This window comes from Muscardinus avellanarius (assembly GCF_963383645.1).
Source record: "Muscardinus avellanarius genome assembly, chromosome: X".
NCBI lineage: Eukaryota > Metazoa > Chordata > Mammalia > Rodentia > Gliridae > Muscardinus > Muscardinus avellanarius.
This window is the reverse complement of record NC_137792.1, coordinates 101,970,098-102,042,186: the sequence shown is the minus strand read 5'-3', so window position 1 is coordinate 102,042,186 and position 72,089 is coordinate 101,970,098. Positions and strand designations below refer to the sequence as shown.

Genomic DNA, 72,089 nt, shown 5'->3' with positions numbered 1-72,089 from the left:
AGAGGATCATGCAGGTTCGAAGCCAGCCTCGCTGGTTTAAGAGACCCTGCTTCCAAATTAAAAAAAAAATAGGTCTGGGAGTGTAGCCTAAAAAAAAGATAAAATAAGAAATAATGCCAGGGATGGAGGCGCATTCTTGTAATCCCAGCATTTCAGAGTCTGAGACTATATGATGGGGTTCGCGGACAGCCTCAGCTACTTACTGAGGTTCTTTTCAACTCAGTGAGACCCTGTTTTAGAATAAAGAATAAAAACTAGGAGCCGGGCGTGGTGGTGCATGCTTGTAATCCCAGCATTTGGGAGGCTGAGACCGGAGGAACCCAGTTTGTGGACAGCCTCATCTACTTAGTGAAGCCCTCTGCAACTTAGTGAGACCCTGTTTCAAAATAAAGAATAAAAAATAGGACTGTGGGTGTAGCTCGAAGGTAGAATGCCCCTGGGTTCCATCCCCAGTATTGAAAAAAGAAAGAAAGAAAGAAAGAAAGAAAGAGAGAAAGAAAGATGGCTGAGAGTGTAGCTCAGAAGTAGAATGCCCCTAGATTCAATCCTCAGTACCAAAAAAGGGGAGGCTAGCTCAGTGGTAGAACTCCCCTGCATTCCATCCCCAGTAACTAACACACACACACACACACACACACACACACACACACACACACACACACACAAAACAAAGCAGTTGACAATAGGAGTTACACAGCCTGTGATAGGACCTGCTTGGACACAATGCCGTCCATCCATGGGGGTCAGTGCCTTGCAGTGGCCAGACAGCAAGGGTGGTGGCAACCGGGCCTTTGGGTGGCTTAGGGAGGCACTCAGAGGTCAAGGGTGCTGAGCTGATGGGCATCTCCTGGGAGCGCATTTCCCATTTCTTCTCACCAATGACCTGCTAGCTCCCGGGGAAGGGGAAATTAGGTACCCTGGTGCTGTCCACTTTCTGGCTCCACTTCTTGCTTTGGACCAAAAAAGGAGCAAATCCCTTTATGCTGCAAAGAGCTGACTGCTTCCCACACACAGTGCAGCTTCCCCAGGTCTGCAGTGTTGCCTGAGGGGACCGAGGAGGAGCGGGAGGGCTGCCCTGCACCAGGACCGCTGCGGTTGGCACTGGAGGTCCTCTGCCTTCCCACTAGAGCTCCTGAGAGATGCTGCCTCGTGAAAGCCTCCCAGGTCCTCACTTCCATCTTTCTTTCCCCTTGCTGCCCCTTCCCTCCTTTATCTCCTCATCTCCCCAGGACTAGTTTAATTTGCACAGTATTGAAATCATCGCAGGCGAAGCAACCAGCCTCCGCTCTCCACTAACAGCAGGATTGAGAACTGCGAAGGCCTGGAGGCTTACTGGTTGCCATGGTGAGGAGTAAGCCCTGGGAGGATTAAGGAGCTGGGAGCTTTTGAGAGTTTTGTTTGTTGATTTTGATGAGTTCTGTTTGTTTTCTCCACCCCCACCTCCTCTTCCACTCCCTTCCCCTCCCGCTCCTCCACAGTCTCAAACCACTAAAGCAGGAGATTACTCGGAGCAGAATCAGCTCCTGATGCGGGCTACACTAAATACAGGCTGCCCCACTGAGGATAATTGGTGTGTACTTTGCAGCGCAGACTCCTGGGAGGGCCAAGTTTGGAACACAAGATGCTATACCTTTGTGGCTTGGTGCTGAAGCCCTCTGAAGCCTTCCTAGTTTTTCCTTTCTAGCCACAGAATAGGAGAGGCCTAGGGAACCTAAAAGCCAAGAATTTTGGTGGAAGGGAGACCTCCAGAAAGAGGCACGCAGAGCCAGGTGCTGTAATCTTCCTACTTGGGAGGCTAAGAGAGGAAGGCCACAGGTTGGAGTGCAGCCTCAGCAACTCAGTGAGAACCTGTTTCAAAATAAAAGATACAGTAGCTGGGCATGGTGGCACATACTTGTAATCTCAACACTTGGGAGGTTGAGATAGGAGGATCACATGTTCGAGGCCAGCTTCCAGCTACTTAGTGAGGCCCTCTGCAACTTAGTGAGACCCTGTTTCAAAATAAAGAGTAAAAATGGGGCTGGGGGTATAGCTCAGAGGTAGAATGCCCCTGGGTCCCATCCCCAGTACAGAAGACAGACAGACAGACTAAAGGAAGGAGAGGGAAAGGGGAAGATAAGAAAAAAAGATAAGGCAGCTTAGTCCTAGAATTTCTGTCCTGTTTCTCCTACAACCCAAGGTCCTTTTTAACTGGGGTCCTTATACCCAATCCACAAACTCTTCCTCCATTGGCTGTCTTCCTTCCCACTCGTGACAAACTAGAACAGAAGATTTGTAGAGAAAACTTGGGCTCTAGAAAGGCTGGGAGATTATTACTTCATAATAATTATTATTATATTACTGTTATCAATTATCATTATTTTATAAATAGTTCCCTTGTGTCTGAGAAGGGAGACAGCTGATTCAGGGAGATTTCTGGTCTGGGTACCTGAGCTGCAGTCAGAACTGACCTTGCTTCCTTCTTAATTGGCACCCTGCGGCTGATGCACACTGGAAGGGAGGCGACCCTGAGCACCGGGTCATGGTGTCTGTACTGGTATTGGGAAGAGAGTTTAAAAAGTATTAATGTGTCAATACTGGGAAAGATGTCCAATCTTAAAATATGTCTTCTTTACTAAGAAAGCCAGGGTTAAGCTAACATGTCCTTGCATTCCTAAGAACAATTTAACACATTTTGGGGGAGAAGACGAAAGGTAAAAGCCTGTGTCTGGAGACAGAGATGCCTCCCTCTCAGGCCATAAATCTGGGCCTGTGTTTGGAGACAGAGATGTCTCCCCCTGTAGGCCATAAATTCGGCTGGAGAGATAACAGAAGCAGAGCCGGGGCTGGCGATAAGGTGTAACATGATCTCCAAAAATCAAAGGGACCTGCTGGACTTAGACAGGATAAAAAGTCAGTGAAACTGGAGTTCTTTGGCATTTTCGTTCGAATTGCCCCCCTGTGTCTCCTCCGGCACAGGGCTGTGACTATATGTTTCTATCTTTTAATAAACTTCTTTAAATCTGCAGCAGCTGTCCAAGCGATGAATACTTATTCTTAGCTTAGGACAAGAATCCACGGTTTTTCTGTTTGTCTCTGTGTGTCTGGTGGTGGGGGGATTATTTCACACCACACACCTTTCCCCCCCAACCTATCCCCTGCAACAGTGTCTGTTGACCTCGAGGCTCTTTCCCTTTCCATTCTGTGGCAACTGCATAAAGCTAGCTTGATTGAAGGAACATCTCAGAGTGGAGATGTCTAGACCCCCTACTCTAACTATTTGTGTGTATAATAGTGGGAATCAGACCCAGGGATATTCTACTACTGAGCTACACCCTAAGGCCTATCTATCCATCTATCTATCTATCATCTATTATCAGTGGTATTGGTGATTGAACCCAGGGGTGCTATACACTGACCTATCCACTCAGTCCTATCCTACGATTTTTGTCATAATAACTACTATTAATATTGGTGTTATTAGGGTTTGAACCAAGGTGGTTTCTACCTTGATGATGGTACTGGTGATTGAATTCAGGGGGTGCTCTGCCACTGAGCTATACCCCCAGCTATATCTTATTATTTATTTATTATTATTATTATTATTGGGACTGGAGATGGAGCCCTGGGGCAGTCTACCTCTGACCTCACTCTGGAGTAACTCCTTGCCTCAGGTCGCCTTTCCATTCTGAGGAATGACCCATTCCAGACACTTTCCTCTGGAGCAAGACCCTTCTCCTTCTCTTCACGGACTTTCATGTCTCTAAATAAACCTCCCCTACTCCCCATTTGTGCTTTCTGTTTGAATGCTTTCCAAGCAGATAAGCAAGAATTGAGGTTGTGATGAATAATTTTGAAATCTCCCACCTGGTAACAAAGTATCCTGTTCCCTTTTAACTGTCCCACTTTATATTCTCAGCATCCAAGGTCATTTTTAGCCTTGATTATCTGTGGCTTTGGGGATACTCTCAAATCCTTTTCTTTTACCCAGGTATTATTTTTCCAGAGAGATGCCATGTTTTCTGAGGCAGATTCTGTATCATAAACTCCTCGAGAATCCCTCTTCATGGCTTAGAACCCAGTAGTTCAGTGAATGTATCTTAACTTACTTTTCACGAACTGAGAGCCTCAGGAAAGGCCTGTGCTATATAAAATAGACATGATGTGATATGGGGAAAAATTGCCTTATTATGTAGAAAAAATAAAAATGCTTATGTCACATCAGATACAAAATAAACTCTAGAATTATTGAACATTTAAACACAAGAGGCAAAACTATCCAATTATTAGTAGAAAATGCAGGAGAATCTTTGCCAGATTTGGTAGGAAGCTTTTCTTAAAGCACAGAGAGCGCACATCGTAAAGGGGGAGTGGGTGGATTTGATTACAGTTCATTACAAGTAAAGTTCTCTGCTCTACTGAGGACACAGTGAGCATATTGAACAGAGAAGTGACAGACTGGGAGAAAACATTCATGATGTGTATAAGCAAAAGGATGAATATTCAGAATATGTCAAGCAAAACATAGGAAACCTGACAGGGAAAACAACAAATGCACATAAGCAGTTTACAAAAGGGGATGCCCAGATAGATAGATAGATAGATAGATGATAGATAGATAGATAACAATCATTTGAATAACTGTTCAACCTCGTTGTAATTAGAGAAAAGACAAAACAGAAGCAACACATTATTTTGTATACATCAGACCGGCAAGTCATTTGAAAAGAATAAGCTAATAAGTGTGGCTAACAAAATATGGAGCTCACATACTGCTGGGGATTGCGCAAATGGATACAGACATTTTGGAGAGGAATTTGGAAATGTTTAGAGAATTTGAATGTCTATGTAACTCTTTATTTATTTATTTATTTATTTATTTATTTATTTTTGCGGTACTGGGGATGGAACCCAGGGGCATTCTACCTCTGAGCTACACCCCTAGCCCTATTTTTTAAATTCTTTTTTTATTTTGATATAGGGTCTCACTGAGTTGCGAAGGGCCTCGCTAAGTAGCCGAGGCTGTCCTCGAATCAATATTCTCTGGTCTCTGCCTCTCGAATGCTGGGATTACAAGTGTGTGCCACCAGGCCTGGCCTGTAACTCTCGTTTTGGTGCTGGGTATTGAACCTGGGGGCATTCTACCTCTGAGCTACACCCTCAACCCTATTTTATTTTATTTTATTTTTTGTGGTACTGGGGGTGGAACCCAGGGACTTTTTCTACCTCTGGGCTATACTCCCAGTCCTATTTTCTATTTTATTTGGAAACAGGGTCTCACCAAGTTGCTGAGAGCCTCACTAAGTAGCTGAGGCTGGCTTCAAACCTGTGCGATCCTCCTGTCTCAGCATCCCAAGCACTGGGATTACAGGCATGTGCCACCACACCCAGCTTTCCCTATTTTTATTTTTAATTTTTACTATTTATTTATTTATTTATTTATTTTTGCAGTACGATGGATGGAACCCAGGGGCATTGTACCTCTGAGCTACGCCCCCAGACCTAGATTTTAGTCTTTTTATTTTTGAAACAGAGTCTCACTTGGGCCTTGCCAAGTAGCTGAGGCTATCCGCAAACTGCGATTCTCCAGTCTCAGTTTTCCAAATGCTGGGATTACAAGCGTGTGCCACCACGCCCGGCTATTCTTTATTTTGAAACAGGGTCTCACTAAGTTGTAGAGGTCCTCACCAAGTTGCTGAGGCTAGTGGCAAACCTGTGCTCCTCCTGTCTCAACTTCCCAAGTACTGGGATTACAAGCATGTGCTACCATACCTGGCTGCACATAACTTCTGATAGAGCAGTTCTACTTTTTAATATATATCCCCACAAACTACTCCCCATGTAACCAAAGTTACTGGCATGAAAGTGTTTGTTGCAATATTGTAGGAGGGAGGAATTGGGAACAATCACCTAAATATCCCTCAATAGGAGAATTGATAAATAAAATGCAATATATACAATTCATGAAATAGTATGCAGTTGTTAAGACAAACACCTTAGATCCACAGATAACAATAGAACTGGCTCTCAATAATTGTCACATTCAATGAAACAATAATGTAGAAAAATGTACAGAATCATAATATTTATGTAAATGACATACACAAAAGTGAGTAGTATACATATCAGGAAAGGAGATGGGACTGGGAAGGGTATAAAAAGAGAAAGAAAGAATGAATACAAATAAAAATAAATAAAATGAAGTGAACTGATGGTAATAGGGTGACTCTAAAAGAATTCCCACCAATGCAGTTCTTTGCATCTGGGGTACATCCCTCAAGCCCGAAAAATAAAAAGACAAAAACAGAAGGAAAGAATGGGATACAGTATAAGAGAGTGCTCAAAGCCAGCCAGTCCTTGGGAGGCTGAGACAGGAGGATCACAGATTTGACAAGAGCCTCAGCAATTTAGCGAGACCATCAATGACCTAGTGAGACCTGTTTCAAAACCAAAACATAAAAGGGGCTGGGGCTGTAGCTTGGAGGTAGCATGCCTCTGTGTTCATTTAATCCCTAATACTGAAGGAAAAAAAAGAAGAAAGGAAGGAAAGAAGAAAGGAAGGAAGAGCTCAAGACAGAGTCTAGCAACTAATATTTGTTCAGCAAATTCAAGTTTCCTTTTTTCTGCTTTACTCTTTTTCTTCTTAGAGTGGGAAGTGGTAGTGATCAGGGAATACTAAGAGCCCAGAAGGCAAACACCTGGTGTCTCAGTCCATTTTGTGCTGCTGTAACAGAATCCCATAGACTGAGTAATTTATATAAAAAATACACAAAATGTTGTTTCTCACAATTTTAGAGGCTGGGGTATTCAAGATGAAGGGGCCATCAGGCTCAGAGTCTGGCTACATCCTCACCTGGCAGAATACAGAAGGGCAAGAGAGAGCCAGCTCACTCCCACAAACCTTTTTTTTTTGTGGTACTGAGGTTTCTGGGAACCCTTCTACCTCTAGGCTATACTCCCAGACCTATTTTTATACTTTTTTATTTGGAAACAGGGTCTCTTAAGCTAACAGTGCGGTTGGCTTGGAACCTGCATGATCCTCCTGTCTCTGCCTCCCCGGCACGGGGATTACAAGCGTGCGGCACCACGCCAGGCTTCCCACAAACCTTTTTTATAGTGGCATTAATCTACCATGAGAGTAGATGGATTGCTCATCATCTAAACCCGTCCAAAAGGCCTCACTTCCCAATACTATTACTTTGGGGATTGTTTCTAACACATGAGCTCTGGGGGACACATTTAGGCCAGGGAATATGGACTTGCCTCAGTTCCTGGATGTCAATTGGTCTACTAAGAGGAGGTGTCCTTGCCGGAGGGGACTAAATGTAAAACCAGGTCACCTGGTTAGAGAGCTTCAGGGGGCCCCCATATCCTGGCTGTGTCTCATTGAGATGTGTGAGCTCGCTTTGCTCTTTGTGTTTCCAATCCCATCATCTCTGTGTTGAGCACTTGACCTGAGGAGCCCGTCAATAAGGCAGCCAGCCTGGCAGTTCTGGATCCAGTAGGATGAGTCTTCCCATCTGCAAGGTTAGGGAGAAGCTTGACCTCCTCTCCTGACAGGGCCCATTCTACATCTGCCCCGAGATTCCCCATATGCCCTGGGAGATAAATAGGCTACATAGCTCAGGAGCCCGAGGGTCAAGACAACTGCCAGCTGGCTTAAGGGAACCGCTTTCCTCATGGAAGGACATAGAAAATGAACTCAAATGCAGGAGTACTGTTTGGTTGAAAACACCCTAAACACTGAGCTGACGAGTCACTAGCACAGGAGTGCCTAGAAAGCCTGCTTTTCACCTACTTCAGTCTTGATGGCTGGAGGCCCATCAGTTTAGCCCAGCCTGGCTCAGCTGGAGGAAGGTGAGTTCTGAAGAGAGTGGCCTTAAGGGACCTGCTGCTAAAAAGAGAGGTAATGGGGAAAGCCTAATTCTCAAGGGCAATGGTGAAGGAAGAATAATCTATGCGACTTGAGCCATGACAACTGAATACAAATTAATAGAAATGCAAGTCTCAGCCAGGCGTGGTAGCGCATGCTTGTAATCCCAGCATTCAGGAGGCTGAGACCAGAGGATCACGGTTCGTGGACAGCCTCAGCTACTTAGTGAGGCCCTCCGCAACTTAGTGAGACCCTGTTTCAAAATAAAGAATAAAAAATAGGGCAGGGGGTGTAGTTCGGAGGTAGAATGCCCCTGGGTTCCATCCCCAGAGCCGCAAAAAAAAAAAAAAAAAAAAAAAAAAGAAAGAAAGAAAGAAAGAAATGCAAGTCTCTGGTCTGGTTCTGACCTATTACACACACACACACACACACATATAGTGTTGGTACTGGGGCTGGGACCCAGGGCATTCTACCTCCAAGCTGCACCCCAGCTCTTTTTATGTTTTACTTTGAAATAGGGTTTCATTAAGTTGCTGGAGCTGGCCTTGAACCTGAGATCCTCCTGTCTCAGCCTCCCAAGTACTCGGATTGCAGAGTATGCCACTGTACCCAGCTCCGGACTTATATTATAGGTGAAGTGGGGGTGGGGCAGTGACACTCCCTTGTGATGGTCCCAAGACAAAAACAGGCCAGTTTTCTACAAACCAAGAAAGTGATATAGATGGAAAAGGGACATAAAGAGGAAGGGCTTCTGAGCCCAGCTCCTGCTAGCTAGGATTCTCACTGAGTCAGTGTTGGGGCTTGGCATTGACCTTGGCTTTACTGGTACGAAGAGAGATGGAGGCCTGGTCCTACCGGGCTGCAAAGCTGCTTGGCTGTCTATCTAGGGACAAAGGGACTCAGGCATGTGGTGAGCAGTGGGAGTTGTGCACATTGATTTCTTTGCCTTGGTCTTTGCCTCCACTGCCTCCCCCACTCCCAGGCTGTGGGGCCTTCATTCCTCCTGGCTCATTCCTCTACATCTGTTGTCTATCTGTCTGTCTCTTTGCCTCCAAGGTCAGGCAATTGGGATTTGCTGATTTTTTAAAAATTTGTATTTAAAGATTTTGCAGGCTGCCTGCCCAGGAACACAAATGGCAAGCGGGGGTGCCAGTCCGCCCTGGATACTCTTTGTCCAGTGTCCTTGAGGGATGAGGGAGGGAGGGGGATAGGGCCAGGTGATAGGGGAACACTGCGGGCTGTGTGTTCCAAAGCTCACTTTCTCAGCCTTTGCTATCAACCTCCCTTCCTCACCTCCTTCTGAGGGGGACACTGAGGTTGGGAGGGTGCAGAGAGAAAGGAGAGATGACTGAGTTATGGAGCATTTACTGTGTGCCTCCAACCATGCCAGGAACTCTATATACTTTGCTTCACGTAACACTCACGTCCTCATTCCCTAGCTTATAGTTGGGGAAACTGAGCCTCAAAGAGGATAGGTGGCAAGCCGTCCATGGTGACACCTGTCATTGCAGTACTTGGGAGGCCGAGACAGGGGGATTGCAGGTTTGAGAGCAGCCTCACAAACTTAGCAAGACCCTGTTTCAGAATACAAAATAAAAAGGGCTGGGGGTATAGCTCGGAGACAGAACACCACTAACCTCCTAGTAGTGGAGTTTTTTGGTGTTGGGGTTCAATCCCCAGTAACCTCCCAAAAAAGATAGACAACTCCTTTGAAGGTCTCATGGACAGTAATCTGTGGGGCTGAGATTCCAAGCTGGTTCTGTCTCCAGCTGTGCTGTCCTTGGCCACAGAGCTGCCCTTTCAGGAGCATTATGGTATGCTCCTGGTCATGCCACTCTTAGTATCTCTCAACGTAAAAATCTCCTTGTGCCTCAGGATCGTCTGCATGAAGTGAGAATGATTACCCTTGTCTTGCCAAGCTACTGGGATTACCGTGAAGATCAAGTTGGCTGGGGGATATGTCATAATAAAGAACCATTCTCCCTGGTTGGGAAAGTAGAAAATAAAATGAACCCTGGTCTGTGGCTTGGGCGCTCTGGGTTCCAGTTACAGCTGTGTCCTTCCTTCCTTAGTTGTATGACCTTGGATGAATTGTTTTGGATTTCCTGGCTTCAAACATAAAATAGAGCAGGTGGCCTCAAAGGTCCTATCAAGTTCTATGAGTCTTTGGCCACTTCTTTTTATTTACACTTTCCCCCCTTTGGTACTTGCCATAGAACCCAGGGGTATTAAGTTACAATTCTCTGAGTTTTTATGTTGAAACAAGGTCTGGCAAACCTGCAAATCTCCTGTCTCAGTTTCCCAAGTGCTAGAATTGCAGGTGTACACCACGGTGACCAGCATATATTACTTTAAAACATCCAGTTTTATTGAATATCTACTATGTGCAGCATACTCTATTGGGCATTAGGAAAAGAACCATTGGGTCTCTGAGAAGTTCACAGGCTGGTAGGTGAGACAGATATGTCTTGTAGCACACACAGCATTTTGTGTACTTGACCAGGGCATTCGGAACTCTATCTCAGCTTCTCAGGAACCTCTAGGAAAGGCTAGAGATGTAGCTCAGTGGTTAGGCGCTTGCCTCACATATGTGAGGTTCGAGGATTGCTCACCAGTACCATAAAAACAAAGTAAAGTTTGGAGGAGATAGGCAGGGCGGTATCTTCTTCTCTTTACAGATGAGTAAACTGAGTCACTTAAGTACCAGTGATACCATCTACCTGTAAGAAGTAAGAGAAGAGTAAAAAGAATAGGTGCTGATTGCCAAGATTTCTGATAATATTGAGGTAAGATAGAAGTAATAAAAATAGGTAGAAAATATAACTGTAATATCAAAGCCTGATGCTTTTACTCTGTAAACCACTTCACTCCCCTGGGGAGAGAATGTCTTCCCCAAATTCCTGGGAAATCTATTAATCTTAGTCAACCCGAAGAACTATAATTGAGCTGGGTGTGGTGGCACACACTTGTAACCTCAGTACTTGGGAGGCTGAGGCAGGAGGATCTCAGGTTTGAAGGCAACCTCAGCAATTTAGTGAGGCCCTCAGCAACTTAGTGAGACCTTATTTCCAAATAATAACATAAAAAGGGCTGGGAATGTGGCCTGGAGGTAGAATGCCCCCAGATTTAATCCCTAGTAACTCCTCCAAAATATCCCCCAAAACCCGAACAACAAAAAGCTATAATTTCCCTGTGCACTGAAAGCAACAGGACATATATCTTGAGAACTCTCTTATTTAGGGGACTTTATAGCTTATCTATTAATCAGATGATGGAAACCAGGCTCAGCCTAAGGGTCTGGGAGATGACTAGACCACCTTGAAGTGACTTGTGATCACCGGGCTGAAGTCATCCTCACATACCTCCCCATACCCACCCCTCACCACGTTCCATTTAAAAGAAAAGCTCGAACCCCCCAAATGCAGCTCTCACTTTGGAGAAAGCATGCATTCGCCTTTAAGTGTGGATTTCTTGCATTCCTAAATAAATCTGTCTCTATCTCTGGCTGGCTGGTGCTGATATTCTTTTCCATCACAGAAGTCAAGGACCCTGCTGGTCCTGAGTCATGTGCCCTCTCTCTCCCGCTGGGAACTCCTCCAGACCCTTTACAAAATCAGCCCTTCTCCCATGACAGTATGATGTGGACAGGATCTAAGCATATAAGAGAAGCATTGTGGGAAGGCTTTGCTTTTCTGGTTAGCCAGCTTATTCACGGGAAACTGAGGAGACACCAAGACTGTACTTGCGTGCAGAGGAGTCAAAGCCTAAGAAACTGATAGAGACTGAGCCCTATTCTTAGGTTGAGAAGATGGAGGTGGTCCTGCAGGAAAAGCAGAGTTGAGAGGGAATGAGTCTCCTTGTGGGTATTTCTACTGAGCCTGCCTGAGGAAGGTTCCAGCATGGAAAGTCCAGCAGGCTTCGCGCAAAGCTGTGCCCACAGTTTCTTGGATGAGCCAGTCCTGCAGAGCAGCTGCGTGGCTTCCCTGCATCTGTCCTTTTTGGCAGTGCTCTCCAAGTGAGCCCCAGGAGTTCTGCAGGTCACCCAGCCCCCAGTGCTCTGGCTTCTTTCAAAAAAAGAGCTGGAGGGCAGTTCTGCCAAGCTTCTTCACTAACAAGCGGTCTCTTTTCTGGCAGCCCTGCTCTGCCCTTCTGCTGAAATAATTGAGCACAGGAATGTGCACATGTGAGTGTGTGTGTAGGTGTGGGAGGCCAGGGGGGCCTCACTAGCTGCTCTCTTATGCAGAGATCTGATTTTGTTAGCACCCATTCTTTTTTTTTTTGGGGGGGGGCGTTACTAGAGATTGAACCCCGAGACATTTTACCTTTATGCTACACCCCTAGTCCTATTTTTATTCTTTATTTGGAAACAGAGTTTCACTAAGTTGTGGAGGGCTTCACTAAGTAGCTGAGGCTGGTTGGGAACCTGCGATCCTCCTGTCTCAGCCTCCCAATTACTGGGGATTGCAAGTGTGTGCCACCATACCCAGCCGTTCTTCCTTATTTTGGCCTCCCTCAGGTACTTGGGAGGGTCCCCTTGCTCTGTACCCTAAGGCCACACTGTTCCAAGGTCTTGGGTGTTTGTTTCTTGGTACTGTGACTTGAACCAAGGAGCATTCTAGCTCCAAGCTACACCCCGAACTCTTTATTTTCTTGAAACAGGGTCTCACAGAGTTGCTGAGGCTGGCCTTAAACCTGTGATCATCCTGTTTCAGCCTCCCAAGAACTGCGATTATAGGTATGCATTACTGTGCCCACCTTCCAAGGTGGCGTTTCCAAACTTACTAGGACAAAACATTAGGATATTGTCTGAGGTGGATGAAGCCCCCAGACATGAGAAACAAGAGTCTTGAGTGAATAAGGATTAAGTCAGGAGGTGGAGGACATAGGAGTGGGCTCATTCATACATAGGTACACTAGCCAGGTGGTGTGCATGGTGGTCAGGAGGATGGGATCTGGAGGCAGATAGTGTAGGTTGAAAACTTTTTTCCATGTCCTACCAGCTATGTAACCTCTCTGTGCCAGAGTGGCCTTGCCTGTAAAATAGCGATAATAATAGTACCTTCCTTGTAGGAGTGTCTCATAGATTCAATGCATAATTACTTATAAAGTGGTCAGAGCAGAACTGGTCATTTACCAAGCACTCAGTAATTTATTAGCTATAAATAGCTTTATTCTACTTTCTAGGGGATAGGCGCAGGAGGATTTTTTTCAAACTTCTAAGCTGCAAAACACTCCAATTAGATTCCTATTCTAACAAGGGGCCATGGTACCTTTTTTGTGCCATCTCATTTCATTATGATACTGTGATGGAACCCAGGAATGGTCAACCAACAAACTACATTCCCAGCCCCTTCTGTTTTTTAATTTGAGACAGGGTCTTGCCAAGTTGTCCAGGCTGGCCTCAAGCTTGTGATCCTCCTGCTTCAGCCTCTTAAGTCACTGGTCCATAGCACTTTTACGTTTATTTTATTTTATTTTTTGTGGTATTGGAGATTGAATCTACACCCCAACTCTTTTTGGGGAGCTTGGGGTCGAACCCACGGGCATTCTACCTCCAAGGTGCACTCTGGGCTCTTTTAATTTTTTATTTTGAAACAGAGCCTCACTAAGCTACCGAGGCTATCTTCTAACCTGAAATCAGCCTCCTGAGTACTAGGATTAGAATTGTGTGCTACCATGCCCTGCCAATGACTACTTTTTAATGAGCTCCTACTGTGTGCCAAGCACTGTACATGATCTCATTTGATCTTCACCACTACTCTGCCAGTTTGGCATTGATCTCTCTACTTTAAAAGTAGGCAACAGAAGCGCAGAAAAATTAAATAAGTTGCCTCAAATAACACAGCTGGGACAGATCTGAGGTTTGAATCTAGGTGTGGATGGACTTCAAAGCTGGTGCTCACTCTACCAGACTGCCATTCTTCACAGTAAAGAAATGTCTCAGAGTCTTGGTCCCAGGACAAGGTATAGGGAAAAGGAATGTTCTAATTGTGTCAGCCATGGTAGGATAGGATAAGCATTTTTTTTTTTTTTTTGGTGGTACTGGGGGTGGAACCCAGAGGCCTTTTACCTCTGGGCTATACTCCCAGACCTATTTTCTATTTTATTTGGAAACAGGGTCTCACTAAATTGCCGAGAGCCTCACTAAGTAGCTGAGGCTGGCTTCGAACCTGTGCGATCCTCCTGTTTCAGACTCCCAAGCGCGGGATCACAAGCGTGCGCCACCACGCCCGGCTTAGGATAAGCTTTTTAACAGCACCCCAGTTCCAGTTGTTTAACACAATCAGCAATGCTTTCTTATTCGTAGCACACTCCAATAGTGCCTGGAAAAGGGGAGGGTGGGCTGAGCTAGTGGGTGCTACACAGCCGGCTCAGTGACCCAAGGTCATTTCACAGTGTGTCTTGGCCATCTTTTACATTCATGGTATATTTTACTGGGTCCCCTGCATTCTGCCAATTGGCAAGAGAAGAGAGGATATGGAGGAGGAACACCCACTCTTAAATTCTTCAGGCAGGAGATGAGTGGAGCCCCTCTGCTCTCATTCTGAAGGTAAGGACTGACCACCTCATTGCATGGGAGCCTGGGAAATGTAGTTTAGTGGTGAGGCCTGTAAAGAAGAAGAAATGGATTCTGCACGCATCTCTATAGTCTCTGCCTCACAGATCCCATACTCTCTACTGGAACCCTGAAAATTGTCAGATACCCTGATTATAAGACTGTGACCTTGAATGGGTTACTTAACCTCTCTGTGCCACCATTTCTTCACCTACGGAATGAACATAACATTGGCATCTCTCCTACAATATGAGGATGAATATACGTGGAGTACTTAGCAGAGCTGAGCATACAGAAGTGCTTGATAAGAGGGTGTCAGCTGCAAATTTTTTTTTCACTCCATCTTTTAAAAACCACAAGGTACATTAGCATAGTAGCGGTTCTGAGAAGTCTTAGAGATTTCTTCCAGGTTTTGTTAACTTGGCTGTCATTGTTTCATGCTGCTAATAACAGTCCCGAGACCGGGCATTTTAAAATAATTTTTTTTGTGGGTCTGGAGATGGAATTTATGGGCATTTGACCTCTGAGTTACACCCCCTGCCCTATTTTTTATTCTTTATTTTGAAACCGGGTCTCACTGAGTTGCAGAGGGCCTCACTAAGTAGCTGAGGCTGTCTGCGAACCACGATCCTCCAGGTCTCAGCCTCCAGAATGCTGGGATTACGAGCGTGCGCCACCACGCCTGGCTTAAAATAATTTGTATTGGTTCATTGTAATTGGACATGACAGTGAGATTCATAGTGGTACAGTGATACATTCACATATGCACACAACATTATTGGGTCTGTTGGCAATTTTTTTTTTGCGGTACTGGGGATGGAACCCAGGGTCATTCTACCTCTGAACTACACCCCCAGCTCTTCTTTTATTCTTTATTTTAAAACAGGCTCTCATTGAGTTGCAGAGGGCCTTACTAAGTAGCCGAGGCTGTCTGTGAACCACGATCCTCCTGTCTCAGCCTCCCAAACGCTGGGATTACAAGCGTGTGCCATCACACCCAACTTGTTGGCAATTTTTATTTACTTTTTTTGTGGTACTGGGGGATAGAACCCAGGGGTTTTCTACCTCTGGGCTGTTATTTTTTTTTTTTTTTTTTGCGGGTTTGGGTATGGAACCCAGGGGCATTCTACCTCTGAGCTACAACCCCAGCCCTATTTTTTATTCTTTATTTTGAAACAGGGTCTCACTGAGTTGCAGAGGGCCTTACTAAGAGGCTGAGGCTGTCCTTGAACAGTGATCCTCCTGTCTTAGCCTCCCAAATGCTGGGATTACAAGTGTGCGCCACTACGCCTGGCAAGTGGGATTTTTTTTTAAAAATAGTTCATCATGAGTTTTGGAGGGGACATATCATATTCAAACCATAGTACCAGCTTGCCTCAAAGATATTTGCCTGCAGAACAGACTTTTTTGGTTTGGGTTTTGGTTTTGTTTTGGTACTGGTGATTGAACTCAGGGCTATTCTACCTCTGAGCTGTACCCCTAGCCCTTTTTACTTTTGAAACAGTGTCTTGCTAAGTTGCCGAGGATCTCCCGAAATTACTGAGGCTGGCCTTGAACTTGTGCTCTTCCTGTCTTAGCCTCCCAAGTAATTACAGGTGTGCACCATCCTAACCCGGCTCAGAACACTCTTTTTTGCAGTATATCTTTCACCACCCACTAGAACTGGCATTCTCTGAAACACTCTTTGGGAAACTCCATTCCCCTTCCAGTGAAGGAACTGTAATAAAATTCTTCGGTGCCTTGGATATGTTTTCATTGCATTTTAATGTCTACTTCTCTTCCTACTTATTATCTATTTGGAAGGAATATGAAGGGAGGTTCTTTTTAAAGAATGCAGACTGTATCAGCTGGATTGCTGGGGAAAGAGAAAGAGGCTTTGTGTCTTTGCTGTGGATGGGGCTTTCTCCGAAGAGGAGAAACTGGACTGGTAGCTGTGGTAGCTGTGGGATAAACAACAGAATGGAAAGCCCAAGGGACCAGGTCAGCCTCCATCCCACTCTAACCACCTATATCAAAGCTTGTAGGATCTGATTTCAAGAACACCACAGGTCCTTCCAATGATTCGACTCCTCTCCTATATCTAAGATGTTCTCTGATTATTTAATAAATACTAGCCATATAGCCCGGCATGGTGTAGCACATGCCTATAATCTCAGTGCTTTTGAGGCTGAGACAGGAGGATCACAGGTTGAAGGCCAGCCTTGACAATTTAGCAAAACTCAGTTTCAAAATTCAAAAAGGGAGGGGGCTGGGTGTAGAGCTTGGAGGTAGAATACCCTTGGGTTCAAGCCCCAGTACGAACAAACAAATAAACCTATGGGAATATCTAGCATGCACTCTTGCCCCTACCACCATAGTGCCCTTGCGAGAAGGTCCTCAATATGGTCTTGTGTTGTGCATAACAGTCACCACCCAAGCTGGTTCTTTTTTGCGTGTGTGTGGTACTGGGGATGGAACCCAGGGCTTTCTACCTCCTGGCTACACCTCTAGACCTATTGTTTTATATTTTATTTGGAAACAAGGTCTCAATAAGTTATTGAGAGCCTCGCTAAGCTGCTGAGGCTGGCGCTGAACCTGCAATCCTCTTGTCTCAGCTTTCCTAGCACTGGGGTTACAAATGTGCGCCACCATGCCCGGCTCAAGCTAGTTCTTAAGAAGAACCCACGGAGACAGGCATGGTGACACACACCTGTAATTCCAGTACTTGGGAGACTGACACAGGAGGATCACAGATTCGAAGCCAGTCTCAGTAACTTAGCTAGGCAATCAGCAACTTAATGAGATCTTGTTTCCAAATAAAAACATAAAATCAGCCTGGGAGTGTAGCTTGAAGGTAGACTCCACCTGAGTTCAATCTCCTGAACCACAAAAGAAAAAAAGCAAGAGAGGGAAGAAGAGAAGTGAAATAGGGCTGAGGGGGACTGGGAGCAACATTAGTTCTACTGTTACTGATAGAAGCTGTCACCTGCTCACCAAGAAACCCCCAATAAAAGGATAATCCAAATAAGATACCCTTAAACACAAGCAGCCTCTAGGCAACTTCCCCTGTTCTCCTAAGACACATTTCAGCTTGCAGTCCCAAAGCTCTGGCGTTCCTCTTCCTACCCCCATATTCTCTCCTCTCTACCCCTGGAGACGCTGCCTCCTAATTATCCTAGAGCAGACACTCCTAGGGCGACGAATGCTCACACTTCATCTAAGGGCTCCCGTGGCTGGGCCAGCACATCTGCCACCCACTCTCCAAGGGGGTTTCCTTCAGCATCTCAACACTTGGTCCCAGGTGGGAGGTGGGATGTGGGAAGGAGAGAAGAGGAGGCCACAGCCACTGGGGGGAGGTGTAAGGCAAGCTCCCAGAAAATAAGCTATATATCTATGCCTTCTCCCTTCATCCTCCCTCCTCCTCCTCCTCCTCCTCCTCCTCCTCCTCCTCCTCCTCCTCCTTCTTCTTCTTCTTCTTCTTCTTCTTCTTCTTCTTCTTCTCTCTCTCTCTCTCTCTCTCTCTCTCTCTCTCTCTCTCTCTCTTTCTTTCTCATACTGGGGATTGAACCCAGAGGTATTTTACCACTGATCTATGCCCTAGTCTCTCCTTTTTTTTTTTTTTTTTTCGAAAATGGAGACTGAACCCAGGAGCATTTTGCCTTCAAGCTACATCCCTATCCCTATTTTTTTTTACTCTTTATTTTTGAAACAGGGTCTCACCAAGTTGTGGAGGGTCTCATTAAGTAGCTGAGGCTGGCTGAAAACCCCAGATCCTCCTGTCTCAGCCTCCCAAGTACTGGGATTACAAGCATGTGCCATCATGCTCGGCTTGGTTTTTTTTTTTTTTCATTTTGAAACAGGGTCTCACTAAGTTGCTAAGGGTCTAGCTAAGTTGCTGAGGCTGGTCTTGAACCTGCGAACTCCCTGTCTCAGCCTCCCAAGTACTGGGATTGCAGTCATGTGGCAATGTGCCCAGCTCTCACACTCCTTCTTAGCTCCCCTCTGTCCTGTTTCCACCATAAGATGGGCAGGAGACTGAGAGCAAAAAGAATTCACTCCATCCTTGCAGGGAGACTGCCTGCCCATTCTCCTCTGTCAGCACTAAATAGGAGTTCCGCAGTGGTATCTCTGGCTCCTCCCTTCTGCTCCCTGGAAACTCTTGCGCTGAGCTTGCAGCAACCTCACCATGGCCTGCTGAGCCATTAGCACCAGCTTGCAAAGGGCCTGAACAAAGAGCTTTGCCTGTTTCGGTTCTGTGCAGACATGGTCCTGGTGATTCTAACCAGGTGCGTATGACACACACACACACACACACACACACACACACACACACACACAAGTTTAATGAGCAGCTACTGTGAGCAAAGTGAAAGATAGCATTTAAAATCACTGAGGAGGGACCCATGGGCGGGGGTCGGGCAGGGCCTGCCTCCCCCAGAAGGTCCAGAGGTCCTGGCCGCAAGGTCCTGGGCCCCACAGGCGGGGGTCAAGCAGGGCCTGCCTGCCCCCTGGAAGGTCCGGAGGTCCCAGCCGCTAGGCCCTGGGCCCCGGGCAGAGATCAAGCAGGGCATACCTGCACCCCGAAGGTCCGGAGGTCCAGGCCGTAAGGCCCCGGGCCCTGGGAAGATGGCTTGGCCTACCCCCCAGGAAAGCATGGTGTCAGGCAGGAGGCCGAGCCCACGTTCCAGGAGGCCCGGTACCAAACAGGAGACCTAACCGCGGGTACAGAGGAACCCAGCTCTGCTGTGCTACACCAGGCCGTGGTGCGCCTTAGAACAGCAGAATCTGCTCTGTACGGTGAGATTGTTGAACTCCGCTTTTGGAAGTGAGGAAAGAAAAAAAATTCATTGCTACCGAGTGCCTGATAGCCACAACTTCCTCAAACCACACATACTGTCTTCTCTTATTTAAAAAAAAAGGAAAAGAAAAGAAAAATATTGCAGAGGAGTGAAGATGGCCACAGCAGCAGCCAGTATACTGGAGATGCAGACAAAACATATCCAACTGAACTGCTTCTCCTCTACATCCTTAAGAATCCTGGACATCACCTGTTAGGAGAGAGTTTAGCGGAGACCTAGGAGGAAGGCGGTGTGGGCAGCAGTGGCCGCGATGGCGGTGGAGGCTTGTATTTGGGAGAGGCAGAGATCGGATCCAACCCACCCTGATCTTCTGAAGAAATTACTCCAAAGGTGGAATGCTACTGTTGCACATGCTTAGGAACACTGGACAACATGCAGTGTGGGAAAATAGCTTGGGAAAGATTTGAAATGGTGGAGGCAGTGGCCAGTTTCAGGGGAGGCAGAGTTCTGATGCATTACACCTGGAACTTTTGAAGAAATAACCCCAGAGGCAGAATGCCACCACCATGCACCCTCGGGAAAGTGGGACAACCTGCTGAGTGAAGAGGGTGCTTGGATTGGAGCCTGCCAAGGGGTGAGGCCGGTGACGGGGACAGCAAAGCCTGGATTGGAGCCTGCCATGAGGCAAGGCCAGTGCTGGGGCGTCCGAGGCGGGGACCGGAGCCTGCTGAGGGGTGAGGCCGGTGCTGAGGCCAGCAAGGCTGGGATTGGAGCCTGCCATGAGGCAAAGCTGGTTCTGGGGCCTCCGAGGCCGAGATTGGAGCCTGCCGAGGGGAAAGGCCAGTGCTGGGGCCAGCGAGGCCAGGATCGGAACCTGCCATGAGGCAAGGCCGGTACTGGGGCCTCCGAGGCCAGGATGGGAGCCTGCCAAGGGGTTAGGTCGGTGCCAGGGTCAGCGAGGCCAGGATCAGAGCCTGCCATGAGACAAGGCCGGTGCTGGGGCCTCCGAGGCTGGGATAGGAGCCTGCCGAGGGGTTAGCCCGGTGCTAGGGCCAGCAAGGCCGGCACCGGAGCCTGCCGTGAGGCAAGGCCAGTACTGGGGCCTCCGAGGCCAGGATAAGAGCCTGCCAAGGGGTTAGGTCAGTGCCAGGGTCAGCGAGGCCGGGATCAGAGCCTGCCATGAGGCATGGCCGGTGCTGGGGCCTCCGAGGCTGGGATTGGAGCCAGACGAGGGGTTAAGCTGGTGCGGGGGCCAGCGAGACTAGGATCAGGGCCTCCCATGAGGCAAGGCCTGTGCTGGAGCTAGCGAAGTTGGGATCAGAGTCCTCTGGGTGGCCAGGCCTCTACTGGGGATGTCAAGAGTGGGATCGGAACTTGCAATGTGGCATGCACAGAGAAATATCACAGAAAGTAAAAACCAGATGCTTCCCCTAGCTAGCAAAATCTAGGAGGAAAGGGGTAACAGGAGGAGGTCGAATTGCAGAAAGGGCCCTATAGAGAAGCAATTAAGGTGACCAGTCAGAAGGGATGGGATGGGGGACGATGGAACTTTTAAAACTCAGGAGGTACGTAAACAAATGTATCAGAGATAATCACCAATCAAGCATGGGATCAAGGGAGGGGGAGGGAAAGGGATGGGGATTGGGTTAGGGCCAATTGGATGATGTGTCCTTGTATATCCTCTCAAATCTTGTATTCCAATGTCATGTACAATTACAATGCACCAATAAAAAATTTAAAAAAAAACAAAAAAAACAAAACAAAAAAAATAAATAAAATCACTGAGGAGCTGGGCATGGTGGTGGCACATGATCTTAATCTTGGGAGACTGAGACAGGAAGATATGGGGTTTTCAGCCAGCCTCAGCTACTTAGTGAGGCCCTCCATAAAGTACTGAGAACTTGTTTCAAAATAAAAGAATAAGCCGAGCATGGTGGCGCACGCTTGTAATCCCAGCATTTGGTAGGCTGAGACCGGAGGATCGTGGTTCGCCGACATCCTCAGCTATTTAGTGAGGCCCTCCACAACTTAGTGAGACCTTATTTCAAAATAAGCATTTAAAAATAGGGCAGGGGGTGTAGCTTGGAGGTTGAATGCCCCTGGGTTCCATCCCGAGACCCGCAAAAAATAAATAGAAGAATAAAATAGGGCTGGGGGTGTAGCTTGGAGGTAGATGCTCCTGGGTTTCATCTCCAGTACCATACAAAAAAATAAATAAAATAAAAAAACAAAATTGCTGCTGGGCGTAGTGGCCCATGCTTGTAATTCCAGGATTTGGGAGGCTGAGACAGGAGGATAGAAGTTTCAAAGCCAGCCTTGGCAACCTAGTGATGCCCTCTGCAACTTAGTGAGACCTTGTTTCCAAATAAGAAACAAAATTGGGCTAGGGGTATAACTTGGAGATAGAATGTGTCTGGGTTCAATCTTCACAAACAAACAAATAATAAAAGAAATTGCTGAGGATAGTCAAGACTAGATTCACATTTTGACACAGTGCTTGCCCTGGTGTGCTAGAATTATTGGACACAATTTGCCAGTCTTGAGTCACTGGTCAGAGCAGTCAGTGCCCACATCGGAAGGGTAAGGTCTACCCAGGGTCTTAGAAAGTTTGCCCATCAAGGAGTTGGTATCTGCCATAGAATAGTGTAAATCCTTTTCTCTGCTTCTAGAACGAAATAAAATGAAAGCTGCTGACGACAATCATAGAGGTGTTACTATGCCAATAATATGTCAACTAAGAGTAAGATGTAGCCTGTTGGAAAATGGAAATTTCCTTAGAGGAGTTGCCAGGAGCCTAATAGAATCTTCCTTCATGAAATCTTTTATTGGGGGGTAGGTCCTTGGAGATTAAATTCCTGGGGCATTTACCTCTGAGCTATAACTCTTTCAAAATTAAAAAGTGAGGGCAGATGAGAGTGTAGCTCAGAGAAAGAATGCTCCTGGGTTCAATCCCCAGCACGCAAACAAAACAGTTCTAATTAAAGAAGCAGCAGTCATTCATGTTAGCCAGCTATTTATTTATTTATTTATTTATTTATTTATTTATTTATTTAGAAATAGAGCTTTTCTAAATAGCTGAGGCTGTCCTCAGGACCCTGCAATCCTCCCGTCTCAGCCTCCTAAGTACTGGGATTACAGGTGTGCGCCACCTGTCCGTTCTGTAGTCCTTTCTGGATCGTATGACATAATGCAAAGAGAAGTTCTTGTGTGGGCTTCTCGGTTTACTAATTGGGTAGTTTGGGAAGCGTTATTTAAAATTTGAATCTCACTTTCATTATCTGGAAGCTGAAGATGATAATAATTTCTTCCATGTGGGATTCAAAGTGCTGTGATGTATTCATTACTCATCTCAGAGAGGGAGAATGCACACCATGGGTAATCATGTGGTGTTTCCGTAAGAGGAGGCTAGGAGGGACTTATTATAGGATTTGGACTTGCCTTAAATAATTTGGGGAGGGCCTAAGGAAGTAAAGGCTTTGTTATAGATTGGACACTGTCAGGAAGCAGGATAATTCTGTAATCTGGTATCTCAACAAATCTCAGCTATAAGGAGAGAATATTAAGCAAAGATAAAGATGTAATTAAAGAGTTGGGTGCAGTGGCACATGCCTGCAATCCCAGTACTTGTGAAGCGGAGACAGGAGGATCCCATGTTCAAGGCTAGCCTTAGCGATTTAGTAAGACCTTGTTTCAAAATTTAAAAGGAAGGGGGCCTGAGGGTGTAGCTCAGAGGTAGAATGCCCCTGGGTTTAATCCCCAGCAGCAAGCAAGCAAGCAAAGAAACAAAAACAGATAATTTAAAGAAGCAGCAGTCATCTATATTAGCCAGCATAGGGGAGTGTGGTCATGTCTATAGTTTAGACACTCTTCCTATTTTGTCTGTGTTCAGATCTGATTATTTAGTGGTTTTAATTTGTCTTCATTTATCATGGTGGCAGACAGGCCTCTCTGATGTTGCTGTTCTGGGAAATTATTCAGTAGGAGAAAATCAAGACCCAAATGGTATGATCAGGCCAGGCTCTAGCTTTTTGGGGAGCTACTTGTTTCTTTCCGAGCACCTCCCTTTAAGCCAAGGGTAGACAAAGTTGGGCCGCAGGCCATGACAGCGATGGCCAGGTTTTCACCACGGCCAAGATTGTGCTAAGAGAATGCAGCCTGTAGTAGGATGTGGATTCTGCTGCAGGATGAGCTGTTGAATCCTCTAATGTGACCACGGTGTGCACCAGCATTGAAACTGGACCAGACACATCAGTCAACTATGGTGCTAATGATGGTCAGAAATGAGTATGAGTCCAGGAAACAAGTAGCTTTTAAAATTTGCCTCCTGTTTTATCGACCTCATAGGGTATAAGCCTAACAAGAATTTGTGTGGCATGAAATTCCCCTTGACTAGTTAAGAGGAAAGCAAGAGTGATGTGTTTGTCTGTTACAAACCCTACTACTGAATTTACAATAGTATGTTGGGCTTCACAGTAGAAGTTATGTTATTCGTGACTTTTGCGAGGGGTCAGAAGGAAGTCTTAAGTCTTTGTGCCAGTGACATTGTTCCTAACACGAGGATCCAGCTTGTTTGGTATGAATGAAGAGGTGATCAGTTATCCCTGTTAGGAATCCTCCAAAGTAGCCTGTGTGTGTCTCATTTTGGAAGTAATTTAGGATGATTTGGGGATCATTTTTTTTTTTTTGTGTGTGTGGTACTGTGGATGAAGCCCAGAGGCATTCTATCTCCGAGCTACACCCCAGCCCTATTTTTTATTCTTTATTTTGAAACAGGGTCTCACTGAGTTTCAAAGGACTTTATTAAGTAGCTGAGGCTGTCTTCAAACTGCGATCCTCCAGTATCAGCCTCCTGAATGCTGGGATTACAAGCGTACGCCACCACGCTTGGCTATTTGGGGATAATTTTAAAACATATTTTTATGTGGTACTGGGAATGGAACCCAGGGGTGTTCTACCTCTGAGCTACACCACTATCCCTTTTTAAAAAATATTATTTTAAGCCGGGCGTGGTTCAAGGACAATCTCAGCTACTTAGTGAGGCCCTTTGCAACTCAGTGAGACCCGGTTTCAAAATAAAGGATAAAAAATAGGGCTGGAGGTATAGCTTGGAGGTAGATTTCCCCTGGGTTTCATCCCCAGTACTGCAAAAATTATTATTATTTATTATTATTATTATTATTATTATTATTATTATTATTATTTTGCGGGTCTAGGGTAAAACCCAGGGTCTCACTAAGTTATGGAGTGGCTCACTAAGTAGCTGAGGCTGTCCGCGAACCGCGATCCTCTGGTCTCAGCCTCCCAAATGCTGGGATTACAAGCGTGTGCCACCACGGCCGACATAAAAAATTATTTTAAATCAGGATCTTGCTAAGTTACCAAGGCTGGCCTCAAATCTATGATCCTCCTGTCTTTCAGGCTCCTCCAAGTACTGGGATTACTGGAGGATGCCACTGTTTAAATTTTATTTATTTTGCAGTACCGGGGATTGACTCCAGGGGTGCTCTACCCCTGAGATATACCCTGGGTCTTTTTATTAAAGAATTTTTTTTTTTTTTGTATTGGGGGTTGAAACCAAAGGCATTCTACTTCTGAGTTATACTCTCAACTCCTCTTTATTTTTTATTTTGAAACAGGATCTTGCTAAATTGCTGACGCCGGTCTTCAACTTGTAATGATCCTGTCTCAGCCTCCAAAGTACTGGGAGGACTGGGAGTACTCCCAAGTACTGTGGCACCATGCCTGGCTAGTTAACAGAATTTTTGAGTAGAAGTCAACAGTTCCTGCAAAGTGGGCTAAGGTGTTTCTGAAGGCTTGTGCAGGGTATGGAGAATTCCTTACCGGAAGTAAAGACTTGTCGTGTTTGCCTTCTTCAGGTAAATGAAGAGGCGCAATTGGGCTTAGAGTGTCCCAGTCACAGACCTTGTGAGAGGGAAGCAATGCCCTTCCAAAGGAAGTTAGGCAACTAGCTGGAATATGCTGAGCAGTTTTGTCCACAGAAGAGTTTGCCCAGCATGGGGTGAGGACAGCGAGAGAGAGAGAGAGAGAGAGAGAAGAGAGAGAGAGAGAGAGAGAGAGAGAGAGAGAGAGAGAGAGAGAGAGAGAAAGAAAAGGAGGAGGAGGAAGAAGAAGAAGAGGAGGAGGAGGAGGAAGAGGAAGAATAAGAAGAAGAGGAAGAAGAAGAGGAGGAGGAGGAGGAAGAGGAAGAGGAAGAAGAAGAAGAGGAAGAAGAAGGAGGAGGAGGAGGAGAAGGAGAAGAAATAATAATAATACTGGAGCCCACGAGGAGATCTCAAATACGAAGGAAAAATGCTTATACAAATGGTGGCAAGAATGTGGAGGGGAGATCTAGAACTGAACTACTTGAAGTTTTTTTTTTAACCCATTTTGTGATTGTCATTAAGGCTCTTGAGTAAAATAGCTATGCCTTAGCTACTAGATCTAATGAAATGTAGAAATAAGCAATATACTTCTGATCATTCCCATGAAACGCAGTAAATATCTTTAGCACCTCTCCAGAAACCATAAGCCAAAAATAGAAAAAGGGTTTGTGAATCTAAAATGCAGAAAAAGTCTTTTGTAGATATTTATGAATATTTGTGTTTAAATATGAGTATATTTCATTTAACTTAAAATATTCCATCATTAAAAGATATTAATATTTGCATATTTACTTATTCTGGACAAAATTTTCACTTTTAATAAGTCATGTTATTTTAATACTAAGTTTGGTAGACAAAGATTTCATAACAGTTGGAAGTTTAGATAAATCTGTGTTGTTGTTGTTGTTATTATTATTATTATTATTATTATTATTATTATTATTATTTTGGTGGTACTGGGGTTCCTGGAAGCCCTTCCACCTCCGGGCTACACTCCTAGACCTATTTTTACATTTTTATTTGGAAACAGGGTCTCCTAAGCCAGTGTGCGCGGCTGGCTTCAAACCTGTGCGATCCTCCTGTCTCTGCCTCCCAAGCGCGGGGATTACAAGCGTGCGCCACCACGCCCCCACGCCCGGCTAAACCTGTGTTATTATTATCCTTTCTTTTATAAGGTGGAAGAGCAAATCTTCATGTCACCTAATGGCCATTTTGGAAGGCCCAAAATAGTTTAGGCATAAAAGAAATCCTAATAATTTTTTGGAGGTATTGAGGATTGAACCCAGGGGCATTCTACCTCTGAACTACACCCCCAGACCCTTTTTATTTCTTTTATTGTGAAACAGCGTCTTGCTAAGTTGCTGAGGACTTCACTAAATTTCTGAGGCCGGCCTCTAACCTGTCAGCTTCCCAACTACTGTGATTACCAGTACTGCATCTGGCTCCTAAGAATTTTTATTATTCTGCATTTAGGAAAGGAAAAATTAAGAATAGTTGTTAGGAACAAGAAATGTCATAAATACCTAAAGCAAGAAACATTCATAGTCAACAATGTAAAATCACTTAACAATAAACAATGGCTAATAGGAAATTAGCTTTTTGTTTAAAAGTAGGGACCTTGTTAAAAGATTATTTCAGAATATGTCAAAAAGCTCTAGGAAGGAGCCAGGCGTGGTGGCGCATGCTTGTAATCCCTGCGCTTGGGAGGCTGAGACAGGAGGATCGCACAGGTCCGAAGCCAGCCTCAGCTACTTAGTGAGGCTCTCAGCAACTGTGAGACCCTGTTTCCAAACAATAAAATATAAAATAGGTCTGGGAATATAGCCTGGAGGTAGAAAGCCTCTGGGTTCCACCCCCAGTACCACACACACACACACACACACACACACACACACACACACACAAAAAAAAAAAAAAAAAAAAGCTCTGGAAATTAGCAGAATAATTAAGTTCCCCAAAGAAATTTCTATTAATCTGGTCATCAGATAACTTAGTCATTCTATATGCAAAAGACTGAAATTCAAAATTTACTCTTTGGCACATTATTCCTGTGATAATTTAGAAGAAAGTAATTACTAATATATCTTTATATGTATGTACTTATGCATACACAGACACATAAAATATAAAAGATTGTGATCATAGCCCGTAATTATAGCTTTAAATATATTAATATAGTATATCATATACAACTATGTAATATTAATAATATGAATAAATTATAACAACTTTCTTAATAAGAAAACTGAAAATAATATTCACTATTTGTATATATACTTATATTTATCTACAGTTACCTGCTAATTTTCAGTAATTCTTACTTGGTCTTAGGGATTGAACCCAGAGGGATCTACCTCCAAGCTACACTCCCAGTCCAATTTTATTTATTTGCAAACAGAGTCTCACTAGGTTGCTGAGAGCCTCCATAAGTTGCCGAGGCTGGCTTTGACTCTGTCATCCGCCTATCTCAGCCTCCCCAGTACTGGGGTTACAAGTATATGTCACCACGCCTCGTTGGTAATGTTTACTTTTACTTAAATCAGCTAACTTCTTTCTTCATAAACAAGAGGAAACTAGAGAACAGAGGATGAAGGATTTTTAAAGCTGGTTGTGGTGCTGCACACCTGTAATTCTAGTACTTGGGAGGCAGAGACAGGAGGATCTCAGGTTCTGAGGCCAGCCTCAGCAATTTAGGGAGGCCCTCAGCAACTTAGTGAGACCCTGTTACCAATAATAAAAATTCAAAAAGTGGCTGGGAGTATAGCTCGAAGGTAGAATGCCCTTGAGTTCAATTCCCAGGTCAAATAAATAAATAATTGTTTAGCTGTCTTATCCACAAACATTATTTACTATCTTTTAACAGCTTTAGGAGACTGTATAAAATAGAAGCTTTTGCATATTTTGTTAGTTGTTGTTTGCCACTTAAAAATATATACAAACTGTGTTTTCCTTTTGGAACTGTCCAAACGTCCAGTGATTATTTATAATTAATTTAGGTAATTAATTAGATCTAAGGTCTTAAAGTTAGCCGAGAACCAAGAAATTATAATTTAGCACTGAAATATTATGATTCATAACATTGCCAGAATTTTACAATATTAAACTCTTTCAATGATTTCCATTATTATTCCATTTAGCTGAGTACAATTTCATACATATAATTTAATTTTAAGCAAGTTATGGGAACAGTGATAGTTGGGGGTGTAGGTTGGAGGTAGACTGTTCCTGGGCTCAATCCCTAGTACCACACACAAAGTTTGAATTATGAGAAATTTAACCCTAGTCAACAATCCAAAATGGTGTGTTAAAGACTGAATAATACCGAATTTCTTCTTTTGGCTTAAAATTTGCCTCTTCTTTTGGTGCATGGTGGCTCACACCGGTAATCCCAGCAATTTGGGAGGCTGCTACAGGAGGATCTGAAGTTCGAGGCTGGTCTGGGCATCTTAGCAAGACCCCATCTCAAAACAAAAAATAAAAAGGGCTGAGGATATAGTTCAGTGGTAAAGTGCCCCTGGGTTCAGTTCTCAGTACTGCCAAGAAAAAAAGCACCTCTTTTTATTTTCTTACAGCTATTATATAAATATAATTTTTTTTGCTGGTCTGGGGATGGAACCCAGGGGCCTTCGACCTCCAAGCTATACCCCCTGCCCTATTTTTTATTTTTTATTTTGAAACAGGGCCTCACTAAGTTGTGGAGGGCCTCACTAAGGAGCTGAGGCTGTCTGCGAACCATGATCCTCCAGTCTCAGCCTTCCAAATGCTGGAATTACAAGCATGAGCCACCACGCCTGGCTGTAAATATACTTTTAATGCACACAAAAGTAGGTTTAATCACTTAAAATTTTTTGAGACATTTGGCTTTATCTGGACAAGATATTCCTAGAGTGTATGTAAGACAGTGAGATGATGTTTTTTTTTATTTATTTATTTATTTATTTATTTATTTATTTATTTATTTATGTAGGTACTGGGGATGGAACCCAGGGGCATTCTACCTCTGAGCTACACCTCCAGCCCTATTTTTTTATTCTTTATTTTGAAACAGGGTCTCACTGAATTGCAAAGGGCCTCACTAAATAGCTGTGGCTGTCCACGAACTGTAATTCTCCTGTCTCAGCCTCCAAAATGCTGAGATTACAAGCATGTGCCATCATGCACGCCCAGCTCCCATTTTTTTATTCTTTATTATTATTATTTTTTGTGGTACTGGGGATGGAACCCAGGGGCCTTCTACCTCCGGGTTACACTCCCAGACCTATTTTATATTTTATTTGGAAACAGGGTCTCTTTGAAGCTGTGTGATCCTCCTGTGTGATCCTCCTGTCTCAGCCTCCCAAGCGCAGGGATTACAGGCGTGCGCCACCATGCCCGGCTATGCTTATTTTGAAACAGGGTGTCACTGAGTTGCAAAGGGCCTCACTCAGCTGAGGTTGGCCACAAATCGAGATCCTCCAGTTTCAGCCTCCCAAATGCTGGGATTACAAGTGTGCGCCACCACGTCCGGCTCGAAATGATGTTTTCATCAGCTACTCTTTAAAGCTTCACGAGAGGGAAAAGGAGAGAAAGCGGAAGACAAAAAATACACTCAAAACAAAAGAAGGAGTTAACTACAATCAAACATGTAATTATACCTGTGAAAGGCTAGTTATCTGTTGACGGATACCTAGGTTGCTTCCATAATTTGGCTATTGCGAATTGTGCTGCTGGAAACATGGACAGACATGTGTCACTTAAAGTCTTCTGAGTTTAAATCTTTTGGAAAGGTACCAAGGAGTGGGATAGCAAAGTCTTGTGGTGGTTCCTTTCCTAGTCTTTGAGGAAGTTCCAAACCGATTTCCATAGTGGCTGCACTAATTAACAATCCCACCAACAGTGTATAAGAGTTCCTAATTCCCCACATCCTCACCAGCATCTACGATTGTATTTTTGATGACTTACATTCTAACTGAAATCCAGCAACAGATGAACAGATGAAGAGACAGTGAAACATACACAAAATGGAATTTTACTCCGCCATAAAGAACAAAATTAGGTCACTTGCAGAAAAATGGATGGGACTACAGAATAGGATGTCATTTGAGACCAGCCAGGCTCAGAAAGTCAAGGGTCATGCACTTTCTCTCATATGTGAAAGCTAGAAAGAAATGGGGACTTCAGATAAATAAGGAGGAAGACCAGAAAAATAGTGGAAGGGGATAGGGGGAAGGCAGTAGGGAGGTAGAAAACGAGGCTTCAGGAAGGGAAAAATCCAAATAATATTAGGTCCATGAATGAAAGTATCACTACAAATCTCACTAACATGTATGGGAGGGAGGAATGGGGGTAGGGCGGAGTGGAGAGGAAGACAGGTCAAGGGCTGCGTGCATGTATGTGTATTTGTTACACTTTGAACCCCACTATGGTGTATAATTACAATGCATCAAAAAAGGGGAAAAAAGCTAGTTATATTTCCTGTGTGGGGAGCAGGAAGAAGCTTAGCCCCTAGAAATACATATTTGAGACCTATAGATACAAAAGAGAGTGGCATATAGCTGTTTTTATCATAACATGGGTCTTTGACAAATGTGTCATTTTTTCGTGGTACTGGGGATGGAACCCAGGGACATTCTACCTCCCAGTGACCTCCCTCAGCCCTATTTTGTATTCTTTATTTTTTTGAAACAGGGTCTCACTGAGTTGCAGAGGGCCTCACTAAGTAGCTGAGGCTGGCTACAAACTGTGATTCTCCTGTTTCAGTCTCCCAAATGCTGGGATTACAAGTGTGCACCACCACGTCCAGCTACAAAATGCAGCCAGCATTGATTCATCTTTAAAGTGTGGAAACCAAGGAGATGATATCTCCTACTTTAAATACAACTGATCTTTCTTAGACAAATAAGACAATCTCCTCACAGAGGTCTCTTTTGCTTTTGTTTCTTTTGTTCTAAAGGACCTCTTTGGTTCATGTCCGACTCTCCCCAGAGTTCCTATTGCAAATTTGAATTGTCTGTGGTGAGATTGTGCCAGTCAGAGGGATAAGTATACAAGTTAGCACTGTGGTGAGAAAACCTGAAGCAAGCATGTGTTTAGCCTGGGAGAGGTATATTTTTAGATCAAGAATAGCTTATGAGAACTCCAAGGTTTCCGAAAAGGGTGGTGGTGAACTTTATGTTCCCAGAGTTTGGCCAAAGGCCAGACGTCACTAGTCGAGGGCCACGCAAAACTCCTGATTCTGGGTAGATGAAACTAAAGAAGTAATGTCTCAGGGACACAAAGATAATATTGAGAGCCTGGTATGGCGCGTGCCTGTAATCCCAGACAGGAGGATCACAGGTTTGAGACCAGCTCAACAACTGAGTGAGACCCTGTTTCAAAAAACAAACATAGCCGGGCGTGGTGGCGCAGGCTTGTAATCCCCACGCTTGGGAGGCTGAGATAGGAGGATCGCACAGGTTCGAAGCCAGCCGCGCTGGCTTAAGAGACCCTGTTTCCAAATAAAAATATAAAATGGGTCTGGGAGTATAGCCTGGAGATAGAAGGGCTTCCAGGATCCCCAGTACCACCAAAACAAAAAACAAACAAACAAACAAACATAGCCAGGCATGGTAGCGCACATTTGTAATCCCAGCATTTAGGAGGCTGAGATGGGAGGATCATGGTTTGAGCAGCTACTTAGTGAGGCCCTCTGTAAAGTACTGAGAACTTGTTTCAAAATAAAAGAATAAGCTGGGCATGGTGGCACACACTTGTTATCCCCACGCTTGGGAGGCAGTGACAGGAGGATCATACAGGTTCGAAGCCAGCCTCAGGTACTTAGTGAGGCTCTCAGCAACTAAGTGAGACCCTGTTTCCAAATAAATTATAAAAAAAATAGGTCTGAGAGTATAGCTCAGAGGTATGGGTTCCACCCCCAGTACCACCAAAAAAAAAAAAAAAGAATAAAAAATAGGACAGGAGTTATAGCTCAGACGTCAAATGCCCCTGGGTTCCATCTCCAGACCCACAAAACAAACAAACAAAAAATAAAAATTAAAAATAAAAAGGACTGGGGGTGTAGCTTGGAGGTACAATGCCCCTAGGTTCAGTTCCTAGTATCACACACAAACAAATATTGAGAAGTCTTTTTTTTTTTTTTTTTTTTTTTTTTTTGTACTGGGGACAGAATTCAGCAGCGTCCTATCTCCAAGCTACATACCCAGCTCTTGTTCAATTTGAAACAGAGTCACGCTAAGCTGCTGAGTGTTTCCCTAATCTGCTAAGACTAGCCCCAAACATGTGATTCTCCTTTCTCAGCCTCCCAAGTACCGGGATGACAGGCCTGTGCCATCTACTTGGCTTAAGAAATCTTTTCTTTGTGTGGTACTTGGAGATTGAACCCAGGGGCATTCTACCTCCATACCTCCAAGCTACACCCCCAGCCAGATTTTTTATTCTTTATTTATTTATTTTTTATTGAACATAAATAGTATACATTTAAACTGTATTTGGTGCCCTCTCCCCCCACCCCTGTTTTCCCTTCCCCTCTCCCACCAATGGTTGTCCAGGTTAACCATGTCATATTCATAATTTTACACATATTCAGGTGTAGACCCTCATTAATCGAGATCAGCCTTCCTCCTCTCCTATCTTTCCATTCAAACTTTACTGATATTTCCCCTCCATTATCTGGAGTACCACTGGTATCCTCTGTGTTTCCTAGTTTGGGCATATTAGAGGAAACATATGTACCTTCTCCTTCTGTGCTTGGCTGATCTCACTTAACATAATGTTCTCCAGGACTTTCCATCTTCTTGCAGATGATATAATTTTGTTCTTCTTTATGGCTGAATAGAATTCCATTGTGTGTATTTCCCAAAGTTTTGCTATCCATTCATCTGTTGATGGAGATCTGGGTTGGTTCCATATTTTGGCTATTATGAATTGTGCTGCTATGAACATAGGTATGCATATGTTGCTGTATTTCTCTGAATTCAACCCCTTTGGAAAGATACCCAGGAGTGGTAGAGCTGGATTATGAACTTTATATGGAGAAAGAAAAGACCCAGAATAGCCAAAGCAGTTCTCAACAATAAGAAACATGCAGGAGGCATTACAATCCCAGACTTCAAACTATACTACAGAGCAGTAGTAGTAAAAACAGCATGGTACTGGCACAATAACAGATATACTGACCAGTGGATTAGAATAGAAGATACAGAAACAAACCCACACATCTTTAGTCAATTAATCTTTGACAAAGGGGCCAAACACATACGCTGGAGAAAAGACAGCCTTTTCAACAAGTGGTGCTGGGAGAACTGGCTAACCATTTGTAAAAAGATGAATCTAAACCCCTATATCTCACCTAACACAGGAATCAAGTCAAGATGGATCAAAGACTTAGAAATTAGACCTGAGACTGTGAATTTAGTAGAGGAGTGCATAGGTTCAACACTACAACATATTGGCACAGGCAGTAACTTTCTCAACAAAACCCCCAAAGCTCAGGAAATTAAAGCAAGAATAAACAAGTGGGATAGCATCAAACTAAAAAGTTTTTTCTCCTCAAAGGAAACTATCAACAACCTAAAGAGGAAGCCTACAGAATGGGAGAAGATCTTTACCAACCACCATTCTGATAGGGGGCTAATATCCAGAGTATACAAAGAGCTCAAAAGACTCTACACTTGCAAAATAAACAACCCAATCAAGAAATGGGCAAATGAACTAAATAGACATTTCACAAAAGAAGAGATACAAAGGGCCAATAGATACATGAAAAGATGTTCTTCATCACTGGCCATCAGGGAGATGCAAATCAAAACTACACTGAGATTCCATCTAACCCCAGTCAGAGTAGCAAGCATAAAGAAATCAAACAACAACAAATGCTGGCGAGGATGTGGGGAAAGAGGAACTCTTTTACAACTGTTGTGGGAATGCAAACTGGTTCAGCCACTATGAAGATCTGTGTGGAGATTCCTAAGAAAGGTGGGAATAGATCCACCATATGATCCAGTTATTCTTTATTTTGAAACAGGGTCTCACTAAGTTGCAGAGGGTCTCACTAAGTACTTGAGACTGGCTACGAACCTGGATCCTCCAGCTTCAGCCTCCCAAGTACTGGGATTACAAACATGTGCCACCATGCCCGGCTAGAGAAGTCTTTTTATTTTAACTTGTGAATTATTTATTTATTCATTTTATTTTTATGTGGATCATATTGAAAATGGCATACATTCCAAATGTACTTGGTGCCCTCTCCCCCCCACATACTTCCCCTTCCCCCTCCCAACAATGTGTGTCTAGGTTGATCATGCTACATTCATTCTTTTACACATATTGGAATGTAGCTCCTCCAGTAATCAACCTCAGCCTTTTCCCTCTCCTACCTTTGAGAAGTCTTTTTAATATTTTGAAATAATAACCAGAGGCTGAGTTCATCCAAAGGACATGGTCTGAGGATACCTTCTCAACTCCTCAGTCCCCAGGGCAGCTCAAGGACAAGCTTACTGAATCCATGCCTGTTCTCTCCCTATAGACCTTTCCTCTTATAAGTAGACAGCATCAGATACATTAGGCAAGCAGATAGACCATGGGAGTTTACATGTTAAAAGCCTAAAAAATGGTTTCACTAATGAACCACATAAACTTGGTCAGATAAACAAAAAATCCCAGGGGTCCTTGTTTCTAGGGGGGAAAAATCGAAAGCTAAATTGAGCTAGCGAAGTGTCCCAGCTCAATTCAGTGCAAACTTACCTCCCACATAGGGGCAGGATGGTACCTCAGAGAAAGAGATACAAGGAATTTCAGGTGTGGTTCCTGTTACTAATTGGAAGATCTGGGCCCAAGGTTTGGTGAGCAAAGGTTTGGTGAAATTCTATTTCTATCAATGCTTGTCAGCCAGAGCCCACCGTGAGCAAGACTGTGCCTGACTGGCTTCGGTTCGGTTCGTTGTTGCGAGAGTGTTTCATTTTGTTGTTAACGAGCAATGAACCAACTTGAGTGACCCCAGGTGTATCCCTGGTGGTCTTTAGCTGATGGGCACTGATAGCACATGAAACCAGAGAGTCTGCATTCTGGCTTCTGCCACTTATTAGCTGTGTGACCTTGGGCAGGTTACTTGAATTCTCTGATGCCCAGTTTATTCATCTGTAAATTGGACATAGGAACAGTGTCCATGTCTTTGGACTGAAGTATGACCTAGAAGTATGATTTCTGTTAAAAAAAAAAAGGAGCTGGTGTGGTGGCACATGTTTGTAAATGTAGTCCTTGGGAAGCTGAGACAGGAGGATCGCAGGTTCGAAGCCAGCCTCAGCAACTTAGTGAGGCTCTCAGCAACTTAGCAAGACCTTATTTCCCAATGAAAAATAAAATAGGTCTAGGAGTGTAACTTGGAGGTAGGAGGCCTCTTGGTTCAATACCCAGTATTGGGCCAGGTGTTTTGTTTTGTTTGTGCTACTGGGGATCGACCCTGGGAGGGTTCTACCACTGAGTGACATCCCCAGCCGTTTTTGTTTTTATTTTAAAACAGGGTCTCACTAAGTGACTGAGGATCTTTATTTGTTTGTTCTTAGCTTATTTTTTAAAAAGGTTTTTTTTTTGTCTTTTTTGGAACCAGGGATCGAACCCAGAGCACCACACCGGCAAAGCAGGTGCGTTTCCACTGAGCTACATCCCGGCCCCAGTTACTGACGATCTTGCTTAGTTGCTGAGACTAATCTCGAACCTGCCATCTTCCTGTCTTGGCCTTCCAAGTACTGGGAATCCAGGCATGTGCCACGGAGCCTGTTTTTGTTTTTCCTGAAGATTTCTGCAGTGGGAATGGAAGCAAGGCTGCAGGGAGCTGCTGCCACTATACCCTTTGAAACCCTTCCAAGAACGGCTAGATGCAGCCTGTGGAAATAACTGCAATGCTTTAGATATTTTGAAGGATTTTCAAGGATAACTCAAGGAGCACGTAAAATCCTCTTTGGAGGGTCCTCTGGGGGAATCGCTTCTCAGACTTTATGGTTTTGGATTAATTATCCTTAAAAGAAGAAGGCCTTTTCCTCCAAGGGCCGGGGTGCCCACAGCTGAAGAAGGGCTAGCTGGTATGGAGGGGCCCTGGCCCCTCTCTGCTGTGGGGGTTGGGACAGGCAGAAGCTGTCCTCAGCTCCAGGGCCCAGGGCCCTCATGACTCCTGATCTCACAGGAAGAATCCCACAGCACCGGAGTTCCTTTGGCAGGAACAGTTGGAGGCTGGGGTCTCACCAGAGCCTAGAGCCTGCCCCATCCTGCTTGCAGACAGAAGGAAGTTCTCCTTCCTCCCTGTGTCAAGATATGGGCTGGCCTTCGGGTTCCTGCTGGCAGGGAGGGCAGCTGCCCAGGCCTTGCCCGGGTTTGTCTGGGGCAAAGGGAGGGAGAGGGGAAACGAGATCTCCCTGTGAGAGGCGGCTGCTCTGAGCTCGGGCAACATCATCTGTTCTTGTGTGGACAGTGTAGCTCCCAGCAGGAGAGCTGAGTTTCCCCTTCTTCATTCCGCTTGCTGGCAGTTTCCTACGGAAGGGACTTCAGCCCAAGGTCAGACAACCTGCCCCGGAGCCGCCCAGCCTTCGGCGGAATTGTCACAGCCCACAGGGACAACTTCCAGCAGCCAAGCAGCCAGAGGCTTGGCCCGATTTCTCTGAAAGGGCCAACAAAGACGATGATGGTGGTGCTGATGATGGAAAAGGCAGAATTACATCTCTGAAGAGGCTGCCCAGGGCTCTGGCGTTGGAAGGAACAGGCCTAGGCCGCTGTCCCAGTCCGTCTCTTTGGCACAGATGTTCTTCTCAGTGACTGTGGAGCCAGTAGAGGGGCAAAGAAGGAAGGCTGCCTCCCTGGGCAGAGGATCTTTCTGGCTTTCAAGAGCACATGTCTTTTTCTCCCACAAAGAACAGGGCCAGGCCAGCCATTCCTTTCCCCCATCCAGCTGTACCTCAGAAGGGAGTTTCTTCCTGGGACTCAGCTGCCTGGATTTCAGAATAGGCAGGCGTTTCAGCACAGGCCAAAAGGCGTGGGCAGCTTGAGAGATGGGGAGCGGAGGCTGGTTAAGCTGCCACGGTGACGGCTTCTCTGTCATGGACATCGTCAGAAGGGCCTGCAGGCTGTTGTCCCTCAGCCTAGCCCAAAGGACTTTTCAAAGAAGACTTAAAGAAATGAGCCAGCCTGGTGGCGCACGCTTGTGATCCCAGCATTCGGGAGGCTGAGACAGGAGGATCACAGTTCGCAGACAGTCTCAGCTACTTACTGAGGCCCTTTGCGACTTAGTGAGACCCGGTTTCAAAATAAAGAACAAAAAATGGGGCTGGGGATGTTGCTTGGAGGTAGACTGCCCCTGTGTTCAACCCCCAGTTACACACACACACACACACACACACACACACACACACACACGGATAGATAAGAAATGCAAATAATTACAAATTCTGACCATGATAAAGGGCACCGAGTGAAAAAGTCTCCCTCTCACTCCTAATCTTCAGCACCTCCCCAGGAAGCAGCAACACTTATCAGACTATGTGCATTCCCCAGAAATATCAGGAATTTCTCTTGGACACAATTCCATTTTTTTTTTCTTCTCAGTCTGAATCTTAACTTTAATGGCTCCTCTTTTCTGACTTCATGTTCAAACACATCGCACAGAGTCCATAATTATCAAAATTTTGCCAATTTTAGCAGAGCATAGTGGCACACACCTATAATTCCAGTACTAGAGAAGCTGAGACAGAAGGATCACAGGTTCGAGGCCAGCCTGGAAAATTTAGCAAAGCCTTCAGCAATTTAGTGAGACCTGTTTCAAAATTTAAAAATAAAAAGGGCTGGAGGTGTAGGTCAGAGGTAGAATTCCCCTAGGTTCAATCCCCAGTACCGCACACACACACGAAAATAACCTTGACTCGCTGTAATTGGATGAGTATTTTTAAGGGATTAAATATAAGAGGCATATTTAAGGAGGTTGGGGTACAGTGAAGGGGAAGGCCATGATAAAGAGTTACATTCCAGAGGAAGGGGTCTGAAACGGTTTATTTCTGAAAGTGCAAAATGGCCTAGGGGAGTATTTGACAGCTAAAATGTGTAGTTTCTCTCTTCTGTGCTCAGAGAACATAGCACACAGTAAGCAGACGGCCTCCGTGGGGTCCATCCTGTCAAAGTTGGTGGAGGGAGTTTGCGTAGAGAGTTGGTTTCTTGCCGCTGCTGGGAGATGCTCCTCAGCCACTCTCTTCCTGAGTTTATTCATCTGAATATTTTGGATTCCATGCTACTGCGTGTGTGCGCACGTGCGTGTGTGTTTTACTGAAGATTGAACTCAGAGACATTGTATCTCCAAACTACACCCCAGTCCTTTTTTATTTGGAAACGGGTCTCATTGAGTTGCTGAGGCTGGCTGCGAACCTGTGATCCTCCTGTCTCAGGCTCCCAAGTATGGGGATTACAAGTGTGCATCACCACGCCCAATCAGGCTACTCGTTGTCTTGTCTCTAAGCCATGAGCATCTTCCCCTGACAAATCTTCATCTGATGCACCAGCTGCCACTGTCCATCCTTGCACTGTCCTTGAATCGTTAAGAAAGGCAGAAGGGCATTTTCCACTCCTCCTCCCCATGCCAGTTCAAAGTATGCGACATCTCCGGCCCTCAGTCTTTCCGTTCTCTTGGCTGGAAAAAGCCATGGCCAAGCCCATTGGCATAATATTGGGTGCGCAACTTTCTAGCCACAAGTACGCAGGACATAATACACTGCCTGCCTGCCTTCTGTGCCAGGGCTAGAGACACTGTAAGAAGCTTGCCACTCCCTTCCCCCCCAAATTTGGTCTGCGAGGGTGTTATCATGGGGAGGAGAAGCCAAGCTCCAGCTCTAGAAGCCTCAATACTAGCAGGTGACCCCTGACTCACTGGTATTTTATTTTCTCTATTCCTTTTTATCACCTTCTACACGATGTGCAGAAGTGGGCCCCCGAATTGGGCACTTGAATGCATATCTAGTTTTCAGGGAGAAATTCGCTAGACTTCTCTGAATTTCAGAGTTCAGTCTTCACATTGGAGGAAAGAGAAGCCATTTGCTCTGTGGCCCTCAAGAATCTGGTACTATGGAGCCAGGTGGGGATGGCGCTCTCCTGTAGTCCCAGTACTTGGGAGCATGAGACTGAAGGATTACAGGTTTGAGGACAGCCTCAGCTAATAGCAAGACTCTCAGCAACCTAGCAAGCCCCTGTTTCAAAATAAAAATTAGGGCTGGGAATGTAGCTTGGAAGTAGAATGCCCCTGGATTCAATTCTCAGTACAAAGAAGAAAAGAAAGAATAAGGGAGAAAGAGAAGAAAGAAAGCAAGAAAAAAGAAAGAAAGAAAGGAAGAAAGGAAAGAAAGAAAGAATTCTGGCATTCTGGGACCACAGAACAAAAACTGCAGGTCATATCCAAGTGTTTTGGGGTCACTGGCATAAAAAGCTGTATAACCAAAGCAAGCTGTGCTCAAGGGGCCCAGATTCTCTGAGGTGTCATCAGAACGGCATGAAGCAAACTGTTTATGAGTTTTCATACAAGCCTGCATTGTTCCCTTAGGCACCCAATGCAGGCAGCGGGCGGCCACCATGAAGGCTGGCAGTGCCCCCTTGAGGACTTCCTGGGCACTGGGAGAGCTCCACTGGACACCCCATTTTGCCAAGGGCACCCAGGAGAACCAGTGGAAACGAAATCACAAAATAGGGTGGATGGATTAAAAAGGACCTTTTGACATAGAAAGAATATGCATGGGCTATAAGGAGGGCTCAGGAGAAGAGTGCGGACAGGGTATTATGCAGTGTTCGGATGGACAAAGCGACCGGAACACTCTAGATCCCAGGGAGTTGGGAACCTTCGGGCACTGAGGTTTGTGAGCATGGCACACTCACCTTCCTGAGCCCCTAGCCCAGCTCTGGGCATAAGAGCAAGGCAGAGATGCGAAGATGTGCTCCATCAAGAGGTATGGAAAGAGAGAAAGAAAGATGCAGAGTAGAGATAGACACACATAAAGAGAAAGAGACAGAGACAGAGAGGGGGAGAAGATAAAATAAATGGTAAGACCCCAGAGATGAAGGAAAGGAGAAGAGAAGCGAAATATGCCTTAGGGGAGTGTGGTTGATACACTGGCATTTGCGAGTTTCTAGAGGAAATGTATTTTCTTGCTAATGGTGTAGCTGAGAATCCAGGGGGAGAGAGTGTGAGAGCATCCAGGCTGAGCGATTCCTCTGTATGCAGAACTGTCCCACCTCTCCCATCCTTACATCAGAACGTCCAAAGTTTGGCCTCAGTTCCTTCTGCCATCTGATGAGCCCAGGACACATATTTGGCAAGCTCTTCTTCCTCCTCCTCCTCCTCCTCCTCCTCCTCCTCCTCCTCCTCCTCCTCCTCCTCCTCCTCGATCGTTCTGGCAAAGCCCCATATAGAAGTATATTATCAGCACAATCTTATCATTGCATTTTCATGGCAGGCAGGGTCTATGGCTAGATATCAAGTCTTGGGAGGGCTGGGGCCCTAGGATCCTCTATCAGTCATATGGCAGGTGTCTGGTCTACTCTGGAAAACGACTTACTGCTTACTCTTCTGCAAGGGGCAGCATTACAGGCATCTTTTCACCTTACAATCAGCATAAGAGCAAAAAATCTAGAGTCCTAGGACTCTGAGCAAGTCTCAAACATTTCAGGATTCTGGATTCTGGTGGGTTCCTAGGGTCATCTGCAGAAGAATCACCTTTTTTTTTTTGGTACTGGAGATTGAAACCAGGGATATTCTACCTCCAAGCTATACCCCCAGCCTTTTAAAATTTTATTTCATTTTGAAACAGGGCCTAAGTTGCTGAGGCTGGACTCAAACCTGCAATCCTCCTGTTTCAGCCTCCCATGAACTGGGATTACAGGTGTGTGGCACCACATCTGGCTAAGACTCATCCCTTTTTAATTTTGAAACTTGGTCTCAGTTGCTGAAGGTCTCTTGAAGTTGCCGATGCTGACCTCGAATCTCCGATCCTCCTGTCTCAGCCTCACATGTACTGGGATTGCAGGTGTACACCATCAGGCTTGGCTAAGACTCACTTATTCCTTACAGCACAGTCTAAGCCAGAAATATGTCCAAGGTCACAGCTCAAAGAGAAAACTCGAAGACACAACCTCGCCTCTCTCCCCTCATAGGAAGAGTCTGGCCTCTGCTAAGCATTTCCCTCCTCTCCTGTCTTCCTCTAAGGCAAAGCTGCAGGAAAAATTCCAGACCATACCTTCCTCCTCTGGAGTCTTCCAACTGGTAGCCCTCTTCTTCTATGCCAGTGAGTTTCCTCATGGCTAGACGCATGGTTCTCTAGGTCAAGAGAGCTGTGCCTGCCCGAGGCTTTGGATGGGAGAAAGAATGCTGACAAAGGGCCCAGATGAACACCGCTTAACATTCGCCTGCTCTAGACAGCCTTCCTTGGCTGATCCCACCTAGCTGGGTGCTCCAATACCTTCCCAGTCTTTAGAAATGACTCTTATCAGGAAGGCAGATCTCACATAGCAGTTGCTGGTTTTTGTTCCTTGGCCATTTTTGTAAGTGCTTCTTTCTCGACAGCAAGGACTGTCTTTCCTTTCTCCTCCTCTCTGCTCTCTCTGCTACCTGCTGCTTCTCCCTAGCCCACTCCCTGCTGCTGTCGCTGTAGCGCAGCTGCTGCCGCCTAGCCTGCCTTTTGCTCTCTGCTAAAATCACTACCTGATTTGACTACCTGATTCCCAGGTCTTGATCTTGACTGTCTCAAAGTCGTTCACTCACCCTGGAAATCCCCCTATCCCACACCGACTCTGGCCTTCCCCTCAGCCTCCTCTGTGAATTCACACGCATCTCTCCCTCTGGGTCTCCGCTGTCCTATCTATAAAATCATTACAATTCTAGCCTCCCCCAGCCTGGTCACCATCTATTCGTGGAATCGACAGCTTGCATTTTTGTCCCCATTCGGCAGAAAACGAGAAGGGTTGGGAGGAAATGATTTTAAAAGACAAAAATTTCTTCTCTATTGTGTTTCTAGGGCTGGGAGGAGGAGGAGTCCTTATGTGCTAAGAAGTAAGGGGGAGGGAAAGGTGGACAGGGCCAAGCGCAGCTAGGAGTGAAGGGTGGGTTTGGGGCAGATTTGGAAGAACTCTGAGAGATAACGGATGGGGCTCCTTGGCTTCTCATGCATTTGTGGCTACATCCCACACCAAATGGACCCAAAGACCACTTGGAGGGTTCTAGAACCTCTTTGTTTTATTTCCACCTCCTCAAATCTACATTTCCAGATGTCTTTACAGCAAAGTAAAATCCTAGAGAAGCCTTGGGGAAAGAGAAGAAGAAAAAAGAAAAAGAAAAGAAAATGAAACAATTGGTGAAAGGCAGAAAGAGACGATGGAGCCCTTAAAGAAGGGAGTATCCCTGAGGAGGTGGGGACAAGGGGAGGAGAAGGGGAGGAGGAGAGGAGGAGGAAAGCGAGCCTGTCCCTTTAAGGGGGTTGGCTGTCAATCAGAAAGCCCTTTTCATTGCAGGAGAAGAGGACAAAGATACTCAGAGAGAAAAAGTAAAGGACCGAAGAAGGAGAACTGGAGAGACCAGGATCCTTCCAGCTGAACAAAGTCAGCCGCAAAGCAGATTAGCCAGCCGACTACAAGTGGAATCAGAGTCCCAAAGACATGGGTGAGTTTCCAAAACTTTAGCATTGAAGATTCCAGCAGACGCAGGAATTCACAAGAGAACTTCCAACTTTGGGGTTTGGGGTTTCCAATGTTTTAAATGAGTTGTGTTTTGGAACTTGTTTTCTTTTTTTAAAAATTTCTTTAGCATTCGATTCGATTAACTCCTTCTCTACTGTGCTCAGCATGATGCTCTATTGCCAGATAATTCCAGCAGCATGTGTGGAGTCCCACAGATCCCTGGAGGGAGTGCTCAGCAGAATGGATGTGCTCATGTGTGCTCCTATTCCTCACTTCCCTCTACCTTCTCTTTTCCTTGACTCTAAGGCCCTGGTTATGGCCAGGTCAGCTGGCACCATGGCTTTTGCTGGAGGGAAGCCAGTGTTGGCTAGCCTTCACATGTACACAGTAACTGTTTGCTTGATACAAAATTGGGACCCTGTTTGGCATCAGTAGGAAGGTGGGGAAATGGGCAAGCTGGATTTAGGGTTGGCCGTCGTTAAGGAAGCCGTTCTCGGGTTCAGGAACTGATGGTCCTCAGTGGGTCAGGGGTGGTGGCACATGACTGTAATTCCAGTACTTGGGAGGCTGACACAAGAGGATCTCAGGTTCAAGGCTAGTACCAGCAACTTAGTGAGACCCTGTTTCAAAATAAAAAATAAAAATGGCTGGGGTGTATCTTGGAGATACAATACCTTTGGGTTCAATTCTCAGTACCAAAAAAAGTCCTCAATGGATTTTCCATCAGAAACAGATGTGTGCATGTGTGAGTGTGTTAGCACACATACAGATAATCATTTCTAGTAAATATTGTGGACTTAGCCTGAAACCCTGCCGTGACAAGGAGGCTACTGGGACCTTAGGGCTCTTACTGAGTCAGCTGAGAACTGAGGGCGTCTCTAGGTTCCATGAACAAAGAAAGAAGCTGTGAGGTTCTGGTATCTGTCAGTGTCTAAGATGTGCAAAGCAAGGGTCTTTGTCCTACAGGATGCTACAGACACATGTAGACATTGCTCACATTTGGCAAAACAAGGGTAACAGCTTGAACACATCCGGAATGAAATCAGATTCAATTGTCCAATGTGCTCACCATCAAATATAGCACTCAGTAGACTCGGACAAGATCCACGGAGGTAGGCTTTTCAGTTGTGCTGAGCTGGTATCAGCCTTTAGGTTGTTTTAGCCTGAATCACTGAGGAAGCTCTTTGAAGCAAGTATGAGAGGAGAGGGTGGAGCCGTGGACTGAGAATCAGGACTGACATCCAGGTTCCAATCCCAGATGGACCTGCCTCTGGCGAAGTGTGCCACCTGGGGCATGTCGCCTTGAGTCACCATTCCATCATCTGGAAGACAGGGATAGCAATAACTTGCTTTGTCTATTTTCAGGGTTGAGGATCAAATAATAATGATGTGGAAGTCCTTTGAAAATGGGTAATCTCTGTGACAATTATAAATAATGATAATTCCGACTGTCATACAGTAATGCATGTGCTGGCTCCCTCTTTGATTTTACAGGGTGGTTGGATTTTCTTTGTGCATACTTTGTATGCCTGGGTAAGAACCATTTGACCAATTAAGTGTGGCCAGGTGAGCCATGAATGTTGGAGGAACTCAATCCCCGTTCTGGATAACATCAGGAATCCTATCTAACGTCAGGGCAGCTGATTGGGTAGGTTGTGCATTCAAAACAGTGAGGGAGGTGCTGAGCATGGTGGTGCACAGCTGTGATCCCAGTGTTGGGGAGGCTGAGACAGGAGGATTGCAGGTTTGAGGCCAGCCTTAGCAACTTAGCAAGGCCCTCAGCAACACAGCAAGACCTTGTTTCAAAACAAAAAAATAAAAAGGGATGGGGGTGTAGCTTGGAGGTAGAAGGCCCCTGGGTTCAACCCCCAGTACAAAAATAAACCAAACAACAACAGAAACCTCAAACAAACAGCGTAAAGAAGGATGTTGAATATTACCTCTCAGGAGATGAAAGCTTGAAATAAATTGTTGGCACAAATGTGGTGATCATAGGACCAGTTTCTTATTCTAGGGGCTGCATGATTTCCTCCAGAGGAAGATTGCCATGGATGAGGGCACCCCTGAGGGTGTGTGCTGGGTCCTAGCTCCTGGGGCGGGCAATACTTGGACCAGGTACACACGATATCGAGTCTCCTTTGAGTTTTCAGTTATCCATTATCAGGGCATCTCTAATACTTTGTGAATTATAGGTTATCTCTAGCAAGGTACTGAATTGCTATCGCTTCTGATGTGCAATGTGTTGCTGTTTATTGCAGTAGACAAATGATCTCATAGTATCTGGAATTGGAAAGGATGTTAGATGTTATCTGAGCCAACTTTCAAGGTAGAATTAACTTCTACAACAACCAATTAAACATTCATATAGCCTCTGCTTAATCACCTTCAGGGCTAGGAAGCTCACTACCTCAACCAGACAGAATCCCTTAGGACGGGAAGTGAAGAGGAGCAGTGAATTCAGGGGTGTCTGTTCAACAGGTTTATGGGGAGAGTGATAGTTCATTAAACTCCATCCTCACTGGGAAGGGAGATGTTCCAGATAAGTCTTTGGAATAACAATGGAGCCGGAAAGGAGCCAAAGAGAGGTAGCTGATTATTCTCTGCTCAGTAACACAATGCCATTACTGAAGAGTAAAACATTGGCTTCTGCAAGCCTGTTGTTGTCTGAGAACAGTGGCTGTTGCCCTGGCAACCAGACTGTGATGCTTCCGTCCCAAAGTGGCTGTTTGCCGAGCAGTAGAGTTCGAGCTGGCTTGGAATAAGTGGGTGTAACCCAGGCAAAAAGAAGTGGAGGCAGAGCAGTGGTCCAGTTTTACCAAACGTCTAAAGATTGAACACGTTCACTTACTCCTCCTAGAGACCCCGACTGAGATGATGGAGGACAGCCCTCCTCACCGCACTTCTCACTTTGGTACTGAAGGGCTACAGGAACACTTGGCAAATCAGGGAGATGGAAGGTTTTTCCATGCTTCAGGGGGCTTTCACCCTGGCTCTGAGCTAGGAAAGTGAGAAATCCACCCAGCAGCCTATCATAGAACTGTTCTCTTGAAGCTGCCCCAGTCGTCACGTACATCCTCAACCCTGGCGGGTGGCTGGGAGGGGACATATAGTCTCCAAATCTATTAAGGCAGAACCCCAGCCAGTGACATATTTTTTCCTGTTGCCTTTTTGTGTCTCATCTGGGAGGCTTGACAATCATCCCTTAGGTATAACTCTTAGTGTTGAGGGAAAGCATCCGAGTTGGCACGTGGGTGCACACTTGGAGTCCTGGTACTGAGGAGATTGGGACAAGAGGAACACATATTTGAGGCCAGCCTCAGCAACATAAAGAGATCTTGTTTCAAAATAAACAAGTAAATCCCAATATGATGTATGAATACAATGCACCAATAAAAAAAAAAAGTAAAAAGGGAAGGGGGTGTAGTCCAGAAGCAGACTCCCGCCCTGCCCTGATGAATCCCCTGGGTTTAATCCCCAGTACCAAAAAAATTAAAAAACAAGCAACATAGATATACCTTCCCTGCCCACAGAACATCAGGTCTAGCAAAGGCCAGCAAAGTGACATGATCAGGAAGGGTCACAGCACCTACGGCACAGCTAGAGCAGAGCAAAGTTCTCTTCTTTTCTCACACACAGGCCCTACCCAGTCCCAAATTTACATCAAAATCTCAGCATGTACTGATCGATTAATTCCTTTGGCCTATTACAAAATGGTCCTAAGGGCTATCTGAGCTCTCTACCAGGCAGGGCTCTGAAAAACAGTGGGATCTCAAGGAAGAGAACAAGGTTCCCCAGATCAACTTCATACTGCAACCAAGGGCAGAAGAGGAACTGGTGTGAGACTGACCTAAGGAAGAAGGAACAGCTACTGCTGTTTCTAGTGTCAGGCGCTTCTTGCTCATCTCTCTGTAAGTGGGCAAGGTGGAGACAATTTGTCAGGGATAGATTTTAACAATCAAACTTGTACCTCCGCTTGGTGTTTGCACATAAACTGTCCATCTGCATTTTTTTTTTTTTTTGGTGGTACTGGAGATGGAACCCAGGAGCCTTCTACCTCCGGGCTACACTCCCAGACCTATTTCCTATTTTATTTGGAAACAGGGTCTCTTAAGCCCACTGAGGCTGGCTTCGAACCTACTTGATCCTCCTGTCTCAGCCTCCCAGCGCAGGGATTACAAGCGTGCGCCACCACGCCTGGCTGTCCATCTGCATTTGAATGCATGTGTCTGAAAGGAAGTATAGGAAACAAGTTGGTCCAGATGCTATTGCCATGGTGATAATAATACCTGAGTAAAGAGGATGCTGGGATTCCTTTTCACTTAACCTTGTCCATATGCCTGGTTAGCAGGCTTGGATTTCCAGGGCCTTGAGGCTGCAGGGTCCCTTTCCAGAACCTGGTCCTGGTATAAGAGCTGATATCATGGAGAACACATGAGATTATAGGCAGGGCTTTGTTTGATCAGGATAAGGCCAGAAGCAAAAGGCTTTGTCTCTGACACCTCCTGATGATTGTTGTTTTACTCCTAGAACCCACCCACTGATCCCCATCCATCCCTAGTACCAGTCACCACTGCTCTAGTATCTTGGCCCTGTCAACTGCTATAGGCCCCGATCAAGGAAGCCTCTGTTCATGTGGTGAGGTTAAGGGGTGGGTTCTGGGAGGAGGGTAAGACTGTAGTGCAGATTACAGACTTAGAAAGATGGGGCCAGTTTCTCACTCAATGAGCCTGCCTGTTGCTTAGCTCTATTGTGTAGGGTTCTTCTATCTCTCCCTTTGTCAGCTGGATTCAAGGGACAAGCTGGGAATTGTGTAGGGCACAATTGGTCTCTTTCTATCATTCCTTTCGATGAAAGCCCTTCCTCTCTTCCCTTTGATGAGTTCCCAGATTCACACTGAATTTCCATCATGGAGCTGGTCCTTGAGGCATGCCCAGGGCATGGGAACGGAGGAAGGGCTGGGAGCCCTTGGTTCCTGCTTAAAGAGACAGCATCGGGATCAATACAGTCAGTGGGATGGACCTGGACCTGAGAGTCACAATGGTCCTGTTGATTTCAGTCAGAGAACACTGGGGAGAAGGCCTTGAAACATTGTGACACATTGATTAGACATCTTGTGGGAGTTTGCAGATAAACATAGCCAACTCTGAATTGCTTTCTTTCCCTTGCTTGCCTTTTGCCCATGGGACTTGGTTATATTTCCTTGATAATAGGTGGCTTTGTTTGTTGATTCACAAACATAAGTTTACTCTTCCCAACAAGACTGCAAGTTCTTTGAGGAAAGGGGCTAAGCCTCCTAAATCCCTTCTATTTCCCCTAGTGTGTAGGTCACTGCTATTACTTGTAATGCTTGTCCTGAATCCACAGAAACAGAATGAAAGGAAAGCAGTGGAGAGGGTCATTATTTTTTTTATGATCTCTCATCAAAATCAGGCAGGTGGATCCACGTGAGTTGCACTGGATGTACTGTTACTGTACAATTCTTTTATGCCAACTCTACCACGTCGCAGTGTGTACTTGGCCCAAAAATGTGAGAATGTCTCTCCTGAGAGACCCAAGGAACTTCTCCTGAATCCTTCACAGGCTTCCTAGATCCAGTTCGGATGGTGTGTGTGTGTGTGTGTGTGTGTGTGTGTGTGTGTGTGTGTGTGTGTTGCCGGGAGTTGAACTCAGGGGTGTTCTACCTCTGAGCTAACCCCCAGCCCTATTTGTGTGTATGCGTGTGGCGGGGAGGGATGTACCGGAGATTGAACCCAGAGGCATTCTACCTTCCAGCTATACTCCAGCCCTATTATTTTATTCTTTATTTTGAAACAAGGGCTCACTAAGTAGCCGAGCCTGGCCTTGAACCCGCAATCCTCCTGTCTTAGCCTCCCAAGTTCTGGGATGACAAGCATGTGCCACCACACCCAGCTAACCCTATATTATTTTTTATTTTGCAACAGGCACTCACTAAACTGCTGAGGGCCTCGCTAAGTTGCCGAGGCTGGCCTTGAACTCATAATTCTCCCATTTCAGCCTCCCAAGTACCGGAATTACTATCTCATACCTTTTTTAAAATAAATTTATTTATTTATTTATTTATTTATTTATTTATTTATTTATTTATTTATTGGTGGTACTGGGGTTCCTGGAAGCCCTTCTACCTCCGGACTACACTCCCAGACCTATTTTATATTGTTTTTAATTTTTGGAAACAGGGTCTCTTAAGCCAGCACGGCTGGCTTCGAAACTGCGTGATCCTCCTGTCTCTGCCTCCCAAGTGCGGGGATTACAAGTGTGCGCCACCACACCCAGCTATCTCATACCTTTTAACCACGAGGAATTCCAAAATGGAGACCTTGTAGTTCTAGGATATTATTCACACATACTCAAGTTCATTCCTTGGATTGTGAAAAATCAAAGTGAACCCAATGGACCTCTTTTAGAACGCGCTGATGGTCAACTTCTTTGATGAAAAGACCACCTCATGTGTGTTCTGCTTTGTTCCCTGTTGAAATTCATAATTTGACTTTTGCTTGGGCAGACTGACTGAGATTCTTTACTTCTACTGAACTCAAAGGCCCTCAGAACTAACATTTCATCCCATTGTGAAGGGCTGGACATCCACTGCCTGTGCTAACATTGTTGACTGTTTATCGCTCAACAGTGATGAGTTCATCTAAGCCTTCTTATTTCAGACTCCAAATTAAAGACTCGTGAACATGTCTATCCTTCTTGCCTTTTACTTTAAGCAGCAGTAGAGAAGAATAGGGAGTGCTAAGTTATCTGAGCTCTATGAAAACAGAGAAAAATGGTTATAAAAAGAAAGTATAAGCTGGTGATTCAGAGTTGCTCCCAAGGCTTAGCTCTTTGTCACCCAGTAGGAATGCTGCATCTGACAGTTTCTGCTTCTATGAAGAGTGATCAAAGGATCAAATATGCTAAGAAAGATTTTTTCCCCTCTCATCTTTAAAGACAGGTTATCTTCACCTGATGAGAGGAAATAACGTGCTTAGTGTATTGCATAGTGGGGGGCATCAGTTAAAACTTAGAGTAGAATTCTGTTTGCCTAGAGATCAGGTTCCTCCATCCCTGGTCACACCTGTACTACCACTTAGCCCTTCCTAGGGTAAAAAGGCTGGGGGCAGTGAGTGGGCCCTGGATGGTCACTTGCTAGGGTGGATGGCTTTCCTTATGCTGGGATAAACAAACAGTTCTGCTATTGTTCCCTGGGTCTGACCCCCTCCCCACCCCAGGCCTATTGGCCCCTGCAGAATACCAATGAGGCCCCTGAGATCTTGGGGAGGGGAGGAGGGAACAAGGCTTCTTTGTCTGGGGGAGCTATGGAGGGCTCTGTCCAAGCCCTGACCCTGTGCTGGGGAGAGAGGGAACAGCGGGGTCACTGACCTTCTACTCCCCACCCCCAGCCTTCAGAGACCTTCGTTACTAGAAGCCTCTAAGAGTTTGAGAATGGGGAGGAGTTGGAAAGGCAGATTAAGAAAATAGTACTGTTTACTTCCAAGCCCCTTTTCTTGACCTACAGGATACATCTAGTGTTTTACCTTTTTTTTTTCTTTTGTGGTTCTGGGGATTGAACCCAGGAGCTCTATCACTGAGCTATACCCCCTGCCCTTTTTATTTATGTATTTTTTAAATTTTGAAACAGGGCCTCACTAAGGTGCTGAGGCTAGCCTCAAACTTGAGATCCTCCTGTCTCAGCTACCAAACACTGGGATTAAAGGCGTGTGCCAATCGTGTTAACCTTTTGTGTGTGTGTGGTACTGGGGGTGGAACCCAGGGGCTTTTCTTCCTCTGGGTTATACTCCCAGACCTATTTTATATTTTATTTAGAAATAGGGTATCACTAAGTTGCCGAGAGCCTCACTGAGTAGCTGAGGCTGGCTTCAAACCTGTGCGATCCTCCTGTCTCAGCCTCCCAAGTGCTGGGATTACAAGCGTGCGCCACCGCGCCTGGGTATTCATGCTAACCTTTTAAAAACAAGAGATCAAATGTAGACTATTTCCGGAGGACAGTGATGAGTTTCAGTGGTGGTACTTTTCTCTCCAGTACACACGTGTGGACGGGCACTCTTATCAGGCACTCTTGCAAAAGCTTGTGCTGCGGAGACTCAGCCTCCACTTATCAGCACAACTACAGACCGCCGGTTTGTCGGAGAAGCCAATTTTGTGGTGGCAGCCCTTCAGTTCATGGAAAAGGAATGGACTTTAGCTTTTTTGCAAATGTTCACTACACATTTTCTTGGCTTGGGCTTCTGAGCCTCATCTCTGATGTGACTTACAAGGATCTTTTTGGAGAAGAGGCTCCACGAAGTCCTGGGAAGGGCTTCATTTCAGGGGATTGTGGATAATAAGACTTACACATTTTGTGGCTCCGAGAACACTGACGAGTGCCTCTACCTCAGTTTTCCCAGGATAGGGATAATTTGGTCCTTTGAAATCTTTTTCCACGGATGCAGTTCAGCCATGCGGATTGCCAGGTGTTCACACATTCACAATTCAAAGGAAAATGTGCTATTAAGAGGTCAGGCAAAGGACTCCTGTTCCTCCTGGCATCCTGATATAAGTAAGTGAGCTTGGCTTGGAGAAATACTTGAATATAAAATTCCAGCCTGGCGTGGTGGCGCACACTTGTAATCCCAGCATTCGGGAGGCGGAAACCAGAGGATTATGGTTTGCTGACAGCCTCAGCTACTTAGTGAGGCCCTTCACTACCTAGTGAGATCCTGTTTCAAAAATAAAAAAGACTAAAAAAAATAGGGCTGGGGGTGTCTCTCGGAGGTACAATGCTCCTGGGTTCCATCTCCAGTACTGTAAAAAAAAGAAAGAAAGAAAAAATAAAAATTCAACAAACAAAAACAGGGTGTGGTGGTGCATGCCTATAATCCCAGTACTTGGGAGGCTTAGACAGGAGGATAACAGGTTTGAGGCCAGCCTCAAGAATTCAGCAAGACCTTCACCAACACAGAGAGACCCTGTTTCAAAATAAAAAATAAAAAGTTCTGAGTGTGTAGCTCAAAGGTTACCCCAGAGTTCAATCCCCAATATCACGCACACACATACAAAAATAAAAATAAAAATATCCCAAACTAAGAAATTCCTTTTTTGTGTGGAACTGGGGATTTAACTCAGGGGTAATCTACTACTGAGATACATTCCCAGGACCTCACTATATTACTGCATGCTGACCTCAAACCTGTGATTCTCCTATCTCAGCCTCCCAAGTACTGGCATTACAGACATGTGCTATTGCAGCGGGCTAGAAAGTAATACAATTTATTTTCATTCTACACAGAATCACAACATGCGTAGTCAAAAATAGCACCTTCTCAGCACATTTGCTGATTATTTATATGTATGCATATTATATGGATAAATATATAAACCAATATATGTAGAGATATATAGATACAGATATATGATGTATATAATTTTAGGTACTATACATTATATATAATGTGTATGTTCACACCTGTATTATTGTATAATGTACACACACACTAACTGATACACATACATATGTACTGTGATTTTTAGCTGGGTATGGTGGCACATACCTACTATTCTAGTACTTGAAAGGCTGAAACAGGAGGATCTCAGGTTCGAGGCCAGGCTCAGCAATTTGGCAAGGCCTTCAGCAACATAGCAAAACTTTGTTTCCAAATAAAAATTTAAAAAGCTTGAAGGTGTAGCTCAGAAACAGAATGCCCCTAGGTTCAATCTCCAGCACCATACAATACAAATAATATAAAATAAACTAAGGCTTTTTATTTTGACCTGTAGAGCTTAACAATTTCTTTGCTTTTTTCTACCTTTTAGAAGCCTTGGCCAAAGGGCAGAGGGAGCCATGTTTCTCCATCTAGTCAGTCATCTACATAGCATTTGATAAGTTTCACTGCATATAATGTCTCTGGAAATGGGACTAGCACTTGGGACACTGCTGCCAGAGCCTGTGCTTTTTCGTGTTTCTCAGCAACACTGGCCTGGAACCGGGGACACAGGTCAGGATGTCAGGGACTCTTAGCACTTTGACACGTGTGTTCCCAGGCCCTGGTGTGTTTTCCTCATGCCAGAAAGACGTTTCATGCTTTGCTGAGTTTGCATAAAATCTCTTTGTAGCTGTATTGACAGAATCTCAGTGTTAAGACATTAGCCAAGCTGCGGTGGGGGGGGCAAAACTGCCATGCGCTGGGTCCAAAAAATCATTAGCCTGTGTTTTTATTATTATAAATAATAGCAACCTTCCTATCATCTTTTCTTGTTCTAAACGAGTTTATTTCTTCTCTTTCCATGGCTCCCCACATACCTAGACTAAGCAAAATTAAGCATTCCTTGCAACAAGTATACACAATATTCAGGAATACTCAGGAACATGTGATTTCCAGGTTTCTTCTGCCTGTAATGCTCTTTAGGCTTAAATCCTGTCTGATAATACCAACACTCTTGGCTTGCATGATATCTCTGGATTCCTAGTGCATTTGCCCTCTGCAATCATTTACTTGGCTCGCAGAATTGGTAGTTAAAAATACTAGGTCTACCTGGCTAACTCTTCTTCAGTAAACCAAAGGCTCCCAGCTGGCAAGTCCTTGTCTGTTCTATCTTCATTTCATTTTTTTTAACCCAAGGGCATTCTACCTTCAGGGTACACTCCAGGCATTTTTATTTTATTTTTTGTGGTACCGGGGATTGAACTGAGGGGTGTACTATCTCTGAGCTACATCCCAGCACCCGTTTTTCTTAGTTTTTAATTTTGAAACAAGGTCTCTCTAGGTTGCTGAGTCTCACTAAGCTGCTGAGGCTGGTCTCGAACCTGTGATCCTTCTGTCTCTGCCACCCAAGTATTACAGACATGTGCCACTACACCAAACTTTAGTTTTTATTTTGAAACGGGGTCTTGCTAAATTGCTGAGGGCCTTGTTAAGTTCCCAAGGTCGGTCTAAAACCTGCAATCCTCCTGTCTCAGCCTCCAGAGGACTGGGATTACGGGCATGTGCCACCACATCCTACTTGTCTTTATATCTTATATAACACCCAGCACACTACTGGGCACATGATAAGCATTCCATAGTAATTGGTGAATCACTGTAATAAGCGAATAGACTAGAACAACAACAATAACAAAGAGGGACCGATTCTATAATCTCTCTGTTTTGCTTCTTGAATTACTGAATTAACAATGCCACAAATTCTGGGAGTTAAATGTAAGAATTTATTTTCAAGAATGGAACGAAATAAGGATTCTTGAGTCAATCTCACATTCCAGAAACCACTGGAACAAAATAATGATTCTGGGTCAATCTCACATTCCAGAAGCCACGGCCACTCCATGCTTGGAGCACAGGGCGGCCCAGTGCCGCAGAGTGGTATGAGCAGCGGCCTTACTGACTGTTTCTACTTCTTCTTCCCCAGGTTTGTTAGAGTGTTGTGCAAGATGTCTGGTAGGGGCCCCCTTTGCTTCCCTGGTGGCCACTGGATTGTGTTTCTTCGGGGTGGCACTATTCTGTGGCTGTGGACATGAAGCACTTACTGGCACAGAAAAGCTAATTGAGACCTATTTCTCCAAAAACTTCCAGGACTATGAGTATCTCATCAATGTGTAAGTACCTATCTTTCCACACAGACCTCTCTCTTTCTCCCTCTCTATCCTGGAGGGTACAGAACACGCCAGTACCTGTGTGGCTAGTAGGGGAGTAGTGTGGAGCCAGACAGGATTCCTGAGTCTTCCCTCTATGTACAAATTCCAGATCCATCTGTGCCACTTGGGATGCCCTAAATGGGGGAACAGTGGCAGCTCCCTCCTGCCTCTCCATCCTGTTTTCTCATACATGTCTTAATTTCTGCAGGGCGTAATTAGTGTTGCTCGAGTCTCCCCACACTGCAGGCGTGTAGAAGCCAGGGGAGGCGTAGTGACTGGGTAGAGTAGGGTTGTTGCTCTCGGTCTGACACCCTGTGTGCATCTGTACAGGCTCAGTACTGAGCCTCTCGGGCTCCTAGAGGAATTCAGGCTATTTTTCATTCCCCTCTCTTCAATTTTGTCTTGGTCCTCTCCCCTGTGAGACAGCATCTCTGAAGGACCAGGCAAGGGCTCTGGTTCTCTAGATTGCAGTACAGTAAGCAAGGGCAGGGGGCAGGAGCCTGTATTCCTGGCCACCTTGGACCACCTGCTCCCTGTCTTCATTTACGTCAATGAAGACATGATGAAAGCATGGGGGAGAAACTAGCGATTCACCTAAAGAACCTCTTGCCTTAATAAGGTGCCCATTTGGGCCGGGCATGGGGGTGCATGCCTATAATCCCAGTACTTGCTAGGCTGAGACAGGAGGATCACAGGTTCCAGGCCAGTCTGAGCAATTTAGCAAGACCCTGTTTCAAAATAAAAAAAAATAAAAATGCCGGGGGTGGGGTGTGAAGCTGGGAGGCAGAATGCTCCTGGGTTCAATCCCCAGTACCATTCAATGTGTACCTCACTTACATGAGAAAAGGGATGAGCCCTCAACAAATAAGATTGTCTCTTTGGTCTATGTGTCAATGCAGGATCCATGCCTTCCAGTATGTCATCTATGGGACTGCCTCTTTCTTCTTCCTTTATGGGGCCCTCCTGCTGGCTGAGGGTTTCTACACCACCGGCGCAGTCAGGCAGATCTTTGGCGACTACAAGACCACCATCTGCGGCAAGGGCCTGAGCGCAACGGTAACAGGGGGCCAGAAGGGGAGGGGTTCCAGAGGCCAACATCAAGCTCATTCTTTGGAGCGGGTGTGTCATTGTTTGGGAAAATGGCTAGGACATCCCGACAAGGTGATCATCCTCAGGATTTTGTGGCAATAACAAGGGGTGGGGGACAATCGGGCGTGAGTCTGTGGCCTCATCCCCACCCAAGACTAGGTCCTGTTGAGGGGCCTGGCTTTTGAGTGAGGGAGCGATGGCCATAGCTGAACGAGATGGTCAGGAAGAACGTGGTGCCGGCCAGCTTAGCCTCACCTTTCAAAGGTTCCCTAGAAAATTTCATCTTAGAAGGAAAAGCATGAGTTTTGTGGGATGCTTCGAATAATCAGACCATTTCTAAGCCATTTGTTGGCATCTATCCCCCCTTCCCTAGCAGGGACCACAAGAGTGGACCTGACTGCAGAATATAAACTGCTGCTCGTGGGACTGAGACTCTGACACTTGATCTTAGAAGGAGCGTGCATCATAGAAATTAAATAATTGACTCCAAGGTTGAATGCACAATATTCTGAGGTCCTACCCCCACTGGGGGTCCCAGAAAAAAAAATTAAGAGTAGATCTGCATATTTAATGTTTTGTCTTTGCTTGAGACAAATGTGCTTCTAAGCAGACACACATTGGTTCTCATTCTCTAAAATTAAAAATCTTTTGGGAGCTGGACTGGGGTTATAACTCAGTGGCAGAGTGCTTACCTAGCATGCTCAAGGCCCTGGGTTCCATCCTTAGCAGCACAAAAAATAAACAAAACCAAACAAAAAAATTCAAAAGCTTTTGGGGGCTGAACATGTGTGATCACTTTTTGTGGCCAGCAGTTAGCTTAGAAAGGTTTCTGGATCTGAAATTTGAATCTCTTATTGGCTTTGTTCAATGACTAGGGAACAAAAAATCCCGTGACAAGGGAAGAGTTCCTAAGCTCAGCTGAAGGTACCAAATGGCACGACTTTCTTTCGAGATCTGTTTTGATTTCTTTACACCTCATCTGCCCCCAAATGTCCTGAAGCCTCTCTAACACAGGGGTCCTCCTCACTCCACCCCACCCACTCCCCTACCCTCCTTTACACTAGGGGCCAGTTCTCTAGTAACTGTGCCTACAATGCATGGCCCAGGTGCCCCGCTCACTAATTTCATTTGGGGGATATCCATGGAATCTGGTTCCATTGGCACATGCCACTCCGGGGTCTCCTGGTTTGTTTAAACGTCTACAGGCTGATGTTGATTTCTAACCACACCATGTCAATTGTTTTAGTTTGTGGGCATCACCTATGCCCTGACCGTTGTGTGGCTCCTGGTGTTTGCCTGCTCTGCTGTGCCTGTGTACATTTACTTCAATACCTGGACCACCTGCCAGTCTATTGCCTCCCCCAGCAAGACCTCTACCAGTATAAGCAATCTTTGCGCTGATGCCAGAATGTATGGTAAGTTAAGGCGTGGGTGCCTTAGCTTCCCTACCAACTGCGGAAGCAACATATATATGTTTCTTTTCTTAGGGTAAGGGGTGGTGATTATGGGAAAAATAGAAGATGCTGAATGCCTAAGGTTTAGTTTGTTAATCCATTCCCAAGGAAGCCCAAGGGGTCTCTCCCCTGGAAAGGGAACTGGAAAGCTGTGGGAGTTTTCTTGGCTATTCATACTGCTCTGCTCTGCTTGGCTGCTGTTTCCAACCCCAAAGCAGTATATGCAATAACACAAGATTCCATGACTGTTTAGTGCTTTTGTTTTTTTCTTCTTAAAGAAGTCTCTAGAAAATAGGACCCTAATCATTGGCAAGATCCAACTTTATAGCCAGGATGGTTAGCGAGGGAAGAAGGGCTCTGAGGAAAGTTTCCATGTGGCCCCCTAACTCTAGGCAGCTTACCAATGGTTGATTTGTTTCATCTTATTCAGGTGTTCTCCCATGGAATGCTTTCCCAGGCAAGGTTTGTGGCTCCAACCTTCTGTCCATCTGCAAAACAGCTGAGGTAAGTGGGCCCTTTGGTTTCTTTTGCAACAGGATGGCTAATACTCTAGAGATTTCTACATGTAGCCTTCAGTTTTCAGGACTCAAGTGTCCTTTTGCTGGCTTTTGCATGAGCAGATTGCCCTTCTACAAAATATTGGCCAAGTAAGCCTGAGCCAGTGAGTACGGATGGTAAAACATCTGTTTCCCCTTGAGCTGCATAGGAAGACTTCCATTCCTCACATTCTCCCCCACCAAAAAAGAAACGTGGAGCTTTAGGTAATGATAGAGCTTAATGACAAAATACCCAAGTGAAAATTGTCATTCTTTTAGTTAAAAAAAACTTTATGCAGAAAGCCAGCCGTGGTGGCTGAGACAGGAGGATCACGCAGGTTTGAAGCCAGCCTCAGCTACTTAGTGAGGCTTTCAACAACTTAGTAAGACCCTGTTTCCAAATAAATATAAAGTAGGTCTGGGAGTATAGCCTGAAGGTAGAAGGCCCCTGGGTTCAACCCCCAGTACCCCCCCCCCCACAAGCCTTATCAAGAGAACGCGCTGCGCACGTGGATTCTGTAAAACACTTTCTATTTGGAACTCCTTAATCTCTAATGAGAGGTAAAATAAGTGCATTTGAAAAAGGAAAACACTTTAATGAGATCAGATATTATACACATATGAGGCAGGGTAATAAAATTAAATCCTGAGGAGGAAGGCAGTAAACTAATTTTTTGAAAGCAAATTATTGACTTTAGATTTAGAGATCCTAGGCACAACTTGGGGAATGGGTTGATTAATTGGGAAAACTATTTTATGAGAGTTTTGTGTTCTGGGTACTGTGGGGCCAGGTGCTATGGTGTGGTGTACATTATAGAGTGGGAGGTCTATACCTAGGGAAGTTAAAATTCAGTTAGCAATGCAGAATTAACACACAAGAAAAATACCAACACATTCAGAAAGCTGCAGTCACAGTTTACAGTGGAGCATGCTTTTTGTTGTTACAAGAAATAATTTCCCCTCTCACGCTTTCCTGCAGTTCCAAATGACTTTCCACCTGTTTATTGCTGCATTTGTGGGCGCTGCAGCCACACTGGTTTCCCTGGTGAGTTGTCTTTGAATGATCTTAGCAAATAAATGGTCTGGGGATAGCTTGGGTACAGTTATTATGAAAGATGAGAAAACAGACTCCTTCCAAACTTGAAATGTTAGGGAGAAGCTACTGGAGAGATACAGCAAAGTGTAGGGTTCCATCTTTTTACTTTGGGTGGGCAAGGTGGAAAGACTTCAGAAATTATACAGGAACAAGAAAAGTGATTTGAGGAAAGGGAAGAAGGTAAGAGATTCACAGTTACGAAGGATAATATAGAGCATTTAAGCCTGTAATCCCAGTACTCGGAAGGCTGAGACAGGAGGATTGCAGGCTCAAGGCCAGCCTCAGCAATTGAGCGAGATTCTCTGCAAATTGGTCAGAACCTGTTTCAAAATAAATAAGTGAGGCGTGGTGGCACATACTTGTAATTCTAGTATTTGGGAGACTGACATAGGAGGATTGCAGGTTCACCGCCAGCCTCAGCAATTTAGTGAGGCCCTTTACAACTTGGTGAGAACCTGTTTCAGAATAAAATAAAAAGGGGCTGGGGGATGTAGCTTGGAGGTAGAATGCCTCTGGTTCAATTCTCAGTAGCACAGAGTGGAATGAATGAATAAATGAATGAATGAATGGGCTTGAGTGTATCTTGGAGGTAGAATGTCCCTGGGCTCAATTCCAGTACTAACAACAACAACAACAGCAACAACAACAACAACAACAACAACAACAATAACAGAGCATTTACCAATCATGCAATACTGCCGAGTCCATTGCAGTGATAAATTATAGTTCATTATCACTGCAGCCTGGTCAGATCAGTGGCAAAGCACTGGACCATTACTAAGCATGATTTGCCCTATAGGATTCTACACTATAAATATGAATTCATCTCAAGCACCCTCCGATATTTAGTGACTCTCATAGAAATACTGGAGCGCCCTCCTACCGCTCTAGAATTCTATATTCAGGGTCCCGCAGACAGTGCCGCAGCGCAAGGTTAATGGTAGCTTGCTCATTGTGCAGATTAACAAATTCAAGCACCGAAGGGGGGAGTGATTCACCTGAAGTCAGTGAACAGACACGGCTGAGATCACAGAATCCTCCTCCTCCTCCTGCTGAGGCTGCTATACAAAGTGGACTAAGTTGTCACTTTGTAGGTACATTTTAGCAGTAAGCGGGGTGGGGGGCTACAGCACATGGTGAGGCTGTGTGTCTACAGCAAGCACCCTGTGACTCCAAGTCACTCACTCTGTGACTGGAGTGGCTGTGGCAGAGCCCCCGTATTACTCACTCCCCTGAGGACAGCTCAGTGCTAGGCCAAGCATAGGTGTGGCATAAAATCCCTTTGGATCCAATTCACTAGGCCCAGGCATTGAATGGAAGATCTCAGAGAAGTTTTCTAGTCTAGTGCCTGGAGACTGGGATGGGCTAGTTTTCGTTTTTGTTCTTTTGCAGAGGAGGATTTTCCCTTTTTAGTTATGGTTTATTTCTGCCCTTCCTCGTTCCCAAAAGGATTGGAGGGCGGGCTTTCTTTTCTACCGTCACTCATATTCTCTCTTCTGCCTACAGCTCACCTTCATGATCGCCGCCACCTACAACTTCGCCGTCCTTAAACTCATGGGCCGAGGCACCAAGTTCTGATCTCCCCTAGAAACCCCCCTTTCTCTAATAGCCAGGCTCTAACCCCACAGCCTACGATGCTGCGTCTCCCATCTTAACTCTGCCGCTGACTGGCCCTCTTCCTACTTGACGAGTGTAACAGAAAGGAGAGTCTTGCGGCGATTAATGTCTCTCAGTGGACTCTCCCTCTTATGGACCTCTTTTAGTCATTTGGCTTCACAGCTGGTTCCTGTGAGAAATGGAAAACGCCCGACCAGTCGATTCCCCGACTGCAAGTCACAGAGGAACGAAGGCTTGAATGCCATTGCCACGCACCCCCTGAGGACCCGGAAGTGCTCTCTCCACCCAAGGGCACTTCCGCCGATGAAAACTGAGTGGAAAGAAAGAATATCAGGTAGAGAGAAAGGATGTCCGTGGTCCCCTTGCCATCTGTAGGGGCCAAATACATTCTCGTTGGTGCACAAAACAGAGAACTCACTCCTGTCTCCCTATTACCACTGAAGATAGAAGGAAAATGCAATGTCAGCCAAACAAGAGCAGTCACCCAAATCTGCTTACTGCAGCTGGGAAAAAGGAGTCAGAGCAAGGATCTTTCACCCATAGAAAGAGAGCGCTGACCCTGATGGCGAAGAACTATTTAAGCCCTAACTCAGCCAACCTTACTTATAGCATAAGGGAGCGTAGTGTAGTGTCTGTGTAGACGAAGGGGGCATCTGGCCTTACACCTCGTTAGGAAGAGAAACAGGGTATTGTCGGCATCTTCTCACTCCCTTCTCTTGATAACAGCTACCATGACAACCCTGTGGTTTCCAAGGAGCTGAGAATAGAAGGAAAGTAGCTTACACGAAAAAAGACTGACCTAAGGAGCAGCAGTCACTGGTGGCTAACGGTGTAACTCAAGATGGCCCTCTGGTTGACACAGGATAGATAACTCTTTGGATAGCGTGTCTTTTTTCTGTTAATTAGTTGTGTACTCTGGCTTCTGTCGTATCTTCACAATGGTGCTCTTTTCATGGGGTTCTATCCATTCAGTTGTAGTGGGTGGTTTGAAGATCTTGATTTGTTTCAGAATGATGCATGTTTCACATTTTCCAATTCGTTTATCCCTTGTTTGAAGTCAAATCAGAAAGGTCTGAAGAAGGATTTGAATTCTTTTTTTTAAAAAAAGGGAAAATTGGAGTGTAAGCATCACAAGTGATATTTCAAGTCAGCTTGTTCCATGAATCTGTTGGGCTTTTCTACAAGTATTCTGCCTTTTGCAGAAACAAACTTGATGAATTTGAACCTCAATTCAAATAATCTGATCTTTCTAGTTGATGGGAGGTGATTTTACTTAGCTGTGTTATCTTGCTTTGCTGAAAGTTAAGTTTAAAGTAGAGGTTATTTCCTCCTGGTATAGATCAGATGCTGTACAGAATGCACCAGCTGTCAGCTATTCAGGTGGTAAGCTTCCATGGAAAAAGACAGAGAGAAAGAGTTTGAAACTTGAATAGCTCCCAGATTTCAGTCTTTTCTTGTTTTTGTTAACTCTGGGTTAAAAAATTATCTGATTGTTTTTTCTTGAAGGGAGGATTTTTGTGGTAGCTCTTTTGGTGTAAAGAATTTTGGTTTTTTCCCCCAGGGTGGTTTTAACAGTATTTAAGGAGATACAGAGATGTTTACAAAAAGACACTTGATCCTTGCTTTCAGAGCAGCATACAAGATAAGCTTCCAGGCTGCATAGAGGGAGAAGAGGGAAAAGGTTCTCTAAGAAACCAATCAAGATCAAGGGAAGTGAAGTAATCCATACCTTGTGTTTTGTTTTGATTTAATAACATAACAAGTAACCAACCCTTCCCTGAAAACCTCACATGCATACATACACACATGTACACACACAAAGAGCAGTTAATCAACTGAACAAGTGTTTCCTTCATTTCTGATATCGAATTTCAATTTTAACACTCATAAAAATAAACTTTTAGAAACTTATCTTACAAAATGTATTTTATAAAATTAAAGAAAATAAAATTAGGAATGTTCTCAATCAAACATTGTGTCCTTTGAGTGAATTGTTTCATATGATCTCACAATGGAAACCTAAGAAGAACTGGACTTTCTTTGAGAAGCTCATTAGTTTTTCAGGTCAACCAAGTCATTCTCACACTAGTTCTCTGAAATGAATAGTAAATAAATAGCCCACTTCTCTTTTTTTGGCTGGAGACACTAAGAAATAGAGGTAAAGTAATTTCCCCAAAGAAACCCAAACTTGGACTAGAACTCAGGTCTTGATACCAATTCACTGCCTATTTAAATGTTTCTTTTATCTTGGGTTTCAGAGTGTTTCACTAATTTGGAGTTAAATAAGATTACTTCTTCAATACCTTAGTGTTGTGCTCACCCCTGATGTGTTTAGGATTAAATCATTGTTACCTTTACTTTCAGTTGTTTGGATATTACAATAATGATACCTTGGTACTTCATACACAACAAATACTGATTTTATTTGGAATACACTAGATGAAAGGTTTAAAGTTTTTTTATTTTCTTTTTCATGGTACTAAGGATTGAAGTCAGGACGTTCTATGTCTGACCTACACCTTCAGCCCTATTTATTTGAAAACAGTGTCTTGCTATGTTACAGCATTCTGACCTTAAACCTGTGATCTTTCCCTAACCTTCCCAAATACTGGGATTAGAGGTATGAACCATGGCATCTGATTTATTGTTGTTATTATTATTATTATTTTTGGTGGTACTGGGCTTCCTGGAAACCCTTCTACCTCCGGGCTACACTCCCAGACCTATTTTATACTTTTTATTTTTGGAAACAGGGTCTCTTAAGCCAGCGGGGCTGGCTTAGAACCAGCGTGATCCTCCTATCTCCGCCTCCCAAGCACGGGGATTACAAGTGTGCACCACCACGCCCAGCTATTGTTATTATTTTAGAGATGGGATCTTGCTATATTTCCCAGGCTGGCCTTGAACCCCATGTGGGCCACCATGCCTGGCTTTAAATAGTTAAAGTTTAATGTTTACAGATATGGCAAGGAAATATAAATGTAAACAGGAGATGGCAGGGAAATATAGAAATACATTCATGATATGTGCTACCCTGGATGACTTAGCCTACGAATCCACTAGACATAGCATTCAAATCCTGTACAAGTCTGTAATCCCAGTACTTTGGAGGCTAAAACAGGAGGCTCACAAGTTTGAGGACAGCCTCAGCAATTTAGTGAGACTGTATCAAAATAAAAACAAAAGGGGTAGACACGTATCCCGGAAGTAGAAAGTTACTGGGCCAAATTACCAGTACCAAATAGATACCAGAAATAAAATTAGCTGTAGATTTATTAACTTATAGTTGTGACTGGCAAGGAACACAACAGCTGGAGGCCACAAGGCAGCCTCAGTTAAGGAGCTTCGTTCAACTCCTCCAACCTAAAATGTATGTGCTCTCTTTCTTATATGACCAATTACCATTTTATTGCTTAAAGTACTGTTTAAAATTTTTTAAAAAAAGTAGCTTCAGTGTAATCTCCCAATTTCTACTTCACCACAATTAATATTCCGCAAGTGATTCTGGTTGAATGACTTTGAGACAAAAAGAGTAAAAATATGACAAGGACTTATTTTTAGACACTGGCAAACAAGGGCATGGCACCATATTTTGGAGAATCAATTCAGGGTGTTACAGAATGAATGCATTTTTGCCTCCGAGGAGTCGAAAGCCAGTTCCCAAGAAAGCTGCATTTTCCATGTGCCATTATTTGACTCTGCCCTCTGGGATGGATCTATGCATGGAGTTTCCAAGCTCTCAGAAGCTGAGAGCATCTCCAGTCTATCAATTGAGCCCATTGTTCCTAGCTCTCCCATCCACCATCAACCTCCTTTCTCTGAGCTGAAAGAGCTCTCTTTGTGCTTAGATCAGCCAAAGATCAAGATGCAGCGGTATAAACAAGAAACATTTTCTTACAGCATCAGTTGCATGGCTTTTCCCATCTTCAGGGCCACCAAGGAGTGTAGTTATATGGCGTGTGGAAGCAACAGCTTTGATCCAAATCAAGAGTCTTTCATTCATTTTCTATACATTGACTGAGCTCCTACTAAGTTTTGTGCTAGACCCCCGGAAGGATGAATTTTGAGAGCCCTGTGGGAAGAAAGGTGAGGAAGACACGATCTTACACTCAAGGATCTTTCTCGGCTTCATCCACAGCACAGCGGTCTCCCGGGGTGGACTAGAGTAGAGGCGGGGAGCACGCCCAAAGCAATCTGACTGGCTGATGCAATGGGCGTCTGACTTCTCCCCTCAGTGTGTGGGAGAGGTGGTGGTCAGGGGTCACGACATCACATGGCTCTGGTTTTCTAGGGCTCTGAGAAAAACAAAACTTCAATTTAGAGTCCCAAAACTTGTGACTTGCACTCTCTGCATCACCCCGTTTCTTGCCTCACATGTGACAGCATTTATGCACACACTGGCATAATGCATGTGCTGCCCTCCACCCACTGAATCATTTGAGGGGTCAGAGGGCACATAGATCAGGATTACATAAACACAAGCTATTCAGCCTGCTTTCTTTCCTCTCTATCAGGAGAGAAGCCAAGGAAAGACAATATAAGATACAAGGTCCTTTCCAAATTTCCTTATGTGAACGCAGTAGGTATATTTTGACATTAATAGCTTGATGAATATTAAGCCAGAAATGGAAGAAATATTTGCTCACATATAAAAAATCAATACTTGGCATTTTCCCACATCAATAAGCAGGTAAGGAGTTCAAGTCAATATCCATAAACTGGGAAACATTTTTCTTGTTTACTCACTTTGAAACAAGCAGCCATTACTCTTCATTATGTTTGTTGTCCCATAATCTTTGGTGTTTATGTGCTCCCGTTCTGTCTGGTATTCCTTGAATCAATAGACTTTATTTCAAAGGAAAAACTAAGATAAATGAATGAATCATTTACAGATTATGAAACAATCAAAGGAAATCCAATCTTAACATTTTATTTAAACCTTCAGCAAATATTTATTTAGCAAATCCTGTATGCCCAATGTTATGCTGAATGTTTGTAAAACAGCAGTGAATTAAACTGATAGACTTGGCCCTCATGGAGTCCAAAAAAAGAACAAAGCGTTTAGGAAGAAAAGAATGAGGCTGTCTATCCTTTGGAAAGTATAGAATCAGGGAGAAATGTGTACAGCTCCAAAAGAAACAAAGGGTCACATAAAAGAAGACATGGACATGCGCGTCTGTATCTAGAGAAAGAGACTTGAACTTCTATGGATATTTAGAGTTGAAAATAATAGTCTTGAACTGTTTTGCTTACCAACATAGAAAGTAACCTAATATGGGTTCCAAAAAAATAGCTTCATAGATACTGTATAGATTATGTGAAACTCTATCTTTCAAATATCAGAAAAGAAAAACACAATGCTGAATTATGAGGGTTGGTTGCAATATTAAAACCAAACAAGCCAACTGGTATTTGAAAATTCTTTGATGATTTAAATTCTAATAGATGATGAACTGACATTTTTTTAAAAAACTTTAAAAGTTAAAATCTTTAAAAAGCTGGGTGTAGTAGCACATACCTGTAACTCCTGTACTTGGGAGGATGGGATAGGAGGATAGCAGGCTCAAGGCCAGCATCAGCAACTTAGTAAAGTCCTCAGAAAATTAGTAAGACCCTGTTTCAAAATAAAAAATAAAGCTGGGTGTAGTGGTACAAGTCTGTAATCCCAGTATTTGGGAGGCTGACACAGGAAGATTGCAGGTTCAAGACCAGCCTCAGCAAATAAGACTCTCAGCAAACTAGCATGACCCTGTTTCAAAACAAACAAACAAAAAAAATAAAGAACTGGGGTTATATCTCAGAGGTAGAATGTCCCTGGGTTCAATTACTAGTACCACACAAATAAAATTAAATTAAAAAATAAAATGATTTTGGGGGGTATATCTTGGAAGTAGAATGTCCCTTAGTTCAATCCCCAATACCGATAAATAAATAAATATAAATAAATAAATAAATAAATAAATAAATAAACTGGGTGTGGTGGCGCATGCTTGTAATCCCAGCATTCGGGAAACTGAGATCAGAGGATTGAGGTTCGAGGACAGCTTCAGCTACTTAGTGAGGCCCTCCCTTTGCAACTCAATGAGACCCTGTTTCAAAATAAAAAATAAAAAATAGGGCAGGGGGTGTAGCTCGGAGATCGAATGCCCCTGGGTTCCATCCCTAAACCCGCAAAAAAAAAATGCAAATACAATTTTAAAAAGAGTTGGCAGTGTAACTGGGCATGGTGGCCTATGTTTGTAATTTCAGTACTTGGGAGTCTGAGATCTGCAACTCAGTGAGACCCTGTTTCAAAATAAAGAATAAAAAATAGGGCTGGGGGTGTGGCTCAGAGGTAGAATGACCCTGGATTCAATCCCCAGTAACCTAATAAATAACAATAAATCAATAAATAAATAAATAAAACATTTAAAAAGGGCTGGGGTTGTAGATCAGTGGTAGACTGTTCATAGGTTCAACCCCCAGCACCACACAAAAAGTGTGAGATAAATATGAAATAACATTTAAAAATAGATTCTTTTATTGAGTGATACATAAAATTTGTCCCTCATTTGAAACATCATTATTAATATTTTAGTGTAAGCAATGCAACTAAATTTGTCTCATTAATTTTGAAATCCTGACAATATTCTTGAATACTGAGTTAGCTTAAACTGACAATTGGCTTAAGTAATTGTCAGAACTGACGATACTTTACAAATGCTCTACCACTGGGCTACACTCCATTCCCACCCCCTTTTTTGTGGTACTGGAGATGAATCCCAGGGGCATTCTACCTCTGAGCTACACCTTCAGCCCTACTTTATTTATTTGCAAACAGGGTCTTGCTAAGGTGCTGAGAGCCTTGCTAAATTGCTAAAATGCCAAGCCGGGCGTGGTGGCACACACTTGTAATCCCTGCGCTTGGGAGGCTGAGACAGGAGGATCGCGCAGGTTCGAAGCCAGCTTCAGCTGGCTTAAGAGACCCTGCTTCCAAATAAAATATAAAATAGGTCTGGAAGTGTAGCCCGGAGGTAGAAAGTCCCTGGGTTCCATCCCCAGTGCCACCAATCAATCAATCAATCAATAAAATAAAATTGCCAAGATGCTAGCTTTGACTCTGTGATCCTCCTGTTTCAGCCTCTGTTCCTTTTTATATTTTATTTAGAGACAGTGTCTCCCTACATTGCCTAGGTTGACCTCAAACTTGTGATCATCCTGATCAGCCTCCCAGGTTGTTGAAATTACAGGTGGGTATCACCAGATAAGGCTTTAGGGAAGCTTTCTTTCCTCTTTCTTTCTTTCTTTCTTTCTTTCTTTCTTTCTTTCTTTCTTTCTTTCTTCCTTTCTTTCTTTCTTTCTTTTTCTTTCTTCCTGGTACTGGGGATGGGACCCAGGAACATTTTACTTCCAAAGTACACCCCCAACCCTATTTTTTATTCTTTATTTTTGAAATAGGGTCTTACTAAGTTTCAGAGGGTCTCTCTAAGTAGTTGAGAAAAAAGTTTTCATTTTTATTTTATTTTTTTGGTAATTGAACCCAGAAGATTCTACCTCTAAGATGCACCCATAGCTCTTTTTATCATTTATTTTGGGTATCACTAGGTTGGTGATGTTGGCCTAGAACCTGTGTTCCTCCTGTCTCAGCTTCCCAAGAACTGGAGTTACAGGCATGTGCCATCATGCCCAGTTTAAGAGATGTTTTTATTCTTTTGGTACCAGGGATTGAACCCAGAGGCATTATACCTCTGAGCTATACCCCATCCCTATTTTTTTTTTTGGTGGTACTGGGGTTGGAACCCAGGGGCTTTCTACCTCCGGGCTACACTCCCAGATCTATTTTTATATTTTATTTGAAAACAGGGTCTCTTAAGCCAGCTGAAGCTGGCTTCGTTCGAACCTGCGCAATCCTCCTGTCTCAGCTTCCCAAGCTCAGGGATTACAAGTGTGCGCCACCATGCCTGCCCCCATCCCTATTTTTAATTCTTTATTTTAAAACAGGGTCTCACTAGATTGTGGAGGGCCTCACTAAGTATCTGAGGCTGGCTGAGAACCTGCGATCCTCCAGTTTCAGCCTCCTAAGTATTGGGATTACAAGCATGCACCACTATGCCTAGTTTAAGAGATTTTTAAAAAAGCAGTGTGGGGAGCTGGCCATGGTGTTGCAAACTTGTCAGCCCAGTACTTGGGAGGCTGAGACAGGAGGATCACAGGTTTGTGGTCAGCCTCAACTACTTAGTGAGGCCCTTTTGCAACTTAGTGAGACCTCATTTCAAAATAAAGAATAAAAATAAGGCTGGGGTTGTAGCTCAGAGGTAAAATACCCCTGGGTTCAGTCCCCAGTACTGCCAAAAAAAAAGCAATGTGGGAAGAGGGGGAGTAGGAAGAGATCTGGGGAGAGAGCACAATACACCAAGAAAAGTATTTTCTAAAACAAAAAAAGCAGTACTACAACACTGGGTGTGGTGGTTCACAGCCATCGCCCCAAATTGCAAGCTGATAAATAATAGGACTATCATTTAAACCTCAGTAGTCATATTCCAGAGTCCCTGCACTAACCACTGCTCAAAGGCTTTCTCAACATAGGGATACATCTTATCATGGGAAACAGGGTTTTAATATTAGAAAAAAACACATTTTCCATAACAAAATTATCCTGTTTGTCCTTGGTGGAGAGAAATGTCCAGCACAAGATGAGATTAATGAGAACAGAATGCTGAAGGACAGGACAAGCTGACTGGAACCTAGAACACGAAGAAGAATTGTGCACCCTGAGGAAGGATCCAATAGCATCAATGCCACCGTGCATATTACATAGCTGCTAAATGCAGAGAGCTAAAAAATACTGCATAAATGCCAACAGATAATTGATGGGGATACCAGCAACAGTGGATGCCTGGGTTGGGAGAAGGAAATGGGAATAGCGATCAAAGAAAGAGGTGAGGCATGACCGAAAACAACGATGCAAATGTACTAAGAACTCAGGAATACGGTTAATCAATTCGCAGCCACTTGAGTTCCAGGTGAAATAAATAAACAGTTGCCCTGAAATGACATGCTTTGCCTTTGAGGGTGCTCATCATTTTTCTGGTTGGAAATAGAGAATTTCTGATAGATTTCAAGGGTAAAAAGGAAGGAAATCTGGGAAGTGGCTCTGGAGGAATGAGTGAACCTTGATAAGGTTTGCTTTACTGGGAAATGACTAGGTCGTTCTTTGCCTCTGCCTTTCTTTGCAGTTAGATGTGAAAATACACCGCAGGCTATCAGAGTGTGACAGGTTACTTTTAACAACCCTATGGAGATATAATTCACACACAAACCATCGACCCATGTGAAATGTATAATTCAGTGGGATTTAGTATGCTCAGAGTTGTGCAACCATTGCCACAATAAATTTTAAAACATTTTCATCACCCCCATAAGAAACTGCACCCATTAGCAGTCACTCCCCATTCTCTCACTCCCGCCCTTCCAGCCCTAGGCAACCACTAATCTACTTTCTGTCTCTGTGGATTTGTCTGTTCTGAGCAGTTCATATAAATAGCATCACACACTATGTGGTCTTTTGTGACTGGCTTCTTTCCCTTAACATATATATATATATATATATATATATTACATATCATATATATAATTTTTACTATTTTAATAGCATAAGATTTTTGAGGCTTATCCATTTTATAGCATATAGCTGTACTTTATTGCCAAGTAATACATATTCTGATTTCTGCTGTATGAATATGCCATATTCTTTTTTTTTGTACTGGGACTTGAACCCAGGAGCATTAAACCTCTGGGAGACACCCCCAGCCCTTTTTACTTTTTAATTTTTTATTGGTGCATTGTAATCATACATCTTAATGGGGTACAAGATGGTGGAGGCACACATGCACACATCACCCAATTAGCCCTTCCCCAATTCCCGCCCCATTCCCTCCCCCTCCTTCCTTCTCATGTTTGGCTTAGTGATTGACTTTGATTTGTTTTTGTCCTGAAAGAGAGTATCACTAGGTTGCTGAGAGACTTGCTAAGTTGCTGAAGTGCCGGTGCCAGCCGGCAAAAGTACGGGTTCTGAAGAGAGGCGTGAGGATGAAGAATTCAACTCTTAAGAATTTGATTCTCAGAATTTTTTAAATTTATTCTAACGTTGGTGGGGGCTGCTAGCCTACTATCTCTACTGGCCGACCCCTGCTCCTGGGTCAATCAATATCTCTACTGGTCGACGACTACTCCTGGGTCAGTGTTCTCTATTGGGCCGACAACGGGTTCATTTCTCTCGTCCTATTTATAGTTACAGGTCAATCAATATCCTCGTGCTATCACCACCGGAATACAATAAAAGACCAATCCAAAGCACATACATTACAGGTAGGTCGATCAATACCCTCGTGCCATCACCACCTGATCTTCTCTCAGACCTTTTACTTTGAACCTTCTATGACCCCAAACCTTGTTGACTCTGGGCGAAGGACAGTCAGCTGAGTCAGAAATATTCTTTTAGGGGAAAACCTTTAAGGGCTTCTCACACTGAAGCTGCCATCGAACTTGTGATTCCCCTGTCTTAGTCTCCCAAGTACTGGGATTACAGAGGTGCGCCACCACACCAAGCTAGATATGCCATATTCTGTTTAATTATTTTTCAGTTAACATACATTTGGGTTTTTCCACTTCTTCGCTATTATCAATAATGCTGCAATAAACATTCCTGCACAAGTGTTTGTGAGAACATATGTTCTCGATTCTCTTGGATATATACCTAGGAGCAGAGTTGTGGAGACATACGGTAATGTTCTGTTTAACAACTTGAAGGACTGTCGGATGCCTCCCACAGCGGCTGCAACAGTCTACATTTCTAATAGCAACATAAGAACGTTCCAATTTTCCACGTCCTTGTCGACACTTGTTATTATCTGACTTTTTCCTTAAATACATCCTAGTGGCGATAAAGTGATATTTCATTATGGTTTGGGTCCGCATTTTCCTGATGACTAAAGATATTTGGCATCTTTTCATGTGATTATTGGCCATTTGAATATATTTAGAGAAATGCCTATTCAAATACTTCGTCCATAATTGAGTTGTCATATAATTGAGTTGAATATAATTGAGTTGTCATTTATATTGAGTGGTAAGAGTGTTTTACATAGCTGGGCGTGGTGGCGCACACTTGTAATCCTTGCACTTGGGAGGTGAAGACAGGAGGATCCGGCAGGTTCAAAGCCAGCCTTGTTGGCTGTAGAGACCCTGTTTCCAAATAAAAATATAAAAAAATTGGTGTCTGGGAGTGTAGCCCAGAGGTAGAAGGGCTTCCAGGAACCCCAGTACCACCAAAAAAAAAAGAGAGAGTGTTTTACATATTTTTACTTCCCAGCCCCTTATCAGAAGCAAGGCTTCAAATATTTCCCCACCCTTTTATTTTTTTTGCAGTAGTGGAGATTGAACCCAGGGGTATTTTATCACTGAGCTACACTCTCAGCCCTTATTTTTTATTTTGAAACAGGGTCTCAATAAGTTACCACACATTGGCCTCAAACCCACAATTATTTTGTGTCAACTTCCTGATTTGCTGGTATTACACATTTCCCCTGCCATGCCAGGCCTCATATTTTAGTATAGGTGTTAACAGCTATAAATTTCCCTTCGAGCACTGATTTTCCTGAATCCCACGAGTTTAGGTATGTTTCAATGTCATTTTTATTCATCTAAAAGTATTTTATAATTTTCCTCATGGTTTCTCTTTTTATCTCTTATTTATTTAGGCTGGTGTTGTTTGTTTGTTTATTTATTTATTTATTTTTGCAATTCTGGGGGATGGAACACAAGGGCATTCTACCTCCAAGTTACAGCCCCAGCCCTATTTTTTATTCTTTATTTTGAAACAGGGTCTCGCTGAACTGCAAAGTCAGTCTTAGGTAGACTTAGCTCACTAAGTTGGTGAGGCTGTCCGTGAACTA

General features: G+C 44.4%; 1 protein-coding gene across 1 annotated transcript; it reads left to right on the top strand.

Moving 5' to 3' along the window:
• Positions 1–51,195: 51,195 nt before the first annotated feature.
• On the top strand, positions 51,196–60,117 carry PLP1 (proteolipid protein 1; the record flags this gene model as incomplete). Its single annotated transcript, XM_080718974.1, has 7 exons — positions 51,196–51,295; positions 54,139–54,325; positions 55,264–55,420; positions 56,700–56,868; positions 57,338–57,411; positions 58,423–58,488; positions 60,046–60,117. The coding sequence occupies 7 exons, from the start codon at positions 51,196–51,198 to the stop codon at positions 60,115–60,117; spliced, it is 825 nt and encodes a 274-aa protein (XP_080575100.1).
• Between the last annotated feature and the right edge of the window lie 11,972 nt (positions 60,118–72,089).